Source organism: Lissotriton vulgaris, chromosome 8 (assembly GCF_964263255.1).
Source record: "Lissotriton vulgaris chromosome 8, aLisVul1.2, whole genome shotgun sequence".
In the NCBI taxonomy this organism is placed as follows: Eukaryota; Metazoa; Chordata; class Amphibia; order Caudata; family Salamandridae; genus Lissotriton; species Lissotriton vulgaris.
In genome coordinates, this window is record NC_141696.1 from 787436052 (window position 1) to 787508140 (window position 72089).

Here is a 72089-nt window from a genome sequence, read left to right on the forward strand (position 1 = left end):
CTCACAAGTTTTGTATTTGTATAAGTTTACTTTGGTTGTGGTTTTATGTAAAACTACAGCATCCATAATGCACCATTATGCTAAATATCAGGAAACAGGAAGTGATGTAATGCACATCCATGAATATTTTTAAATAATGACAAAAAAAGTATTGAGTGGATCGTGAGCAAGATGCCAGCAGCATCGATACGCGTAGATCACTCGCTTTTATCCTGGAAAGATCCTGAATAAATAATTTGATGTGGAAAGCTGAAAGGAGTGTGCCCCATTTCTTTCGTGACAGAAGGAGTGTTTTGAATATATATATATATATATATATATATAATATTTTGAACAGAAGCATAAACTGCAGAATGAAACAAGGAAACCTAAACATTAACATTGGTGGTGTTTTGTTGATGATTCCCTGTTTGCTAGATGGGAGCAAACAAGAAATGAGAGACATCATTCAATCAAAATAACAATCACAGGAGAAAATCCCTGAGTACATTTCTTGATACAGCAATATATCAATAAGAAAGTGGGCACCAAATGGATCTTTACCTTACAGAGACTGAATGATATTATCCAGGTCTGTCAATAAAGAACCTACCAGGCAACCAACTGTGAAAGTTGAAGAAATTGATGTACATAGACAGCATTCATTCCCCTTCTTCTCCCACTCCTCTCCCTGTGAGCGCCATGACTACTGTAAATTATTGACCGTATCACCCTGCCAGTAAGAGCCCGTACCCATATGCATATGTACGGCTATTCCAGGCACCATGGCCTTTCACCCATTGGAATCCCCGGCTTCTCTCCTGCGCGTATCTTAAGCCCTCTCTCATGCATAGACCATGAAACCCTCTCCCTCTGCGCGACCCTACTGTGAAAGGCAACTCTCCTACTTGACTCGCACAAAACCCCCCCCATTCCTTCTTGAAGAGGCATCCTTCGCCTTAGCTGACGTAGCCCTCCCCAGCTGCACCTGACTGCCCCCGCTCTCTCTTGTACGGGTCATAAGACCTCTCTCTCTCTCTGTGCGACTCTGACCCTGCGCGCACCCTGACCCCCTCCTTCTCCTCACATGGGCAAGTCATAAACCTTCTTCTTCTGCAAGGCCCTGTCCTTGAGAGTCACGGCCGCGCCTGACCAACACCTCCTTTCCTCCCATGAATACCCCTCTGTTGACGAGCCTTCCCTCCGCGCTCGATTGTCCACGCAGCATGAATACCACTCCTTTGATGACCCCTTCCCCCGAGTCCGGCTGACCACACGTGTCCGGGGCCATCGCCTAGGCCAGGAGATACCATTTACTGCCCTTATTGTATGAAGTCACTCCTCTTCAAAGGACCCACTATTGATCCTAGCCACCCCACCCCCTGGGCTATGATCAGGCGTACACATCCTAAACAGTTGACGGAACACTCAGCTGCGTGATTGCCCTCCCCTCTTATCAGCAGGTCAAAGGGTCCCTATTGTGAACACATGTGGGGTAGGATTGACACGAGGATTATAGGGTTATCTTTCCTTCGTTTCACAATGCTGTGACTGTAATGCCAAATGTTTTGTAAGGTATAAAAGCAAGAGTCTCAGCTCACTTGTTAGAGCACCTCCCGAAAGACACTGTGTTTCGTGTCCGAAATGACTGGCTCTCCTCATGAGAATTAAACTCTGTTCTTGATTCCTGCTTCCAGCGCCCGTCTCTTTATTTGGTAACTATTCAACATGGAAACTAAGAGGCGGTTTGCGCCAGCGGCCTGGGCATCGATAGTAATATGGGCTCATCTTCCACAATTGGCGTCCCAACGCGGGGCCCATCAGTGACATAAGGTTCGGTAAGAGAGATCCAGACGAAGAAGTGAACATCTAAATGATCGGGGTATGCCTGCCTTGAGAGGGCCCTCGCCCGGCTGCCGATCGAAAGAACTTCACCAATTCTGAACGGACCTCCCTTGAGTGACCTATTGTCCTGACTGGAATCCCACAGGAATGCTACATGGAGTAAGAGAACGATCGGGCGCTGGAGGAGGGAGATGAAGAACTGTCCGTATGGTCCGGGTAAGATTAAGTAGGGTGTTTTTACGCCTGATTGGTAGGGTGGTTCTATCCACCTGATTGATTGATTGTTTGTATTGAAATCGGTATTTGTATACTGATATTGTTGGTATTGGTTCATTTAGCTTTGAATGCTACTTGACATATTGGTTCTCTTTTGAGAACGAGACATTCTCTGTTTGCAAACAGCGGCGAATAGGAACGTCGTCCCTCTTTGCAGATAGAGAAGGGTAGGTAATGCAGACTTTTGTCCCCGTTGTAATCCGTCATGCCTACTTTTCTCCCCACTGGATTGTTTGAAATCGATTAATAATCGATTGTTGCTCTTTGAGATCTTCCCTGTCTACAAACTGAGACGAGTAGAAATATTCTGTCTTCCTTTCTGGATAGCGAAGGGCAGGTAATGCAGACGTTTGTCCCCGTTGTAATCCGTCATGCCTGTTTTTCTCCCCACTGATTGGTTGGTTGCCTGGACATTGTTGTTCCAGGAATTGTTTCGTTTGAGGTATTTTCTGCCTGAAAACAACGTGGAGTAGAAATATTCTATCTAGTCTTTGCAAGCAGTAAAGGGTAGGTTATGCCCCTTTGTGAATTTGTCAGTCCTACCCACTCCCCACTGTTTGGGGGGTAGCTCGCATGGTCCGCCCAGGAGACTACCCTTATGGAGGACATATGCTCCCCGCTCATGGGCCATTTAATGGAAGTAGACCATCTGGTCCGTCCAGGAGGCTACCCTAGTAAGTGGAAGTACATCGCTCGGTCTGTCCAGGATGATACCCTAATGAAGGAATATATGTTCCCCTTTTGATCGATAATCTCGTTCCACCCCGGACCATTTATTGGAGGGAACTCGTCTGGTCCGACCAGAAGTACCCCCTAGTGAAAAGGACACATAAAAATATGAAGTGATCACCGTTCCTTACTAACAGAAAGCTTTAGCTCGAAACACGCTAAGGAAGAAAAAGAAAAATAAAAAGAAATCAGGCTAAGTCAGTAACCCCCTGATGAGCTTTTTACTTCACTAAAAATAAGAAACATTAGAAATAGTTCGTAATAAGAAATGTAAAATGGTGAAAAGTTTGACAACAAAAATAGCCACGAGGTAGCTAGGCTTCACTGCCTATTCCTGCTCCCAACATGTCTGCCTCACTGCCTGCCACGCCCAAAATAACGGTCACGTGAAATAGAAACAATTCAATAGGTACCTACCCCCATCCCGGAAGCTCCCGAAGTGCAACAGGTCCGCGGTTACGCCCATCCGGAAGGCGAGGCCTCGAGGCACGAGGGGCTCGCCTGGCCACGGTCAGGAGGAGATGATGTTGGGCAGGCGGTCTAGAGAATGGCCAGGACCTCTCCATCTCTTCTCTTCTGCTGCCCTGCAGGCCACGGGGGGAGGGAGCTGTCTTGCCTCAGCCGCCGACCACTCCCCACCCCCTCTCTTGCCTGATCTGGCCATCAACGAGGACCGGAGCCAAGGCGAGGTCGGACAACCCTGGAAGTTGCAGATAGTCCCGCCACATGACCTCGCCTGACAGTTCCAGGTGGTCCCGTCACATGCCCTCGCCTGGACAGTTCCAGGTAGTCCCGCCACATGTCAAGAGAAAAGGGGGGGATGTCTTGCCGCAGCCACCGACCCCCCCCCATCTTCAATGGCTGGCACGGCCAATATCGAAGCGACGGAGCCGAGGAACGGCGCGGGGTCGCTGGAAGGGGGAGGCGGCGCGAACGAGCCTCCCCCACCTCCCTCCAGGTGGAGGCTTCCAGCGACACCCCAATGCTCTTACTTAAAGAGGGTCAACATCAAAAAGCGGTCTTCTGCCCTGGACGGGCACACGCCCCATGTCTGTTCTTCTCCTCAACCTTGAAGATTCTATAAGAGCCGGGGGGCACCCCGATCCCTCCGCATGGGCGCCCCCGTCCCCCTCACTGGGAACCGCGACATCGACACACTCCTGCCAGCGCCAGCTTCAGTTTGGAAATGGCTAAGGTGCAGCCACGGCACAGACTTGTTCAGTTCCGGAGGAACACCAGAATGACCCGGTAGGAAAATTGTTGCCGCCCTCCCCACTCTTTGACTGTCGTTAGACTGTTACCACATGAATCAAAACTTTTTGAACTTCCAACGGAAGGCTCCGGTCCAACCACGAATCATTGGAGACATTCTGACTGTGCTGGAACTCGCCTGACCCCACCCAAAAATGGCGCCGACACAAAATGAGACGTTTTGAATAAACTTTGTTGCACCCTGATTGCGCAGCTTTTTGTCCCGAGATATATATGCAGTTTTTGGATAATGAAAGTAGATATGAAGGTTATTGAGTATGTGCTTGGACAATGAACTGACTTAGGGTGGGTACTGATTATAATTTGGAAAATGAATTGGTGTAATTTAGGTAACGAATGAACTTGGATAATGAATTTATGAATTTATTAAAGATGAATTACTGACATGCATCATGCTTGCTCTGTAGGGAAGTTTAACGCGATTTTATTGCACTGCTGCACTTTATGCAATGAACTGCCACCAATTTCGTTCTTCTTATGTACAGTTTCAATCTGCTTTGTAGCCGGCCCACCGAGTTGCAGGCCTGTATTTGTACATCAACACTTTTTATTAAAAGTATTTTGAAAAAGAAAGCATGGTTGTAGCAGTTGCATTAATGAGTTTTGGATGTCTTACTACTGTGAGCGAAGAATAAGTATGATGAAAGATGTAGATCAAAAGGGATCAGATATTTAGCAGCTACATTGTGTGTCACAGGCAGCCAGAAAAGCGTTTTGGACACCCTTAAAACGACACCACGGAAATGCCACCTGACCGTCACCTTTGCACCCGACGAAGAGGGTTGCGACCAAGTAACTCATGTAGATACGCAGATCGTCAATGATTATCTATCTGACATTACTGGTCCCTCTGGGCTTAAACGCCGAGATGGTAAAGAAAGGCGGTACGTGGAGATAGGTCGAGTAAGTGGTAGGTAAAAGCATTTTCGGACTACTGCATGCTGATGTACTTTGAATACTGTCCCCCACCCCTTCTTCTTCCTCCCTTCTGCAGGTCACGTCAGAACGTCGGCTGAAGTGTGGGAGAGCGACGGTCGAACCACCGACGAAAAGGGAAAGAGGGAATAAGTGTATAGTCCTCATAACGATAAGTTTTAAAAAGACGTAGACTTAAACATGACTGTTCCTCTTTAGAACATAGCGACTGAGAGGATGGACTGACATAGAAACTGGACAGGTACTGAATGACGAAAAATTGACTAGAAATGACGTGTTAAATAATGTAACTGGACGTTTGACTAGGTAGGGAAAGGACAAAGCAAAATATACGGGTAAGGGTTGCCACGGCACCACCCGTCTAGGAAGTTAGAAATGTTGCTGATGTTCAAAATGCACTGCCCCCCCCCCCTTTCTCACACTCTTATAGATATAGCCAAGCTGCCCGACTGTTCTCCCGATCAATGCTTGCCGTTGCCTCAGCCTGGAGAACTTCCCACCAAAGGAAGGGACTGAAAATGGTTTAAGATCCAACCATGGGTAACTAGCACGACCAGGTTAATTTCTGATCGACCAACCGAGGTGTGAGTATTGGCAATTGGGAACGCTCGCAGACATGACAAGCGAGAAGAAAAAGGAGGGAAGGGTAGAAAGAACTAAGCACGTAGATAAATAGGATAGTAAAGATACGTAGGATATAATATGAATTTTGTTGGCCACCTGTCGTTTCCTGTCTTGTCGTGAATGTCTTATATATGTGTAATACATGTGCCGTCTTCCCTGTCTGAGTCTGTGTGTGTGTAATGTACGGATTTATGTCTTCCCTCTGTCCGTATCTGCGTGTTACCTGACCTTTGCTATTCTGTTTTGTGAGCGCACTAAATGACCTATTCACGTACACGTCTCTCTCCCCCTCTATCTCTCTCTACATGTCATACGTGTACCGAATGGCTCGTTTAGATTGCGGACGACTCTCGCTCTCTATGAGAGTCTCCCTATTTTCTCTCCTTCTTTTTGGTAAAATTGTGCCCCACCGGCACCAGTCTGATTTGATACATATTGAACGCGAAGGCGTTCAGCGAAATTGACCGAAACTAAAATGATTGAATCTCGCCATATTACTGCCTCTCCTTTCTGCAAAATGAATGAACTTGAATTGGCTGAGAAGGAAAGGACAGGTAAGACGACTAAAGTCCCCCAAATCTGGCCAGTTATATAGGGGAACTGTATGTCAATGGCGCCTTGTGTCTGTTCTTCAGAGACGAACGCCAACGTCTGGATTGACCCCCAATGCCCAGATTGCCCCATCCCCTTTTGCACCCAAGCGCGAGCGCCCGAAGCATCTCCGCCCCATTTTTGATAGACCCCAGTTGCTGTCCCGAATATAAACATGATGACCATGAGTAACTGTTGACCCTCGAGAAAACCTTGTTTTGCCTGACTTTCGATAATGGCACCCCCGCCCTGTTTGAAAAGGTTAGCCAGTCCTGAAGGGAAATGCTCCGTAATGTTGAATATGATGTAATGCACAATTGATGGGAATATTATTTATCCTCACTTGAGTTATAAATAGGACGATGAATAAACCTGCCATGAACTCAGTAGGAATGCTGACACATGCACTGCTTGGTAACGGATCTCTGACTGTGACCAATGAGCGTATCTCCCAAATGCGTAGAATTGAGGGAGGAATTCACATGCGTAGATATCTTCTTTTGCCATTTCTCTAAAACCTTGTCTTGTACCTATTCAAAGATTCACGATCACCGAAGGAGATGGGTCAGATGTGATGTACAGCCCGACTGCGGATCTTGGGACACGTGTGACCTCGACCAAAGGTGGAGCCGCAGAGCAACAGGATACGGGGCGAGACCGCAATTTCAACGTGGAAAATGAAAAATGATGGGCCGCCTTGAAGCCCTCCGTCTGCTAACCCACGTGTGCCTGGAGTCTCCGTCCCCCTTCTTTGGGCCCGATTGATGGGCCTGCCTGCTTGTTATCCTTTGCTCCCTTGGTCCCTTTTGTGTGTCCCAGGAACTCTGACCCAACTCCGCTCTCTCTCCTATCGACTATTTGAACCACACTCACCCTCTTTTCCACGTGACTTTTTGCCAAAGGAAAGAACGGCATTCCAGTGGGAATAGGGTGTTGCCACGGAAAATATAGGTGCCGAGCATAAGGCGCCGCCAAACGGATTGCTTAGGGAACAGGACTGTGGTCTAACAGCAGAGGACTGACCGCACCCTGCAACGCGTAAGGATAGAACCGAGCTGGACCTATAGCTCCACCGCCAGTGCTCAACAGCGCCAACGAAAGTACACGGACTAGAGCCTACCAGTGATGGCTCACTGATAAAAAGACACTGTGACGAAGAGATCTTGTGTATTGAACTGAATTCCGCTCTCAACTACCTGGTTAAAACTGTTCATTGGTCACATTTTTAAGTTAGAAAAGATTTATGCTATGTAGTGCGTTTAATTGTCAGGAACACAACGAAAATGCAATTTCCTATGTGCTGCATTCTGCCCATCACCTCAACTGTCTATGATTGTACGCCAACTGTTAGTATCGACAAAATGCTAATTCATCGACGATGCCTGACTACCTGTAAACCCATCAATTGCAAAAATGACTGCTGTTATGTAAAAAGGGGCGACTGTGAAAGTTGAAGAAATTGATGTACATAGACAGCATTCATTCCCCTTCTTCTCCCACTCCTCTCCCTGTGAGCGCCATGACTACTGTAAATTATTGACCGTATCACCCTGCCAGTAAGAGCCCGTACCCATATGCATATGTACGGCTATTCCAGGCACCATGGCCTTTCACCCATTGGAATCCCCGGCTTCTCTCCTGCGCGTATCTTAAGCCCTCTCTCATGCATAGACCATGAAACCCTCTCCCTCTGCGCGACCCTACTGTGAAAGGCAACTCTCCTACTTGACTCGCACAAAACCCCCCCCATTCCTTCTTGAAGAGGCATCCTTCGCCTTAGCTGACGTAGCCCTCCCCAGCTGCACCTGACTGCCCCCGCTCTCTCTTGTACGGGTCATAAGACCTCTCTCTCTCTCTGTGCGACTCTGACCCTGCGCGCACCCTGACCCCCTCCTTCTCCTCACATGGGCAAGTCATAAACCTTCTTCTTCTGCAAGGCCCTGTCCTTGAGAGTCACGGCCGCGCCTGACCAACACCTCCTTTCCTCCCATGAATACCCCTCTGTTGACGAGCCTTCCCTCCGCGCTCGATTGTCCACGCAGCATGAATACCACTCCTTTGATGACCCCTTCCCCCGAGTCCGGCTGACCACACGTGTCCGGGGCCATCGCCTAGGCCAGGAGATACCATTTACTGCCCTTATTGTATGAAGTCACTCCTCTTCAAAGGACCCACTATTGATCCTAGCCACCCCACCCCCTGGGCTATGATCAGGTGTACACATCCTAAACAGTTGACGGAACACTCAGCTGCGTGATTGCCCTCCCCTCTTATCAGCAGGTCAAAGGGTCCCTATTGTGAACACATGTGGGGTAGGATTGACACGAGGATTATAGGGTTATCTTTCCTTCGTTTCACAATGCTGTGACTGTAATGCCAAATGTTTTGTAAGGTATAAAAGCAAGAGTCTCAGCTCACTTGTTAGAGCACCTCCCGAAAGACACTGTGTTTCGTGTCCGAAATGACTGGCTCTCCTCATGAGAATTAAACTCTGTTCTTGATTCCTGCTTCCAGCGCCCGTCTCTTTATTTGGTAACTATTCAACATGGAAACTAAGAGGCGGTTTGCGCCAGCGGCCTGGGCATCGATAGTAATATGGGCTCATCTTCCACACAACTCTTAAGAGTATTTTGCATTGTGACCTATTAAATCAGTAAAAAACAATGCATACTAGAAATGCTATTCCAATTCAAACAGCATGGGTCACACATAAACTATTTTGTCAAAATGCCAACAAAGGCTTTTCAACATAACCTGTAAAGAAATATTGGAGTCTTAACAAAAACAGAGTGATGAATGTGGCAATGGATCCTCTGATGCACAGCATAACCACAGCATAAAAAAAAAATATATATATATCAAAAAAGAATTGGAGAATAGTGGAAAATGAGTTTGATTTCAAGAAAAAAAGGCTTGCTTGTTTACACTTGAAAATCAAGGCTGGATTTATATTTCGACGGATGGCTTATTGTTCCGCCAGGAGGTGGAGTAGATTACTCTGCCCCCCTAGCAGAGGGACGTCTGTAGAATTTATAAATGTTCTCCATGCTGGCAGGCATTTATCAATCATTATAACAACAAACAGTGAAGGGAGGGTCAAAGGGATACACAGTTTAAAGACCCTTGCCTGGTTCGAATCCTCAGCTACAACATATGATCAACAAAAGAGAACACAGGGGGTCTATTAACCAAATATTCTGGCTAGGCTGTCTAGAGAGGCTAACAAATCCACAAGGTACCCAAATCACCTCTGAACAGCCACACAACAGGAATCAGCAACTACTTCGTTGAAAAACAGATCTCTAAACAGACACCAATTATACTCAAAAATGGTTTACAAAATCCATACCATCTAGTAGTGGATTACCATCAAAAAGACTTGTGTGATCAGTCATATCATCTGGCCATCCAGTTTGTAAATAGGCTAGTCCCTTGACTATCGAGACGTATAGCCACCAAATAGGTTGATAGTCTTGGATTTGGTCCACCATTAACTATGAACCGCCTTCAGATAGCTAATCTTTGATGGTTGAAAAAATTGTGAAAAAAACTCAGTGATTAGAATTTATCAATGGCGGATTCTACTTCGTGTAAGGTAATCTCCCAGACTCCTTCCAATCGATACTCATGGAAGAGGTTCGGCAGCGAAGAAGAAATACCGTCATTGCCCAAATCGGCATACAGTGCCCAAAAGTGTGCTTCCCAGGCTGCTGGGGCTATGTTAGGTTCTACAGCGGGTCTCCCCTCCCTGCCCCCAGAGCTGACTATTGCCCAAAAAGTTTTCAGGTCTTTTTCATGAAGGGCAACCCTAATATCTTCGCACTTGTCTGCTTCCCAATTTTCCCTTTCTAGATGGATAATCTGCTTATACTTAGTCCTGCACAGGTTAATTCTTAGCCTATCCTTAGCCTTTACAGCAATTAACAGTTCTGATTTGGCTTTGCGAGAGTTTGCATTGTACCAAGTGTGAAGTGAGACGATTTTCGCCCTTTGACTTCCTATCGGATAAAACACATCAAGCAATTTGGATGTCAACTGTTTGTGGATGTTTAGGGGCTTGTCCACAGTCCCCGTTTGTGTATCCATTACATCAGCCTCACCCATTTCTATTAGGTGTGGTAGGACCTGTTGGTAAATATTTGCCAATTTAATTGGAGATCCCTGGATGTAAGACCACTTCACTCTCCGCCTGTTATTCACTAGGGACAATACAGTTTGTGCTGGGTTGAGTGCTGGTGAGGGGTTAGACAGACCCAAACTCCCCGGTTTAAGAGTCATTACTAGGGCGTTATGATCGCTATCTTGTCTCCGATGGATCTCGAAGTCCAAAACCCTATCCCATGTTCTGGTTTCAAGCATAATATAATCCAGCAGCAAATTTTGCCCTTCTCTATTCAAAGTGGGCAAGCCTGGTCTATCCGATTGAGTCCTCCCATTGCATGCCCTAAGCGAAGATGCCAAGGTGAGCGAGTTTATTTGTAAAACCTGTGGCGTCCAAGCTCTAACAGGTGGAGTCTGGGGATCAGTTATATGCCAGTACTGATCCTCATCAGCAGGGCCATCTAGGATTGGAGTAGTCAGGGGCTTGAACTGACAATTAAAGTCGCCCCCTACTATCAGAACAACTGCTGGGTCAAGAGTCAATATAAACTGTCTCAAATATTCAATTGCTCCGGATTCCTGCCCATTCTGTACTGGCCTAGAGTAGACAGTAAGTAAGGCAATTTGTATTTTTGCGGGCATTGTTAGGAGAACACATTGTACATTCTCAGATTTTGTTGGAATCTGAACGCTTTAGCACCAAGGTGGATACCCACCAAAATACTTAAGCCACCCGAGGGTCTTCCCCTACCCTTCATGGTAGCCAATATATTATAAGGGGCAAAGCCTCTTCTCTGGTATTCCTCCCGAGCCCATATCTCCTGAAACAGACACACATCACAGTTTTCTACCAAGGAACCCCAGTCTGAACAAGATAATTTATTTTTAGTGCCAGCCAGATTCCACGAAGTACCAAACGCCACACCAACATCCCTACTACCCCCCCTTGTTCTCATGAATAGCTCCCTTCCTGGTGCTCTCACAGCCCCGGGGACTATTTGGGGGGAGGGTCTGTTTGTGGGCCACAATTCCTTTGCCATCTTCTAACAGTCCCAGCTTATTATCAAGGGGGGCTAAATGCTGGCTACTCCTCAACTGTCAATCTACCAGGTCCAGGACACTGAATCTGTTACTCACAGGAAATGGAATTGGTAGGGGGGTATTATTGATGTCTTCACCCCAGTTTCCATTGCCTGTCTGGACTCTAAGTCCCCAACTATCCCAGTTAACCCGGAACTGGCCTCTTCTCTTTGAGTTGGAAATGAGATTATTATGAGTGGCAGGGTAAAAGTAGGTTAGGGGAAGGGACTGTATTTGAGTTGTTGGCTGTGCTGAATACCAATTACATATATGCTCAACAGCCCGCCTATTTCTAAAATTGATCACAATACAGTCGCCCTCAATATTTTTTTTTCATTGCCCCACCCAATTTACTCTTCGGGCAAAGAGAATTTCACAGGATGCCTGTATGGGGAGTGGCCTATTATTGTTCAACCAGTAGATACATTTATTTTTATGATCAGTATATGGCTCATCTTTGCCTTGGTTCAATACAGGGACCCCTGCTAGTACCACAACATACGGTGTTTACTCTGGGGGAAGATCTATACACGGTAGTACTATCTTTGGTACGTCTGAAATCACAGCACCCCTTACAGGAGCATGGGTCCAGCCATTCTCTCTAAATCATACAACAAGCCACCCTCCTCAGACAGCATCGCTGGGTTCATATTCTCATTTCCTCCGCTCTCATCATTTACCACCCTTCTGCACGTTGTTATAGCATTTGTTGCAGCAATATCACTAGTTAAAGGTAGAGGTAAGTTTAGAGGTAGATTGAGAGAGGGCAGTTGAGGTACATTGCTAGGAACATAAGAATTGCAAGCTACATTTGTTAGCCTATCTGGCCTCTCTGGATTCCCTTTGCCCCCTTCTTCGCGCACAGTATCCTTAGCATGGTTGGATACCAAAAGAGATTCAAGGTGAAAGAGTCTTTCCTCTATGGATTTGAGTCTATCATAAAGGGGAAGACATGAATTGGTAAACAGAGTTTCCATTTTGGACTAGAAGTCTGTTCCTGTCTGGATTAGATTACCATCACCACAATTTGATGTAGTCGTACTCACTTGTGTGAGTGGCTGACGTGGTTCAGGACTAGTTAATGTTCCAGTAGTTGTCAAATCTCCGGACTTGGGACATTTTGGAATTTTAGCTTTTTTTTCCTCTGGAGAGCTCCTCCACGCTTTCTTTTAGTTGCTGGCTCTGGTTCGCACAGTTTAGCTGCCACTTTTGAAGTAGAACTGTTCACAGACCTCGTTTGTGCTCTCGGAATTGTGGCACTAGCATGCTCTTGATTTTGTGAAGGAACATGCGGGGTACCTGGTGTAACATCCAAACAGGAGAAAATACTAGACGGCCCCCCCAGCGTCTTGAAGTTGCTGGCTGGCATTGCCTGTATTAACAGGAGAGACAATGACTGAAATTGGAGGCTGCTTTGGTGAGCTTACACGAGCCAGCCTGCCAATAGACACTGTTTATCAGAAATGGGATCCTGTGATAACCGCTGTTCAGTCAGTTCAATTTCGTGGGCCAATACAGAAGAAGCCCTAATTAAGAATTGATCCAGCAAACCCACTATCGACCCACCAGGTATGGATTTCCTGCCTTTTCCCCCTCTACAGGTCGTCATGATTTTGGGGGGATCGCTCAGCGGCTGCTCCAATAATAGGGTACAAGTCTACACTAGCTAGCTGTAACTAAGTAAACAAACAGTCCTGCAGCCCAACATACGAGCACTAACCTTTGTATGTACTCCGTATCAAAGATGTCAGAGGGGGGCCCCGTCCCGTCCTCTTCCGTGCTAGAACGGGCTGAAACGGGCCCGCCCTTGACCCAGTCTTTACCCGGCGCGCTCCCGTGCGCGTCCCGTGAAGCAGGAGCCATGAGTTAATTTGTAGGCGTGGAATCGTAGAGGCACAGGTGTGCTGGATTCCGGGGCTCCTGGTCCTGGGAGTCCCTGCCAGAGCAAGATTACGGCCAAAAACAAACAGCCTGATTCATCAAGCCGAAATCGGCTCGCAAAGGGCCAGATTCTGAGAATCTGGCCCTTTGCGAGCGCTATTTTTGCATTTGGGATTCATCATCCCAATGCAAAAATCGGTAATAGCGAATTCGCAAATTTGCGAGGAATTACATTTAAGGAATCTCTATTTGAGATTCCTTAAATGCAATTCATCATCCATTTTAAAATTGCGAAATCGCTATTTCGGGCCGCTATTTACCGCGAAGTCAAACCTCGTGGTAAATAGCGAAAACTCAGAAAAATGCTTTTAAAAGCATTTTTCTAAGTTGCATGTTGCACACACACATGTCCTTTGGACATGTGTGTGCGCAACACCTGTTTAAATTTGCATTTAAGGGGTGCTACAGGGTGTCCTTTGGACACCCCTGGCACCCTTTAAATCGCTATCTTATTTGCGATTAGCTAATTGCTAATCGCAAATAAGGAATACTCCACATTCATTCCTATGGGCCTTTTGGCCCATAGGAATGAATGGGGAGTTATTCCTTATTTGCGATTAGCAATTTGCTAATGGAAAATAAGGAATATGTAGGAATCACATTTTTTTTGCAATTCCTACATGAATCCCGTTTTGCGAGCCTGTAATAGCGATTCCTTAGGAATCACTATTATGAATCATGAATCATGCTGTAAGTCTCTCCTGCGAGCGGCTCCCGCGAAGCGGGGGCTGCGAGGAGTTTTATGAGCATGGCCATGGAGGTGTAGAGGCACAGGTGTGCTGGACTCTGGGGTTCCTGGTCCTGGGAGTCCCTGCCAGAGCAAGATTACGGCCAAAAACAAAGTCCCTCCTGCAAGCAGCACTTTGGAGTTCCATACACTTATATAGGACCTTGGCCTTCAGCCTCGTTCTCTATATGTAAAAAGAAAAAATGATGGACAGAATGCAGAACAATGTCATAGATTCACCCCAGTACAGAGATCTGGGCCTAAATCCATAGTTTTTCTGCTCACCATGCCATTCCAGTTTGGACCGAGTTATATGCAAATCAGTCTTGACTCTGTGCCCAATGGGAACAGTCTAGCCTGAACTGCCAGGCCAGGTCCTCTCTGGACTGGAAACAAGCATCCTAGGACCGATTTTGGGCTTTCAACCCTCATCAGCCAAGATAGCTTGACTCCAGTGGCATGGAGAGCACAGGATCCAAGTCTGGGGATACCCGTCCCACTCGGGGTGACAAATGCAAAAAGAACAAAAAATGGAAAGACTGCAGAACAATGTCATACATTCACCATAGTACAGGGATCTGGGCCTAAATCCATTGTTTTTTTGCTCACCATGCCATACCAGTTTGGACCCAGCCATATACAAATTAGTCTTAACCCTCGCCTAATGGGAACAGTTCAGCCTGCACTGCCATTCCAGGTCCTCCCTGGACTGGAAACAAGCATCCTAAGACCGTTTTCAGGCTTTCAATCCTCATCAGCCAGGATAGCTTGACTTCAGTGGCATGGAGAGCACGGGCCCCTCGTCTGGGCATACCTGTCCCACTTGGGGTGACAAATGCAAAAAGAACAAATGATGGACAGAATGCAGAACAATGTTATACATTCACCACAGTACAGAAATCTGAGCCTAAATCCATTGCTTTTTTGCTCACCATGCCTTTCCAGTTTGGACCCAGCCTCATGCAAATCAGTCTTGACCCTCTACCCAATGGGAGCAGTCCAGCCCAAACTGCCAGGCCAGGTCCTACCTGGACTGGAAACAAGCATCCTAGGACCGGTTTCGAGCTTTCAGTCCTCAACAGCCAGGATAGCTTGACTTCAGTGGCTTGGAGAGCACGGGACCCATGTCTGGACATACCCGTCTCACTCGGGTGACAAATGCAAACAGAACAAATGAGGGACAGATTGCAGAACAATGTCATACATTCATCCCAGTACAGAGAACTGGGCCTAAATCCATTGTTTTCTTGTTCACCATGCCATTCCGGTTTGGACCCAGCCATATAAAAATCTGTCTTGACCCTGCGCACAATGGGAACAGTCCAGCGTGAACTGCCAGGCCAGGTCCTCCCTGGACTGGAAACAAGAATCCAAGGACCTGTTTCGGGCTTTTAGCCTTCATCAGCCCGGATAGCCTGACTCCAGTGGCATGGTCTGGACTGTTCCCATGAGGCACAGGGTCATGTCTGATTTGCAGATGGCTGGGACTAAACTGGGTTGGCATTGTGAGCAAAAGAACGATGGATTTAACCCAGATCTCTTGACTGGGGGTGAATGTATGATTTATACAGCATTCTGTCCATCCTTCGTTTGTGTAGCACTTTTCACCCTAAGTGGGATGGGTATGCCCAGACGTGGGTCCCTTGCTCACTGTGCCACTGGATTCAAGCTAGCCTAGCTGATGAAGGGTAATACCCAGAAACCGGTCCCAGGATGCTTGTTTCCGGTCCAGGGAGGGCCTGCCTTGGCAGTTCAGTCTGGACTGTTCCCATGAGGCACAGGGTCACGACTGATTTGCATATGGCTGGGACTAAACTGGGGTGGCATTGTGAGCAAAAGAATGATGGATTTAACCCAGATCTCTTGACTGAGGGGTGAATGTATGATTTATTAAGCATTCCATTCAACATTTGTTTGCGTAGCACGTTTCACCCTAAGTGGGATAGGTATGCCCAGATGCGGGTCTCTTGCTCACTGTGCCACTTGATTCAAGCTAGCATGGCTGAAGAAGAGTAATACCCAGAAACCGGTCCCAGGATGCTTGTTTCCAGTCCAGGGAGGACCTGGCTTGGCAGTTTGGTCTGGACTGTTCCCATGAGGCACAGGGTCAAAACTGATTTGCATATGGTTGGGTCTAAGCTGGGGTGGCATGGTGAACAATGGATCTAACCCAGATCTCTTGACTTGGGGTGAATGTATGATTTATTCAGCATTCCGTCCATCATTTGCTTGCATAGCACTTTTCACCCTAAGTGGGATGGGTATGCCGAGACGTGGGTCCCTTGCTCACTGTGCCACTGGATTCAAGCTAACCTGGCTGATGAAGGGTAATACCAAGAAGCCGGTCCCAGGATGCTTGTTTGCGGTTCAGGGAGGACCTGGTTTGGCAGTTTGGTCTGGACTGTTCCCTTGTGGCACAGGGTCAAGACTGATTTGCATATGGCTGGGTCAAAACTGTTGAGCAAAAGCACAATGGATTTAACCCAGATCTCTTGACTGGGGGTGAAAGTATGATTTATTCAGCATTCCATCCATCATTTGTTTGAGTAGCTCGTTACTCTATATGTTCATGGAACTCCTTAGTGACTTGCAATATCCTTATAATGTACAGCAGGGGTAGTTTACCCCATATACATTTGAACCCTTGGGCCATACCATGAGCAGTTGCACTTGCTCACAGCAGCACTGAGCTCTTGTGTTTATGAGATTGTACTGTCTACAGAAGATACATGTAACACAGAATTACATCAAATCAGCACATGATTTGAGACACAGCTTGGGAAGAGAAAGCAATGGTTGCCTTTTTCTGCTTTTATTCAGTGTTATTGGTGATTTGATTTGTCCTAATAAGCTCTACGTTTCCAAAGCCTGTAACACACACTTAGAAATAGTTTGGCAGTTGTGGTAATGGAAAGTGATTGACAACCAATTTCATGTGTTGAATAACCTGCCTTCTGAAATACTAAACAGCAAAAAGGCAAAAGGGTAACAAGGGTCTGTGGAAATGGGTGTACTATTACTAAATTTTTCTTCGAAAGCATTCATGGGAATAGTCATTCCTAATTATATTTGATATTACAAAAAAGACAGAGAACAATATGAAGTTGTCTATCTTAAATAAATTTGAGATTACGCTTTGTGGATGTTGGTGTAGTCAGAGCTTAATTTGAGACAGTGGTTTCTGGCGCTGGGCACCGGCACTTCATTGTCAACGCTGGTGCTTGTGACAGTCTGCCACAAGGTGACACTGCCTGGCTAATTTATGGATTACCACAAAAACAGTTAATTATTAATTCCCTATGCATTAAAAATGACCATTATGTGCTGCCCAAACCATTCTTAAAGCTTTCAGGCCTGAAATAGTACCATTTGTCACTCTTGAATGTTTGTGATGGTTAGTAGTTGTGTTGTTACCAATGGCGTCTCGGAGAGGGAGTGCTGCGGACGGTGGAGCTGGGCGGGGGAGGGGAGGGGCAGGGTGGGGGGCAGTGGAGCCGCACATAAATCGGCCAGGAGTAAAGTAAATACAATTATTTATCTTGGCTTGCTGCATCGCCAACTAGACAATGCAGCCAGCTCAAGGTAAATTGTTTTATTTATTTACTTACTTACTTTACTCCTGGCCGTCGTATGTCCGACTCCACTACCCCCCACCCTGCCACTTCCCCGCACCATTGCCACAAACCGAAGCTGACCGTGCGGAGTTTCCGGATTTTTGGACCAAATAATACCAGTACATTAGCTGATCTGGACTATCGGAATCTTCTCTACACCACCTGCCCAGCGATAAGATTTTCCATCAGACCGCCGGAACAACGCATTGCGGCCCCTTCTTATTTTCCCCTGGGAGTTGTTTACAGCATAGAAACAAAACATCGTCCTGATGATGGTCTTTCTGATGAAAACAACCAAGACCGAAACGTCGACATCTGATTATCATCTCCTCTAAGGCAGTTGTTTGACGCCACCTCACAACCATGTTTGATTGTTAAATCTGGGTTGTCTGTTTGAATCATTTGGAGTTGATATTTTGGGTTCAGAATTATAGAGAAATTGATTGTCTTTCTTAGTTCATGATCCCTTTTGCTTGAATTGATTTATGTTTGCATCCCTTGTCATTTTTATCAAGTAAAATTTATTTCTGAACAAAATTACCTTCTCTAGCTCTCTTTGTAACCTGCCCTTCCTTGCATCTATGTTGCTTTGTAATTAATTTGATATCTTGTTGATACAATAGGGTGGATTTTGACAAACCACTCGCTAACTAAGAGCCAACGCACTCTAAACAAGTCCCTTGTAGCACTTCATGTTTTGAAATATTAATCGCCCAAGCCTACAAGGGTTTATTGGGTTTCCCCTGTGAGAAAACGTACTTCCCCGCACCTTCACCCCGCAGCACTCCTTCTGCGAGCCGCCACTGGTTGCTACTATCACTGGCAGCGCTTGCAGGGGCAACGAGTGGTGCAAGCCGCAGTGCCCGGCTGATGAGAGCCCTGGCACGTATGTGTTTTTTACAAAATAATCACTAGGTGTAGTACTCTTATATTTCATGGCAGTTTGTCTTGTGTACTGTTTATAAACACGGATGTTTACTAAGAACTAGAAAACAAGGTGTTAAATCAAGGTATTGTCAGCAATCACACCGAACAGGCCATGTGACTATACTCAGAATTGTTTTCCTCTGGCTAATCATTATATGCATTCAGTGAGACATTAAGCAGTGTCTTCTACTGTCAGTTACAAAGCACTTTAGTAATTGAATGGAAATTGCCACTTGCACTGCATTATATATGTATGCATATATAAATCAAATTCGAGGGTGCGTAATTGTTATTTAAAACATGCTTACTTCTGCAGCATTAAGAATTTATTGCGATTCTTGGATAGAGAATGCCTCCAGCTCTCCAGCTCCATAATCACAACTGTGCAGCTACTAGGCAACGAGTATCACACGCATAAATGAAACAAAGCCAGGTATTAGTTAGCTAATGTCTTTTTCTCATTCACAAAGTGATTAACTGACTCATATATCATACCTCCTTCACCACATTCGCACCTTTCAACATAACATCCGTCTTCAAATGAACCTGTGGGCCACAGGGAGCCTTCAACCTAATTCACAACACAATGCAGACAGCATTCACCAGGTGCACGCTTTGACTGTTCTGCCATATTGCCTCCATTGAATTCTCCAGACAAAAGAATAAATGGCCTCCTTTCTTCTGATTTGGTGCATGTAAGAACTCCTGCCACAAGCGTTTAATCAGGAGGAGGATAAAGAAGCAGGCTGTCTTTATTGTGCACAAAATTACTTCACAGGTGCTCATTTTAATGAGTAACATCGTCGCATTTAAAGTGGTAGGCAGCCATATTAGTTTGGATGTTGTCATCGACACAGCTGGCAAATGCCTCGACGTTTTTTTTAAGCTAAATGCGCCTCAATAACGTGAACATCCTAAGCATTTGCAGTGACAATGCTCCGCAAAAGGTGTGTTGTTTTTATTTGAAATACATCCAGTGTACCATCTGCTGCCTCTGTTGGTCAATTGGAATTATGTTTTTTTTTTATTGAGTTGCCATATTACGTGTGAAAAGCAACACTTTTTATTTTGTTTAAAAAATTGTGTAGGTGTCACAAATTTCTTAGAAACCTGATGGTGCGATAAAAGCAGCGATAAAAGCAGCGTTTGGCACCAAATATAGTAGCATTTGTTAACGTTTCTAAAGTGAACATGAGTACTTAATACACTGGCATAACAGAAAGCAGCAAATCGTAAGAAGACACAATAAAACTGTCAAAACGGAACATAATACAACAATCACAGTTTGACAGCCACATCACCAACAGAATGAAATAATGCAGCACCAAAACACAAAAGCATAAGAAAACACACAACCTGCTTTGGGAAAATGTTTTACATTTGGAAAAGCAAATACAATATTTGTGATCTGATTATCCTTACAGGCCATCATCTCTCTGTTTGCAGCCAATCATAAGGGATCGCAGGTAATCACTCAGCTAATGAATATTCATTAGCTGTAGCGGCTGCGGCCTACCTAAAGTGGTAGAGCGGCCGACAGTGGAGAGGGTGGAGGGTTGGGGGTGGGGGAATAAAATATAAGTTGAAAAAATAAAAATGACTACCTGCTGCTCCGCTCCGTTCCCGCTGATGCCTGCCTTGCGGCTCCTCTCGTTGGCTGGCTGGAAGGGGATAGGTGCTCAGGGCACAGACTCCTCACCCAATCTAGATGCTGCTCTCACATGAGAGACAGGGTTGGTCTGAGCGGCCTCGTTTGCCCCTCAGACTGTGAATTGGAGCCTGTGGATTTTCTCAAACCAGCCATAAAACCCAGCCGATTGGAGAAACATAAGTGCGCATATGTGTTTGGCCAGCCTAGGACAACCTGCCAAGCACACATGCACACTTATGAGTGCACACTACTCCTCCTCCCTTCCTTGCCCGGCCGGGCTAGCCCTACACCTATTGTATGGCGGGGCTCAGACAGCATAAATAAAATGATAATAACGTTTTATTATTAGAATTGTATTTATCGTCTGCTGGCACAGGCTGTGGGGCCACTCTCCTCTGCCATTACGAAGGAACCACCCCTTTTCATTAGCAAGTTATTCTGTGAGCCCATGCAGATGGAAACTTTACTATGCAGCCTGTCAATGCATAGGCTGCATTACAAAATCAGAGAGAGGTTGCAAATAATCAGAGGACATTGTGCAACCACTATATGCGGCCTGTCCCTTTGTACAGCTGGAACAATAGGGTGGTTCCTTTACTAATAAATGATACTGAGAGCTCATGTCTTCTTCAATACCAGTCATCTTTCTTTTAGAATCAAAGTAGGGCCATCATAAGAGCACCCTGAAAAGCTGTGGATATAATTATCACTTATAACAAGTATACGTCTGGTATTTGAATTAGTAAGGGGTGGTCATTTTAATCTTTTACACATTTAGTATTTTAAATGGACATTTTGCATCAAAATCTGCAAATACCAGTAATCACATCTCTTCTCATTTACAAGTCAGACATTGGCTCTGAAGTGAGGTCCAGTTAGTGACCTCCTGTCCAGGGCTTCTATACTCCCCTCCTTCAGGCAAGACTGCACTTGAGGTTTCTCACTCAGCCGTTGCCTGAAACAGGGATTTGGAGACACCAGAGATCTGAGCCATGCAAATGTATTGGTGAAAACTATTTTCATTTCATATGTAGAGCAATGATGCCTTTCACAATCTAAGCCATGACTCTACTATGGATTGAGCAGAGCACAGAGCCTGCAAGCTAGTAACTTGCAGGCTGGGATGCCTGAGATACAGAATGAAGAAATGGCAGGTGTTAAGGGAACCACATGGTCTCTTGGACATCTGGTGCTTGTTAGATATCTCAAATACGTAGATTTAATGCAGACGCCATGACTTGGGGGCAGTTAAATGCTGTGTGAAGAGCAAACCACCCTACCTTATGGATTGTTTAGCTACTGTATGAATATGGCTGTAGGTACAATGGATAAAGTAATGCATAAGGGTAAGAAATAGTCAACCAATAAATGTCTTAATTGCCCATAAGGAGCAGATGTCTGATGAAATGTGAGTGAGAGTTCATCAGTCTCTCTTAAAGGGTAGAACCCTTAAGCACCATTTAGTCTTAGATAATGTGGATCCATGAAAGAACTGCATTCTTTCAATGATTAAGGGCAGTGAGACACATTGCATGATGAGAAAATAGGAGGATGAAGGTTCTGAGTGGTATTGGCGCTTACAAAATATAGGCAAGACTTAGGTCACTATTTTAGTTGTTGGGTGCCTAGGTATGGGTCATCATCCTTGCCCACAAATGATCACTAGATCCAAATTGTATACTCAGTCCTATCACACCAACTTTAAATATTCATAACAAACAATGTCACAATTTAGATTCACAAAGTCAATACAGGTCAAGATTATATATATGGTTTGTTTAATCCTTAAGGCTTTCTCCAAGTCCAGCCAACACGTGTTTCGTCGAATGGGCAGGTACCCACGACTTCATCAGGGCTGGGAAAGAAAATACAATACAAACAGATATTGTAGTTTCGAGATACATTGTCTGGTGGTCACATTTTTTGTACATGTAGTTGATTTTCTGATTATTTGTTTACATGTCATGCAAGTGAGAAGTTTCTTGCTAGGAAAAAGAGGTGGGAAAAAGATGTCTCCCATAGAAAGGATGAAACTTGTCTTTTTATGAGACAAGAGAGTGCCCCACAGTTCGTGAAGTTTCATATTACACCGATAGCACCAGATTTCCCGTTATCAATCCGGCGCTATGCCTCACCACTTGTATATTTCAGCCATAGTATCATATTAAGGTGATCATTATTGAGTACCAGTGCAAAATATCAATCATCATATATATAGGTGGGTTAATATCAAGCGTGATGTGCCCGAAATTATTCAGACTGAGTATTACTACTCAGGCTTACCTGATATTTAGTATTGTTATGTTATGAGCCTGTGAATTATCAATATATATACATTTGATAAGTTTCATGTAAAGGGTTGTATCATCCATATCGGTAAGTCAATGATTAACAATTAAACCGGCCCAAAAACGTACCTTCTGGCTGGTTGTAATTCCGGCCCAGCCTCACGTGGCTGGGTTAAAAAAACTTTCTTTATGCCCCCGATTTATTTGTCCGTAAGTCAATGCTGTGGGAGAATATATGTATATATTATATATTATCCAGGTGGAGATTTAAGACGTAACTATACAACTTGTACATGGGTTAATTTAGTTCATTATGTTATCGGAATATCGGGCTTACCTTTCAAATAATGAGTCAGTATATAATCTCAGATGCAATCAGGGTAATTTAGTATTAGGATCCAATTATTTAGAGGGATCAAATGGTTATCATCTTCACGTCGGTATTTTAAGTATTCATCCTCACCCCAGCTGTCGATCATATAAGAGAGAGGAAAAATATACATATACGGAAAGTCATTAGTATTCCGTAATTGTGGTCTCCCGATGGGGTTTGTTATCTCTCTGTATCTATTTCATTCAAAGGTCTTACCTTCCTATTTTTGAAGTCACGGGGGAAAGTATAGCTCCGTGTCGAGCAGGTTCTTCCGTATTGTGAGATAACAAACCCCAACGGGAGACCACAATTACGGAATACTAATGACTTTCCGTATATGTATATTTTTCCTCTCTCTTATATGATCGACAGCTGGGGTGAGGATGAATACTTAAAATACCGACGTGAAGATGATAACCATTTGATCCCTCTAAATAATTGGATCCTAATACTAAATTACCCTGATCGCATCTGAGATTATATACTGACTCATTATTTGAAAGGTAAGCCCGATATTCCGATAACATAATGAACTAAATTAACCCATGTACAAGCTGTATAGTTACGCCTTAAATCTCCACCTGGATAATATATAATTATATTCTCCCACAGCATTGACTTACGGACAAATAAATCGGGGGCATAAAGTTTTTTTAACCCAGCCACGTGAGGCTGGGCCGGAATTACAACCAGCCAGAAGGTATGTTTCTGGGCCGGTTTAATTGTTAATCATTGACTTACCGATATGGATGATACAACCCTTTACATGAAACTTATCAAATGTATATATATTGATAATTCACAGGCTCATAACATAACGATACTGAATATCAGGTAAGCCTGAGTAGTAATACTCAGTCTTAATAATTTCGGGCACATCACGCTTGATATTAACCCACCAATATATACGATGATTGATATTCTGCACTGGTACTCAATAATGATCACCTTAATATGATACTATGGCTGAAATATACAAGTGGTGAGGCATAGCGCTGGATTGATAACGGGAAATCTGGTGCTATCGGTGTAATTTGTGACTTCACGAACTGTGGGGCACTCTCTTGTCTCTTAAAAAGACAAGTTTCATCCTTTCTATGGGAGACATCTTTTTCCCACCTCTTTTTCCTAGCAAGAAACTTCTCACTTGCATGACATGTAAACAAATAATCAGAAAATCAACTACATGTACAAAAAATGTGATCACCAGACAATGTATCTCGAAACTACAATATCTGTTTGTATTGTATTTTCTTTCCCAGCCCTGATGAAGTCGTGGGTACCTGCCCATTCGACGAAACACGTGTTGGCTGGACTTGGAGAAAGCCTTAAGGATTAAACAAACCATATCTATAATCTTGACCTGTATTGACTTTGTGAATCTAAATTGTGACATTGTCTGTTATGAATATTTAAAGTTGGTGTGATAGGACTGAGCATACACATTGCATGATGATTGTGCGAGGGACAGAAGGATGTGTGTACCAAATTGGGTTCCACCCATTTAATCCCCCAGGATGTTTTGCATTTGACTAGCCTTTTTTTTGGACATTTACTGTGAGCAAGGCTAACTCTGAGTTTCATTCATAGTAAATGGTCTGAGTGCTAATCACCAGTGTCTGCCTTTTAAGAGACTACCTCTGCTGTGCAGCTAAGGTAAGATGTTCTGGGCTTGTTACATGTTAATACATGAGCACAGGCATGCTCCCATGTGTTCGGGCTGCATTTGTGAGACTACCGTCTTGTGCAGCCTGGTATCTGCGCACAGGTACCCTGTGTCAGAAAGGACTCTTTAGGGATTGGTACTGATGTGGGCTAGACCTTATAATGTGAGTGACCATTCAAAGTGTTGGTCTGTGGTGCTTGCCCTGAATTACACATTCTGTGTGAAATCTGCACAGTTTTGTTCCTTTTTAGTCTACAAGGCCTTCCAAGGTACCAATCTAGGGTTAAACATGCACATGGAGAGTAGATTTACAGACCTTAACATCATACCTATTCTCCATATGACACTTTACCATTTTTCATATTTCCCTGACTCAGCTCAGAATCAGATTCTGGGTCTTTGTCTTCCCTTCTGGGCTAAGTTAATTTCTTTGCTCCCCATTAGAGGTAGCAAAGACTATCCCACACAATAGAGAAAGTAACAGTGCTTTGCACAGTTTCTGAGAAAGGAAAGTGTAGAGAAGAAATCAACATGTATTAATTAGCTTATCACACTGAGCATGGGTTGAGACAGCCCAGGCCCAGTAGAAGGAATGAGAAGGCCCACCTACAAAGTTTAGTTGGGAAGGAATAGAGCAGCTGTGCCACAAAGGGCCAGATCTGAGGCTCTCAGGGAAGAACTTTCCAGCAGAAAACCTGGTGGAATCATATTGGACCGTCCCAGAATGCTTTGCAGAAAGGTGGAAACATGGGTTGAATGATGATGTGGCACCCTATGGTTGGCAAGGGATGCCTGATAAATAGAACTTCCCATCACCACTGAAAAACCCCTGTATATGAGACACAGATGCGAAGACACTGGTCGTGGGAGCGACAACAGTGAAAAAATGCCAGCCAGAAGAAGAAGCTTACTGATTCCCTGCAACAATGGATTTCGGGGCATTGGCATCAGCTGGCCCCCAGGATTAGGATAAGTCTCTCCAGCTACAGTGGCACTGACCCTTTTATGCCCCTGAGGTCCAGTTTGTGGATTAACCCTATTGAGAGACCCTGGAAGGTTCCCCTGGACCTTGTTCTATGACAGAGCTTCTAAATAAATCTGTTTCTGTTGCTAAGTTTGCTTTAACTTTTTAGCCTAGGATTTTTTTTTTTTGGCCCCTGCTGTGGCAACGACTCAGGAACAGGTCTTAACATCACCACACTGATTAGTATAATATGCTTTTTGTAAATGAACATGCATTCTTCATTTCCAAATTGTTATGAATGCCACTTGGGACAGTAAAGAAAAAAACCAATGCTTACAAATCCACTGAAGAAAATACTAACTTATAAAAATACCCCTTATAGAGCCATTTTAGATAGAAAATACAACTTAAAAACCTTACAAATTTGACAGAAAAATCAAAGGTTACATGGTTGTTATAGTTGGGAAATAGAATTTGAAAAACCATAGAAATTCACTGCAAAAAACAAAGGTTACAGGGGCATTATATTTAGGAAATGGAATTTAAAAAATCCTTAGAAATTCACTGAAATTCCAAAGGTTTCAGAGATGTTATAGTTATGCTCAAGTTTCACTCATACAAAACCAGTGAAATCCAGGTTCACTTACCCATCTTTGTCTATGAGCACACTTTGTTTAACATAGTCAGTGGTGATTGGCTCAGTCTGTAAGCCTACACTTGTGAGGAAAATAGTGAAAGTTAGCTGGTGATGCTTAGCTCCCACAACACCTAATGTGACACGTTAAAAAAAAACCTAGACAGAAATATAGCTGGTTAGGTATGTAACTGTGACCACGGATTTTTTACAACGCATACCATTACAACGGATACTATTACCACGCATGTCATTTTACAACGCATTACATTACATCGCATTACACTACAACGCACATACTATTACAACGCATACCATTACATCGTAAGTTCAATTATTGGTAAGTTTATCTTTTTTTATAAACATTGGGTTTTGGAGTACAGGGGTATTTTTAGGTTTTAGGGTTGGGTTTGGGTTTTGGGGTACAGGGGTATTTTTAGGTTTTAGGATTGGGTTTGGGTTTTGGGGTACAGGGGTATTTTTAGGTTTTAGGGTTGGGTTTGGGTTTTGGGGTACAGGGGTATTTTTAGGTTTTAGGGTTGGGTTTGGGTTTGGGGTACAGGGGTATTTTTAGGTTTTAGGGTTGGGTTTGGGTTTTGGGGTACAGGGGTATTTTTAGGTTTTAGGGTTGGGTTTGGGTTTTGGGGTACAGGGGTATTTTTAGGTTTTAGGGTTGGGTTTGGGTTTTGGGGTACAGGGGTATTTTTAACCTATTTTTACAAATAATAAAATTAAAATTAATTTAATTAATAATTTTATTTATTAAATAAATAACAAATAATTAAATTAAATAATACATTAATAAATATTTACATTATATTTTAAAATTATTTATTATTATTATATACTTACCTATACTTACGTTGTAATGGTATGCGTTGTAATAGTATGTGCGTTGTAGTGTTTTGCGTTGTAAAGGTATGCGTTGTAAAATGACTTGCGTTGTAAAAAATCCGTTGTAATGGTATGCGTGCTAAAAGTACGCGTTGTAACATCATATATCCAGCTGGTTATGGTGTGAAAATCATGTAAATGAAACCACAAAAATGTCGAAGTGAAACCAAGAAATCAAGGACACTGATTTGCATTGAGAACTTTGGAGTGAAGCGTAGCGCTCTCCAAAATGATTGAAAAATTGTACTCTAAGTTAGGTAGTGATAAATATGGGGAATTTTAGTGCTAAATGAGGGGAACTTTGAATGACATGTGATATTGAAGGACACTGCCATGTGAGAAAGACTCTATCAAGACACTCATAATGACAAATAAGATGTATCTGTGTGTATCCGTAGAGAGGGACATTATGCTTGCAGGATGAGTGATAAAAACTCCAACACATTGACAAATATAAGCAACAACAATAGAGGTTATTTTAAGTCAAGCAGGCACTTCTAATGCTTCATGGTTGTGGAGGGATATTTATGGACAGTAGGTCCGCATGGCCCCCTTCCCGGGCTGATTTTGGCCCTGGGAACCCCACACCTCTGGGCATGGCCTTTACTTTTTTTATCTTAATTTAAATTGAGGGGGGGGGCATGCGGTTCCCTTCCTGGGCTATTTTCGGCCTAGGGGGCCCCATCCCCTGTAGCCACCCCTTTTATAATATTTATTTATTTTTAAAAAAGGGAGTGGGCAGCGCTGCCCCCCTCCCCAGGCCAACTTAGGCCCCATCCCCCGGGGCAAGGCCTTTCCTTTTTAATAAAAAGATATTTTCATTGAAGGGAGCGGGCCGAACGCCCCGTACATCATTATTTTATTTTCCATAGTTTTATATAGTGCGAACTAGACCCAAAGGTATCAGAGCGCTTTAAATGAGCACCAGTTGGGTTACCGAAGGCCTCATTCATTTTTGTTGGGCACGGGGAGATTAAGGGATTTGCCCACAATCACAGGTTGTTAAGCGTCCCTGCCGAGACTTGAACCCAGTTCCCCAGCTTCAAAGTCAACCACTCTAGCCATAAGGCCACAATGTATTAGCCCTGGGGAGGTGGTGGTCCCCAGGGTGCGGGGTTGTCACTAGGGCAACCCCTGCATACATAATAAAAAATTCCCCAGGAGGTGGTGGTCGCCGGGCATTTAGGTATTCTAGGAAGGTGGGCCCATGCGCACCTCCTATATTTTCAAACACCCCCGCAACCTGGGCCACCCGCGGGCCTAATTAAACGAAGCACAGGAGTTTGCGTTTAATTTCTTTTTTCATTTTCATGGGAGGTCTCACATCCATCTCGACTTCCGTTGAAACTTTCTTTTTAAAAATGCTTTTTTTGGCCATAGGGACCCCTCCCAAGAGGCCTAGGGGGTCAAGGTGTTTCTACCCTGCCCCCTTTTTTTCCAATGTTTTTTCTTGTGACTAGATTGAACCAAGGGTCGCTTTCTTTTATTTGAGCAGTAATTTTGTCTGTTTCTGCCCTCCTTGGTTAGGCCAGTAGGGTAATGTTTATGGGTATGTCAGGAAGCGGCTCCTTGGGCAAGAGTCGCTCCCCGTTACTGGGGAATATGTTTTGGTCATTAGCTGGTTTTAAGGCCAATCTGCATTTAAGTGGGGCAGAAAGCCACTAGCCAAAAGAGATATATTTATGGGCATGTTGTGGAGTGGGCCCATGAGCAATATGCTTTGCCTATTTCTGCCCCCTTTGGGATCATATTGGCCTTATTTTGTGGCTGATCTGCTGTCAAGGCGGACAGAAACCAATTAGCCACCAGAGATAAGTTTACGATCATACGAGGGAGAGGCTCCTTGGGAAAGGGTTGCTCCCCTTTTTTGGGGCATTTCTTTTGGCCATTTCTGCCCCCCCCCTGGGCAGATTGGTGATATTTGTAGATCCATCTGCCCCCAAGGGGGGCCATAAAACAACTAGGCGCCAGGGAATGTTTCTATGTGTGTGTGTGTGCAAACTGGAGTTTAGCTGACGGTCCGCATGTACTGGCGTTTGACTGGCTGTGTGTTTACTGCCATTTGGCTGGCAGTGTGCATGGTCTTGCACTTGGTTGGCAGTGTGTGTGGGCTAGCATTTGGCTGGTGGATTGTGTAGACAGGTGCTTGCTTGGTGGTGGTGTGTGGACTGGTGCTTGTCTGGGGGTGTGTGTGGCTTGGCACTTGGCTGGCAGTGTGTGTGGACTCGTATTTGGCTGATGGTGTTTTTGAACTGGGGATTTTGCTGGCAATGTGTAATGACTAGCTTCTGGCTGATGGTGTGTGTTGAATGGCTTCTGGCTGGTGATGTGTATGCCTTGAATGGTGAGGGTCAGACTTCATAGTGTTTTATAATATTAACTTTTTTATATCTTGTCATCATTTGCATTTGTGATCATAATGTTCATTTCTCCTTTTTATTCTAGTGCAAAGCTTTTGATTTCCTGAGCTGTGACTCCTGTTTGCGGTTTCAGCACTGGTAGATCTGCACTTTGTGTAGCTGCATGTGTTTGGTAAGAAAAACCTTTTTATACTGTTTACTCCAAATGAGTATCATTGTCCTGCATAAATGTGTTTTTTGTAAATTGTGTAATGATAGCAGCATCTTTAGATTCTGTTTTATTGGGTGTCAAATTCTCCTTGGATGTGTGCAAGATGTAGATTATGTTGTCTTGTGTGTAATTTTCTTTTGTTTTTCCTTTCTAATGGTATTATCTTGGTGCTTGCCTAGTCTGTGCAGAGTAGATGCATGTGATCCTCAGTCTAGCTGACTCTGGAAAGTGAGTGATATAGTTGTTGACTATTTAGGTCTTTGTGTGCTTTGTACGGAATGACCTTTCCTTCCAGATTACTGTATGTCAGCAGTTTTATTTTCTGTTTGATAAAGTCACAGTTTGTATATTATCATTTTACACAGTGATGGTTATTGTTAACTTATTTGTTGAAGTTACTTTCATTAGTAAGAATTATGGCTAGCCGCAGGATTTCCACTCAGCAGGATGTTGGCATGCTTTTTGACCTTTTCTACTGACCATGGTCCTTAGACTGACTCCTCATCAGAGGCAGAGGAGAAAGTCCAAGAATCTGGCAGTCAATTTCCTGCTTGAGAGTCATCATCTGATGATGAGGCCACTCTCAGTGTGGAGGAAGGGCCTCTTTTGGAGGAGGACACTGATATGCCAATAGTGCTGCAAGAGGCATTTGATTTGCAGCCTGGGGTTAAAAGGCTTCCCATTGGGGATACTGAACTCTGGGTGCCACAAACATAGTGCAGACGGAATTTCTCTGGTATTGTACAAGTGAAATATCAGCCTAACTATAACGTCCCTGTAACCTTCTGCTTTTTACAGTGAATTTTTAATGTTTTATTAATCCTATTTCCTAACTATAACTGCCCTGTAACCTTTGGTATTTTGCTGTGAATTTCTATGTTTTTAAAGGCTAATTCCTACCTATAACTTACCTGTGACCTTTTTTCAGTGAATTTCCATGTTTTTTTATGTAGCAAGGGTCTTTGCGGAATGGTGTGGAAATGGGGCAGGGCCTCTGACCAGCGGTCAGAAGTCTCGTTGAGTAGGACTCATAGAAATTACCAGGAGGCCTCCGAAGGCCTCTGAGAAAACTGACTGTGTGGAAGTTACTGGAGGTAACAAGAGGAATACTTGGCCCCCAAATACCCTATGCCAGGAGGTGTGTTTACAGAGTGATGGAAAAAGGATGTCCTTGACAATTGCACAGGTAGTGCCTGTATGATTCTATGACTGCCATTGCAAAGGACAGACTGTGAATACCAGGAGTATTTAACAAAGTGTAAAACACATATATAGACATATTTTACATAAGGTTTCAGTGTAGCTATTTAGTAACATACTAATTTAACGTTGCCCTTGGTATTAATTTTTCAAAATAACTACATCTAAAATACATTTTCCTTTTTCACAGCAACGCTGGAGGTGGCAATCAGTAGTCACGAATACAAATAAAAAAGGGTAAAACAGATATATAGACATATTTACACAAAGTTTCAGTCCAGCTGTTTAGTAACATATTGTTTTAACATTAGTTTAACAACATATTTGTAAGATAACAACAGTTGCAAAAAATACCTTTCAACATCTGAACTCATGAACAGAGCATAACTTTCAAACAAACATCAAACTATCCATTGTTACCCAGACTCAAAGGGACTAAAAAACTACTGCAATCCACAATGTGTGACAGGACACTCTGTAGAGGGATAACCAAAAAATATTCACGTGGGACAAGGTCCATCTCATATTATCTTAAAACATATCATAGAAAACGTCTCCAACTGGCTATCTACAAGGCGGAAGCTGGAGCACCATCTTCATCAGTGGCAGTGGTAACAACACCAGGCCAGAAATTCCAGTTTCATCAGTTGCTGTCTTTGGTTAAATCTATTGTGTATTCCCAAGCTCCTGATTTCATGAGTATGTACCGTGGTGGCAATGTCACTTTCGACTTTCACTGTCATGGTGTACTCTAATATATTCATATTCAAATATCAAAGAGCAAGAGAGGACTAGGTAGCTAGTCCGTATCCCCAGGGTATTTATAAATAATCAAGAGATGACTAGCCTATTAGTGCGTGATACAGGAGTCAGGACTGTATGGAGATGAGAAACAAGGACACTGTTAGGTTTCCTTAAGAAGCCCTCACCCACCAACCTAGTTGGTGGTATGCTTCATCATCGGGCACACCCAGTGACACCAAATGTGTCCCGGGTGTGCTTCAATGCCTGTATTACAGCAGAGCCGGTATTTTACTGAGTGTGCAGTGAAAGTAGAGTGAAGGTTAAATTTAAAAGCTATCCAGTGGTCCCAATAACCAACAGGGTTTCCTTTAATATCTGAGCCTCTGGTAGCGATAAAAACAAGTCAGTGGATGTTAGTGGAGTAACAATTAGGGACTCCTGCATCCGGTGGGTGGTCCACATGTTACAGCCAGGCCTTTCTTTAATAACTGGCTTTCCTAAGGTCCTTAAATATGTGAGTGAGAGATCTACACTAAAAGTGAGTGTTTGATCTATAATGTGATGCACACGCTAAGGTGCCATAGGTGTGGGGGGAATTCCCCCCCACACCTATGGCACCTATGGTAATGTATATATATATTTATACATTACCTACTGACGGTCACCAGTGGGTAGTTATAGTTAGGATGTAACTTCTGTAGGAAAAGTGTTTTTTCATTTGCCAATATCTTTGGCATCGTTTGATGAATCTTCATGAAATGTTCAAAACTAATTTGATGCTCACTTCGGTTACTATGTTGAAAATTTGGTGGTGATCTGTCAAGCAGGGGCCAGGAACAAAGGGGGTCCCAAAATGATTTTTCTCCATCTTAATTTTCATAGGAAAATTTAGACATGGCTACAGCCCAACTGCGAAATGAAATTAAACCAAATTTGTCAAAAAGGTTGCTCTTGGTTCAGAAAATACTCTTTCTGTTAAATAGTGTAAATCCGTTCAGTAGTTATGGAGAAATTTAAAGATCTATCACATATACAACTGAGGCCGCGATCCCTCCTGATTTTGTGTCTGAGATCAAACCAGGAAGTGTTGGCAGCCATTGTGTGACACGGTTGAACCGAGTCACAAGAAAAAAATATTTTAATAAAAGAAAAGGGGTTTGGGTAGAAACACCCTTGAGCCCTGGGCCTCTTGGGGGCCCAATAAGATTTTTTTTAAATTGGCAGAAGTCATGACTCCTGATAAAAAATGGAAAAAAATGAAGCACTGGCGCCCATGGTTCGGTTAATGAGGCCCCAGGGTGGGCCCTGTACTGGGAGCATTTGAAAATATAGGAGGGGTATACTGGTACCCCCTGTTGGAGCTGTTCTAAGCCCCCAGAACTGCCACCTTCCCAGGGCAGTCATTTATTTATGTGCGTGGGAGCCTCGTGGCTCACCTGCTGTCCTGGGGACCGCCACCTCCCGGGGGCAGAGATGAAATTTAAAAATAAGGCAGAGGAGGCCATAGGGTCTCCCTCACTGCCCCAGGGACCACCTGGGGCTTCAATCATAAATAATGCGGAGGTGCATGGCCACCTCCCTGGGGCACATACACTTTTTAAAAAAATGTGCAGGGAAGGTCCTACGACCTCCCCTGCTACCTCAGGCGCTGCCACCTCCCCAAGGCTAACTTTAATATTTATGCATGAGGGTGCTCCGCCTCCCCATGTAGCTCAGGGACCACCACCTCCCCATGGCACAAACATGAAGGGGGTCCATTGAGGACCCCAGGCCCCGGGTACCACCACCTCCCCGAAGATTAATTTTGAAAGGAGGGGGCCATGTGGCCCCCTTTGTGGAGCCCTAAATGGCCTTGGGGACCGCCACCTCCCAGGGCCTGCTCTGGCAAAGTCCTGAGGTGACCACCTCTGGAACATTGTAGTTTGCTGTGGCTTGCATAGCAAACAATTGCTCTTCTTTCAACAATCAAGAGCAAACATGCTGTTGCTTGTTGACAGCAGAGCAGGTCTGTTTCCCTGCCGGCTGTCAAGTGAGCAGGGAAACATACATTGTTTTGGGACCCAGGGAGCTCCATGTCAGCAGGTCCCTGGATCCCAAAGCAATTGCTCCCGCAGCCTTCAGGCTCCCCTACCGGTCCCCAATGAAGTGGCCTGGCCTCTGGGAATGGGACCCCGGGGCCAAAGTTGGACCAGGGAGGGGGCCGCATGGGCTCCCTCCCTATTAAAAAAAAATATATATTAAGGCTTGGCCCTGGGGAAGGGTTCCACAGGATCAAAATTGGCCCATGAAGGAGGTTGCTCGGCCCCCCCTTCCTTTTCTAAAAATAAAAGGGGCAATGCCCCGGGAGACGGGGCCCTCCTTCCTTAAAAATAGAAAAGAAAAAGAAATGGGAACTCTCCAGAGGCCCTGTATCCTTTCTCCACCAGTCTGCAAACGTGCCTTCTGGCATGCTGCTGTTTGGGGGATGAAATGCCCTTTGCTAGTGAGGGTGCTTAGGGGCCAACATGTCACCCTGTTACCACCAGTAAGCCGACGCCTCCTTTCTCCATTACATTGCCAATGCGCCTCATGTTGCACTCCTGGTGGGGGGATGAGTTCTCTCTGCCTCCCGAGGGCCTCAGGACTAAAGTGGACTTCTTTACTGAACCAGGAGTGCGCCAGAAGGGGTGTTTGCAGATTGGTAGAAAGAGGGGGCCTGGTCTCTGACCACCTCTCAGCAATCCAGCTGTGTGGGTCTTACTGGAAGTAACAGGAGCCTTAGTTAGCCCCCAAGAACCCTCAGGAGCAATGGGAATTCAGCCACCAACTAATAGAGCTGCAGAAGGAGCTTTTGCAGAGCGGTGGTAACAGGTCTCAGCAATTACGCAGTGTGGGAATTACTGGAGGTAACCATGCAAGGGAAAGCCTACTTGTAAAGCTTCTCCCCCTGCACTGACTCAAGTTCCAGAATCATGGAACCTCTCCCATTTGGGTTGTCCAACCAAACCAGCAGAGGACTGCATTTGTCTCTTGCAGTATGGGCCTGTACCATGTACTCCCAGTATTTGAAGCATCTGAGCTTCTCCACCTAGCCAAGCATCTGAGCTTCCTCACCTGGCCCTCCAGCACCTCTTAGGCCTCTATCAATGCTTGCTGTAAATCAGGGCATCCTGGTCTCCTTTGTTCTTTTTATTCAGTATTATGATTATTGTTTCCTTCCTCAGCATTTTCCTTAGCACTCACATCTGGATCACTCAGGTGTCAGTCTGTATGCACAGATTAGCGGGAGAAATACATTTCACGTATATAAATAACCACAGAGGACTGTGTGAACATGCCCCCCCATTTGCACTGCATTTCGCTAAAAACTCCTCTGACCCGCAGATTTAGATTGTGCTGGCTAAAGTGGAGATTCTGTGTGCCTCTTTGAGGGTCCAAATATGTACATTATAATTCTGCATGCACAACATAGAAGGTTGTGTCCTTGTAAATTGCCACTGTCAAACATGCATGTGTTGGGACTTATGCCACAATTCACACACTGGAAAATACCTTTGAATGGGGTATTGTATACCCTGCACAAGCAACCCAGAGGCATAGGATAGCTAACCTTTCTATCTGGGACCAGCACAGTTTCCCATGAATGCAACATCTTGTTACATGTGTCTAAAATGACATTATAGCCAATGTCTGCATTTCTTTTTGCATTTGATATGAGTTGGGGCACTTGAACAGTACAGGCATCATTAGGATGGCATCCTACCGGTTAAAGGGAACGTCCGCCATATGTGATGGGGTCCCATGGGTGACATTAGGATGCGCCTACCACACTGGCGGTTGCATCCTGCATTTTTGACCTTGCGGCCCGTCGCAATGCCCAAAATGCATGTTGTGCATGTGAACGTAGGGGGGTACCATAGGTACCCCCATGTGCCCTCCCCACCCCTCAACATCCTGGGGGCCTACAACGGGCCCCCAACCTCAAAATCCGCATGTCTTTCTGTGGCCTCCCACCCGCCTGCATCCTGATATGGATGGCGGTGTCTAGCAGACACTGCCACCATACGAAACCCTTTCCCGCCCGGTCGACTTGTCGACTGTGTGGAAAAGCAGTGGACGGTCTTCCCTTCCGCCGTGGTCCCCCCGCCATACTAATATGGCAGGGGGAAATGGTTGGCGGGCGGGCTAAGATGCAGGGTGGATCGCCACCGCCATGCGGACGGTGGCGATCCGCCCTACATCCTAATGGGCCCCTACATTTTGTCAGCCAGTATACTATACATTTTCTAAATAAAAAAAAAGCTATTGACGACTATTCATTGTGTTCTCGCATATCCAGTTGCATGCTGTACTACTACTTAGATCAGGCTTTATAAAAAAGTGCACATTGTTCAGATGGAAGCAAATGTATCTCAGCAATCATTTAGCCACGCATTGACAAAACGATCCTTCTCCCAAAGAAAGGATGTGCTTGCAATAGCATGTAAGTGGTCGTATTATAAATACTTTATTGCAGACAAAGCTACTTTAGCTCTCACATTCTTTTTGAAAAAGAACTACGGGAGTGTGTTGTCTGCATTAATAGAGCATTACTTTGAACTACATAATGCCACTATTGTGGAAAGCATCTTGCAAGTTAATGTAGGAGCTTGCCAATACAGAGTGCTACATGCCGCCACTTATTGTAAAAGTTCTTTAACAAAGCAGATGCACTTTCCACTAAGATTGATTCTTCTGTTTACAGAGGCATTTATCTTAAAACAATGTTGCTACTTTCTACTTTTTAAAGTATTTTAAACAAAAGGTCTTTACTAATTCCATTCTTTGACTTGTCCAAAAATCACTTAATCTCCCTGTGCGTAAAAATATATATGAACGTGTGCTCATGTAAAGAGCTCTGATTCCTTAGCACCAAGTTTGCTATATATAAACAAATGCAAAAAAAAAAAAAGACAAGCTGTGTCATTTTCTCATAGGATACTCCAGGTTATAAAGGTATACATAAGAGACTACTGCGGTCATGTAGAGTTTGAGAAGATTGAACTGCACCATAAATTTGAAGTCTTTTTGCCATACTGAATCAGCAGTTGTCCCATTTCTTTAACAGGTGGGTGATCCTGGGTTCTGGCTCTGCCGTTAGATTTCCTGGACCCAAAGGCCTTACTTGATCAGGACTGCCGGGTCACATTGGGGTCGCTTGGTGCTTTCTGTGGTAGGACACACACCACTGCATTTTCCTGGTTGGGTCTGGCATGAGACATTGAGAACGCTGGCAGGGTAAATCAACAATGGACCAGTGTTAAAGGCCAAAAACCCGCTGTGCAGCAGAGCTATTGATTTTTCGTTTTTCTCATGCAAACTTCTTTTTTGGGAGTTTCTGAAAAAGAAACGAATGAAGAGCATACCAAGACACGTGGCATCCACTTGGCATTCAACAGGTAATAGAGTAAGAGCTGTAGAAACTGAAATAATAAGGAAGGCAGAGATATGGTAGACTGGAGTGGCCTACACTGGAGTGACATAGACTAGGATAACATAGAATGGAGTAGCTTAAAATGGAACGGCATAGTTTGAAATATCATAAAGTGGCTTAGAATGGCATACATTAGAGTGTCATAGTGTAGAGTGGCAGAGAGTGGAGGGGCGTGGAGTGGGATAGCGTAGAGAGGAGGGGTAAAGTGGCATTCAAGTGGTGTAGAGTGAAATAGCATAGAGTGGAGTGGCCTACAGTACAGTGCAGTAGAGTGGAGCTGATGCGTGGAATAGCATAGAATGGAGTAGCATAGAGCTGAATGGTGTAGAGTGGAGTGTAGTGGCTTGGTGTGGAACAGAGCAGAGTGGAATGGCATGGAATTGAGTGGTGTACAGTAGATTGGCGTACAGTGCAGTGGTGGAAAGTGGAGGGGCATAGATTGCAATAGTACAGAGTGTAGAGGCATAGAGTGGCATGCAGTGGAGTGGCATACAGTAAAATAGCATAGCGTGGAGGGGCATACAGTGGAGTTGCTTAGCATGAAGTGGTGTACAGGAGTGTTGCGTCGATTCGAGTTGCATAGAGTCAAATAGCATAGACTGGCATAAAATGGAGTGGCATAGAATAGAATGGCATAGACTGGAGTGGTGTAAAGTGTAATGACATGGAGTGGAGTGCCGAATAGTGACATAGAATGGAATAGTGTACAGTGTAGTGATGCAGAGTGGAGAGGCGTAGGGCCCGATTCACAGAACTAACTTAAGACAAAATCCTAAACTTACTAATTTTGGTATTCACAGAAGTTAGGATTTTGTCTTAAGTTTGTCTTAAGACAAACTTAAGACAGGCTTAAGACAAAATCCTAACTTAAGTCTGTCTTAAGACAAACTTAAGACAAAATCCTAACTTCTGTGAATACCAAAAGTAGTAAGTTTAGGATTTTGTCTTCAGTTAGTTCCGTGAATCGGACCCGTAGAGTGGAATAGTGATGAGTGGAATGGCATATACTGGATTGGCGTAGAGTGGAGTGGTGACGAGAGGAATGCCATACATTGGAGTGGTATACACTTGAATAGCGTTCAGTGGAGTGCGATCGAGCGAAGTGGCATAAATTGGAGTGGTGTAGAGTGTGATGGCACAGAGTGGAGTGTCATGTAGTAGTGTAGAGTTGAGTGTCATACAGCAGAGTAGGGTAGAGTGGATTGTCATAGGGTGCAGTGGCATGCAGGTGAGTCGCATACAGTAGAGTGGTGGTGCAGAGTGGCATACTGTGGAATAGCATAGACTGAAGTGACGAAGAGTGGAGTGGAGTAAGGTGGAGTGCCGTAGAGTGGAATAGAGTAGATTGGAGTGGAGTAGAGTGGAGTGAAGTAGAGTAGAGTAGAAAAGTGTGCGATTTTGTGGTATACAGTGGAGAAGCACAGTGTTAAGTGCCATAGAGTGGAACAGCATAGCGTCGAGTGGGATAGGATGTAGTGGCATGTAGTGGAGTGACGTACAGTAGAATATCGTAGAGTGTAATTGGAGAGAGCGGACTGAAGTGGCATACCATAGCCTGGCATAGAGTGGAGTGCTGGTGAATGGAGTGTTATAGAGTGAAATAGCATAAAGAGGAATAGCGTAGAGTTAAATAGTTTTGTCTGGAGTGGCATACAGCGGTGTAGCATTGAGTGGAGTATCATACAGTGGAGTAGCATAGAGTGCAGTGTCATACTGTGGAGTAGAGTAGAGTGGAGTGCCATTGAGTGGAGTCGTGCACCCTGGAATAGTGTAGAGTGGACTGGCATAGAGAAGAGTGGCATAGAGTGGGATAGTGTATAATGTTGTGGCATAGAGTGAAATGGCGTAGAGTGGAGTGCCATAGGGTGGAAATATTTTAGCATGGAGTGGAGTAGAAAGGAGTCGCATGGAGTGGAGTGGCATAGAGTAGTATAGAGTAGAGTGGAGTGGCATAGACTGGAGCGGTGTACAGTGGAGAGGCATAGAGTGGAGTGTCGTTGAATGGAGTGCTGTAAAGTGGAGTGCTGTAGAGTGGAATAGCATAGATTGGAGTGCCGTAGAATGGCATATGATCGAGTGACATAAAGTGAAATACTGCCCAGAGGAGTGCATGCAGTCGGGTAGCACACAGTGGAGTGGCGTACAATAGAGTGGCATACCGAGTAATAGTGGTGACTGTAGTGTCATAGAGTGGAGTGGCGTTTGGTGTAAGAGAGTGTAGTTTAAAGAGATGTAGTGTGAAAGTGGCTGAACAGATGTAGATGACATGTAGCAGGAATAATCATGATGGGGTGGAAAGGTACATTTTGATATTAGCTATTAATTGGTTAAGTAGAACTAAAGTTATGAGTGACAAAACAGTTACCTATATAATGGGCTGTGGTATACCATGATACATGCTGATCAGATGGCAGTATCTCATTGGCTAATTCTAGATTAAGGCCTCTAGGTTTTATTGTTGCTCCCTATCCATTTCCACTTTATTAAAGTGGTAGTAGGTAGGGACATTTATTAATATGTTGCTAGATATTTGTAAACAGGTTTCAACAGTACAGCTTTAGTACCTGCGAAGTACAGTGGTAGTTACAAGAATATAAAAAATATGCATTTGATGAGGGGTGATACACAGAAACCGGTCCTAGGATTTTTGTTTCCGGTCCAGGGAGGACCTGGCCTGGCAATTTCAGCTGGACTCTTCAGTTCCCTGTACTGGGGGTGAATGTTTGACACTGCTCAGAATTCTGTCCATCAATTGTTCTTTTTGCTTTTGTCACCCTGAGTGGGACATTTATGTCCAGACGTGGGGCCCGTGCTCACCATGCCATGCCACTGGATTCAAGCTAGCCTGGCTGATGAGGGGTGATACCACAAAACTGGTCCGAAGATGCTTGTTCGTGGTCCAGGAAGACTTGATCTGGTAGTTCGGGCTGGACTGTTGCCATGGGGAGTAGGGTCAAGACTGAGTTGCATATGGCTGGGTTTAAACTGGAATGGCATGGTAGGCAAAAAAGCTATGGATTTAATCCCAGATCTCTGTACTGGGGTGAATGTTTGACATTATTCTGCATTCCGTCAATTGTACTTTTTGCCATATGGTTTTCATCAGACTTTGGCTGTGTTCTAGGTTACGGCCTTTCAATTTTATTGTTGTCTCCTTTTTATTTCCACTTTATTAAAGTGGTAGTAGGTAGGGACATTTATTAATAGTTTTGTAGATATTTCTAAATAGGTTTACACAGTACAGCTCTAATACCTACAAGGTCCAGTGGTATTTACAGAAAAATAAAAAAATAGAAATTTGTAAAAATTAAAAAATACACTCTGGTACACAATATTTGTGAAAATAGTACAGTACATTGTACTATTTTTGTTTTAAAGCATTAATTTTTTTAATACTTTTAAGTAGCATAGTACTTTTTATGTATTCTTTCTTTTCAAAGTAAACAATTGAAAATACACTGTACTACACTACATTTGTTACATATAATGCAGTACAGTGTGTTTTTATTTTCTTCACATATTTTTTTTAAAAATGTTGTTAAGCACAGCATTACTTCCCAGGTGGTACTGCGGTGCTTCATGATTCTTTTGAAATATATGGAAACGTATTAAAAAAATGTCTTTACCTATTACCAATTTAATAAAGTGGTAATAGGTAGGGAAAAATCCCAAACCTAATATTTACCTGTATGCAAGGCCCTATCCCAGAACACAGGCAAAGTATGTTAAAAACAAAATGGCTGCCTTTTTTTTCTGTAATGGCAGCCATTAGCCAATCATATACTGCATTGTCATCAGCAGGTTGCAAAATACTGTAGTCACATAAATCACTAAGATTTAGAGCCTTATAACACTGAAAATACTTACCTTACTTACCTCTACTACCAAAATGGGATCATCTATACACCATAAACTATATACCCGCCAAATGTCATTCAAATCTTACAGACTGTCCGTCTTCCTGCTATGGCTGTCTAAAAAGTCTATGGAAAATGTTTTGGTAGAAAAATAAATGTTGGGTCCCCCTTTTCTCTTTGCACCCCCTTGATGAATCTTCACTAAACGTTACGTTGTCTGCCATTGGAGGAAAGGCAATAGGTTTGCAAAGTTTTGTGGAGATTCATCAAACAGTAGCAAAGTTATTGAGCAAAATTCAGAGGAATTTCTATCACTGGGAGCCCTAACTATAAGTACATAGTGGCTACAGTGGCTGTAATACATATTTTTGATTTGGCCCTCTCTGCAGGATCATCCTTCCTATTTAGCTGAATTTGTGTTTGTTGTTTTTACGACTCTGCATACTTTACCACTGCTAAAGTGCTTGTGCTCTCTCATTTAAACATTGTAGAACTGGCTTACACCCAATTGGCACATTTATTTCACGCGTAAGTCTCTAGTAAAGTGGTATAGCATGTACCCCGAGCCTGTAAATTAAATGCTACTGCTGGAGCTGCAGAACTACATGTGCCACCCACTTAAGTCGCTTTTTCAACACGTCTCAATTTTTTCTTGTTCTGATAGTGAAAAACATACACTACTGCAAGGCCTACCTATCCCATAGGATGACATTAGAGTTATTCTTCTACATTTTATAAGAGTGAAACTTTAAATTAGGAGCAGGGAAGAATTTTGAGTTTGGTGTCTAAAGAATTGTAATTAAAACCCTCTTCAATGGTAAAGTCGACTTGTAAGTCACAATTCTATTAGAAAGTTGGCACTTTTTTCTCCATGCTCTTTGATGCCTTCAGCCTGTTTCTGGGTCACATGACTGGGTGTAGTGACAGTTGGACTTTGTTTATTCCTCGCAGATAGGCGCACAATAGAGGGATTAGGTGTGCCTGGAAGGGTCATCTACTCGCAGGATAGAGGCAGAGCTGGGCATAGTCCCACTTACACCTGAATAGGCGGTACAATTTCTTCACAAGAAGGACTTTGTCACCCCTGCGTTGTTCATACAGACAGCTTGGAGCCAGGACAGGGGAGGCAGGAAATTTGAAGGGCTTCAAAGAGAATTCTCTTGAAACAGCTCCTACGTCAAAGTGGGTACCAAGTATGAATATCGGACCCTGAGACTCAATTCTTCAGTCCACTTCTGGAACTATGAATACTAAAGAAGAATGACTGCTGTGCTGCTCTTCTGCAAGAAGGACTGTTACCTTGCTGCCCTTTTACTCTGCTGCTCTGCTCCCCTGCTGCCTGCTGCCCTGCTTGCTGCGAAGGAAGACTGGACCTGCATCCTTCATCTCAGGCTGCAGGGACTTCAAGAGTCAGCTGACTGGCATCCTGTTCTGAGATACAGGAATATAACAAGCTCCATGGGCCTCCCTACATCTACCAAGCTAACCTGCTCTCTGGACCTGCAACTGGACTTGTCTGAGCCCTGTTGGCCTCTGCTGGAGTGAGTTCCTGACCCTCAGGAGGTGCCCCATAGGTCCTGAAATCTTGGCGTAGCATCTGTTGCGCCCACCCTTCAAAGAAAGGAGGAATCCTGAATTTTCGCACTCTTCATGACTGCAAACAGGCCTGTTCCTTTTAAGATATCGCCACCTGCAGTGTTTGCTAATGGCAAGCTCTGGTGACCAGACTCGTCATGCCACAATAACTGCCAGTGATGCCCGGCAACACGAGATCTGCTCTTCGGGCTCCAGAATCAACAGCCCATGGGGACTACCAATGTGAAACACCTGTGAAGACCGTCTGTGACATCTGACAGGATCTTTGTGCTACAGCAACAACCACCCCCGATTACGGGCCTGCTCTTTGTGCTACTTCGACAGCCATCATGATGCTTTACCTGCTCCTCGCGACACCTTCCACCACAAATGGAACGCTTTCAGCTGAATGTTTGAAGGTAACTATTTCATCTGGACTAACTTGGTCCCTGTATTTGGCCTGTGCTCCAGCACAGTCATCTTGAACTTGTGTCTTTCGCTAATTTTGTCAGGAGAGGCTCATGCAAGTAAGAATGGTGGGGCAGGGTGGAGTGGGCGACTCAAATCAAATCAATTCAAATAGTCCTTTATTCGTCTTTCATCTGTTTGAAAAACCATAAAAAGTACATTTAAAAATTTACACAAGTGGAAACATTTAAAATTCAAAATTTGTTCTTCTAGAAGAGCACATGTAAAAAATTCATTTAGAACTATCACAATTTTCCCAATTTATAATCTGCGAGGATAGAAACAGTTAAAAACAGTCTAAAACATCTTAAGCTGTACAGCGAGTAGATGTGAGTATAATCCTAGCATATAATATTCACAGCTTAATCTAAATTTGGCCTGTGTCTGATGACAAACTCCATAATTTAGCTATGGCTTTAGCAGAACACTCTTCATCCAAAAATTGGAGGGAGAGAAATGCGGGACGGCACCTTAAAAAACCCATGGTTCTTAGAATCGGCATAAGCCAGCGTTTCCTTGGGTCACAGTAAAACTTACAGAATAGGATTGTGTGGATTGAGGATTGGGCAGAGACTTCATCACAAGGACATGTTTGTAAATTATTTGCCCAATCGTTAGTTGTTGGGAAAGTGACCAAACGGTGGAAAATATCCAACCTGAACCGCGTTAATAAAAATCTTTCATTGCTGGAAAGATTGAAAGTTAAATAGGGTTGAATGGTCAAGGTTTTTTTTACATGTGTTGGACTGTTATTTTACTGGCCTCATTAGTCAGCAGCAGGTATTCTAGGTGCGTCAAGCAGTGTTTTTTTAACGCTTTTCTACAGAGTTCTGAGATTAGGATGGGAGAATGATAATATTGTGCCATACCCAAATCATACAAGAAGTTTTTAATGTAGGCTATCCATCTAATCTTGTGAGCATTCTCTAGAGAGATACAGTCCTGAATAAACCCTTGACAGAAAATGGTTTTGTTTGATGACCAAATTCGGTGCCATATGAGGAGAGGTTGGATTTTAACTAGGTCAATCAAATGAGACAGACCCAGTTCCAAGTGGCACGAGTAGGTCGCAGTACCCTGTGGGTCAGCGAGGAAAAACCTTAAAAAAATATTTTCAACCTTTTGTAGGGCTTCAACCTTCCCGTACCCCCACAAACCAGCCCCATATGTTGCGATGGCTACACATTTAGCCTTATATATCTCGATGAGTTCAGTGGGGGGTCCTTATTCCCAATCTCCTTGAGAAATTAACTAGCGCAACTGTTGCCCTCATAAAAAGCAATTTCCTCGACTCAATGGCCTGCCTCCAAGAACATTTATGATCTATTACAATTCCCAGATACAGGTATGTGTTTGTGCTCTCAAGTTTTACATTGTCAATGAAAATAGCCTTAATTTTCTTGGTTCTAGGACCTGAAGACATAACAAAGGTTTTTTTAATAATAATTTTCAGGTCCAGATTGGCCATAAAAGTGCTATATCGCACAAGAGCACGTTGTAGTTCTAGGGGGGTACAAGCTAAAATCACAGCATCATCGATGTAGAGTAAGGCCAGTATTGGGCGATTGTTAATAGTGGCCAGGTCCTGGCACCCTTTGAGTGGGCGACTCAACAGACGACAATGAGGAAAAATATATTATTTATTTAATTTTCCCTCATCATTATCTGCCGAATGCCTCCCACCCCCCCTTCCGCCCCAACGTCCCACTGCTCCGACCTGCATGGGCCGCTCCTGCATTTTGTTTGACTAGATAGCCCTGAGTGGCGCTTCATGCTTTCAGGAGCCTTACATACATAAAATCTTTAAAAATGCATGTGTCCGGTTCTGCTGATTGGAGTTTTGTTGTTTTGGTCTCAAATAATTGATTACATTTTACTATATTTTTCTAAATTGATGAATTGTTGTGTTTTTACTTTAAGCCTGTTTGAAATGCTGCATAAATACTTTAAACTGTTGTATTTCTATCTAGGACCCTAACTCGATATTCCCGATTCATGCCCTTGTGTGGTTTTAATAAATAGTACCCTTATAAAGGCATAAGAATCAGATCCATATTTAGTAATAGCCCATGCAGTCCAAAGCACGGCAAGGCTACTCCCATAGACTCCTAGAAAGCACAAAGCGTTCTTTAAACAAACCAAGCCTCCAGCAGCCCGGGAATCCCCCTCCTGCTTTTGTTTTGATTTGCACAAGAATTCCTAGAGTCCAGCACGAACTGTTAGTTCTCAATGACATCTTATGTCCAACCTTACGTCAAATCCGGCACCTTTAAGGTATAAATATACCAACGTTGCATTAAGCAAACACACAGTGGTGGGGAGCAGAGCGACGTTCTACTTGTCCGAGATCCCAGCTGTTGCCAGAGCCGAAGGAAGCCGCCCCTCCCTTTTTGATGCGCTAGAGAAGCTGCCTTTTCTCACGCCGAGATAATCCAGCTCCGGTGTTTCCAGTTTCCCTTGCGGGGTACTGGGAGATCGAGTCCTGAGAAGCAAGATACAAGACCTCCTTCATTCTATAACCAAGGTACGGAGCTTATTAAAACCTTAGAGAGAATTCTTGATTCCTATCCTTGGCAAAAAACCTAACTTTAACTTAAAACTGCTACTTACTTACTCCTTCCCACGTATTAGGCTTAGGTCAGGTACACTGGGGTAGGCGTATCTTAGAAGCACCAGTTGAGTTCGTTAGTCAATGTTTTTATGTATGTATATATTTTATATATTTTAAAGTATCATATGGCTAAGAAACCATATCAATGTTTTTACAGTATTATTTCATAATACTACTTTTACTGTACGCACTTTACTTTATGATAAATATTGCAATTGTGGCAATTCATTTCTCTTGCATGAGAAAGAAGACTGCTCAATAAAATAACACCTTTTTATTGAAAACGCCCGTCTTTCTAATTCTCTGCACTCTGGTGAAACTAAGCATGCACGATTGACTGAGTGAAATAGCCGTCTAATGTTTTCACACGACTCTAGAGATACACTCTTTATTCTGAGGGAGCAAAGTTGTCATGTTTATGCGGTTGTCAGAAACTGAATCCCTTCTTGTCTAATCAGGGAAGTTCACTCCTCTCTGTTCATTCGAGAAAGTTTCTAGTGACCTCTGAGCTCACTGGCAAACCTAAATTAAGTCTAACATAGTCAGTAGACACCTAGATGACCTAAGTCCTATGTCTACACTGCTGTTTATGTTATTCCAATGCGCAGAGCCTTTTGGGAAAATAGGAACTACACTACATGGCGCCCAACGTTTGGTAAGGCGATAATCTAACGCAAGACACTAGAGTAACTCAGTCGTGCTTCTCACACAGACCCCTTTCTCCCGTAAAAACTCCAATAGACGTCTGGAGTGGGTGAAAGGTTAATATCCGCCGGAACTTAGTAGGATGAGAAACCTATTTATTAGTTCTTGGTTTAGTCAACGTTGAAGGATACAGTGTTCCAAAATATTGTGCACCTAATCTTTGTTTCCTTGAAACTTGATCTGCAACAAAACTTTCAGTCAGTAAAATGGGAGTAAATGAAGAAAGAGATAGAGAAGCATTAGCAACTCAACTCTTAAAGGAAGACACAAGTCTCCAAGAAAATGACCCGAATGCTATAATCATTCCGGTCAATATAAGAAGAACTATAACTATTAAACTTATAGAAAATGGACTATCACCAAGAGGTACAGTCATATTCGTGATCAAGGCACATGAATATCGGCAGACAGAGGTGTTCTACACATGGATACATTTTCCAGCAGCACACGCTGTTACAAAAGATTTCCACTATTACAAAATAGAGGAACCTCCGGAAATATACACTCCTTTCGAGGATGTTGAAATCCCACTAATTTACCAAGAGCACCTGCTCTGGTTTAATGGCGCCCTAAAACATCAAAATCACATCACCAGGCACGGTCCACTAGGTAGACCAGGAGCCACATGGCCGGTTCTAGCCAGCTACACACCACACACAGACATTGAAAAAATGTCAAACGTGGAACTTTTAGCTCAGCTAAAACTTTTAATTAAAATACATATACAATTGGTCCAATATGTCATGCGGACTGCAACAGTCCAACCAGCAATTAACATCCCACAACTGACCCCTAGCCAGGGGAATACAAACAAAATTACACCACAGAACATACAATCATGTCTTGGTAAAACACTCATAAAACGGGAAAAAATTCCATTCTGGCTAGCCCAAAAAATAACTCAAATAGAGGCAGTATTTCCTAATACTACACCTCATGAAAAACACAGAATTCTGACTATCTGCCTCCCAATGGGGGTCGCACCACATGTAGAGGACTGTGACACTTGGGGCACAGTCTTTGCCTCCATCTACACAAAAACACATGGTGTCCCGTCTATGGCGGTCATACCAGATGTACTAAGACAAATTCAAAATGAATACGGTCCAGAACTCTGGGTATGAAATTACTAAAAGACTTTAAGCAGGTCTTGGCTATATTATTGGCCAACATAAGAGGAGAAGCAGCATATGTGGCAATCCGCCAGAAATTGAAGGAGACAGATCCAACAGACCAACCATTTGAACTCGCCAGAATCATAGAAAAATCCTATGAAGAACTAGGAAGAGATAGTTTGGATGGGAAACCAGTAAAACCCCACCTAACTGAAAATCCTGAAAAAACATTTATTAAAAATAATCTAAATACTCCCAAAAAAAATTGGGATGATAATAAACAATCCACTCCCAAGGAAAAATGATTCCAGTCCAGAGGAAGGTCTCCTCAGCGGAGAGAAAGATCTCCTGGCCGAGGAGGCAAGTCTCCCCAAAGGGAACCCTCCGAAAAAAGATATAATCTTAGAGATAGGGATAAATTGAGAAAACCTGATAGATATCAACATATTGACACACGTCCCTCTCGATCTTTTCAGACTTCCTCACAGAAATCGGAAAGAAGAGGACGGTCAGAACACAAGGAAGAGCACGTCAAGTCCAAAGACAAAGAACCTGCTCATCAAAGTAAAAAATCACAATTTCCCAGAAAGAAGGTAGCAAGTATTAAAATTAAACATGCCGAGGATTCTGAGGATATAACTGAAAAACGGAGAGTGGGCACAGACAATGCTAGACAGCGCAGCAGAAGTGACCATAGCTCGCAAGATCCTGATGAATCTTCTGGAGACAGTGGACACGAATGAATACATTCAGCTGGAAACTGCAGACACAAGAGTTAGTATGCCCCATAAATTATATGAAATAACATTACGTATAGAGGGAGATAAAACTAGGAAAATAAAAGGTCTCTTTTGGGAGAAACTTTCTAAAGGCTACGACATCCTGTTAGCTGAAAAAGACTGGCCACCAGAGTTTGTCAGGGAGTGCCCTCATGGCGAAGAAATGATTATGCCTGCCTTCTCAAATCATATTCCAATTCATAAAAGATACACATTGGCAAGAAAATGGGCAGTGGCCCAACGCCCTGCATTATATAAAAATCATGTACGATGGGATGAGGACTCTCCTCCCCACAAAATCCAGTTAAAAAATCAACCTACTGCACAAAGGCAGTACCCAGTTAAACAAGAAGCTAAAAAGCAAGTCAGGGAGATCTTAGATCAACTTGAATACCAAGGGGTGATTGAAACATGCACCTCACAAATGAACAATCCTTTGTTTCCTGTCTCCAAGCCAGACGATTCATATCGTCTAGTTTTGGACTACAGACATTTGAACTCCTGCTGCAAAAATTTTGCAGTACAAAATTCACACAGTGCAGCACTAATGAACAATATCCTGCGCAAAAAATATAAAACGACACTAGACATTTCAAATGGATTCTTCTGTCAAAACATAGCACCTGAAAGCAGGTACTTGACCGCTTTCTCAATAATGGGATCGCAAAAACAATTTTGCCGACTCCCACAGGGATTCAAGAATAGCCCAGGATTATTCTCAGCAAGGGTAACAGAGTTACTACAAATGCATGATGAAGAGGCATTATCATATGTCGATGACATCTATCTTACAGACGATGACCTAGAGACTCACTTAAAAAGAGTGAACACCATAATTCTTGGGTTCGCATCAGAGGGTTACAAATTCAACTTTAAAAAGTCAAGAATTGCCCATCTAACAGTCCTATTTTTAGGATATGAATTATCAAGTGAAGGCAAAAGCCTGGCAGACAACTTCTTAGAGAAGTGTGCAGTACTCCAAGCACCAAAGATGCTGACAAATTTACAATCAATACTAGGCTTCCTGAATTTCGGTAGAACATACATTCTAAATTATGCAGAGAGGGTTAAACCTCTCTATGAATTAATAAAACCTGATTTCAAACCAATACATTGGACTCAAAAACACACAGAAATTTTGAGATCATTGCAAACAGAAATGTTAACTAAAACAAAATTGCAAACTTGTGACAACATACGCAACCTTGTAATCCAAGTAATTCCAGGAAAATGCGGATTCACATACCTGACCTGACCTCCAATGAGGGAGAAACGGTACCTATAGCTTACAAATCACACTTGTACACTCAAGCTGAAATGAAATTCAGCTCTACAGAAAAAATTCTAACAGCGGTTCAAACAGCTGTAGCAAAAGAAAGAGCCCTGGCACAAGGAAAACGAATAATAACCGTTACACCAGTACCTGCCCTAGAAGCAGTAACAAGGGCAAGCATTCCAAATGCTAAAGCTCTACATCCAAGATGGATACAGTGGGTTAATTCTCTTGCTGCAACAGACGTAGTTTACGAATTTGATCCTAATTTAAAAACACCAGAATTTCTCCAATATGAATATGAATGTCCTCTGCCGACCGAAATCCTGCCTTTGGAATATTACAGCTGTATAATATATACAGACGGATCAGCACAACCCGCAGTTGGGGGTAAACAAGCATATAGTGCTGCGTGCGCGATCGTTAAAGGTCATTGGCACGAAGGGAAATTTAGACCACTGGTCACTAAAACCCAATCTCTAGGAGATTGTACAGCTCAGCGAGCTGAACTTCTGGCATTTAAGATGGCGCTTGAAGATACCGATCACGAATTCCCCACACTAATAGTGTGTGATTCATATTACTGCATCCAATCTTATAATGAATACTTGCAGAACTGGGTTCAAAACGGCTTCAAAGATGCAAAAGGTGGCACAATCAAGCATAAAAAGCTTTAGTAACAAATAGTTCTTTTACAGAAAGAACTACAAAAGACTCACATGATACACGCACTGAGTTATCGACGTGATTGCGTTCACGTTGCAGGGAATTCATTGGCTAACACAGCTACAGCGGAAGCGGTTCAACTGGCTTCCGTAGCCACTAAAAAGCGGTCAGAAAAACAAATAGATGGAGAAACCATGCTGGCGGTAAAAGCGTCATCAAAAGGGGATTATGCAGCATTACCTCTCAACTATCCACTCAGTAATACATACATAATTGATGCAAACTCTGTTCCTTTGGCTCAAATCCCTGGAGTGGGGGATAGAGTAATTCCAAACACGAACCGGAGAGTTTTCTTGATTGAAGACGCACACATGGGATTGGGTCTGAGGCACCAAGAGATCCTGAAATGTCTGATAGAATTACAATTAAATTACTGGTGGCCGGGAATGAGCGTAGATATCTACAATTTTGCAAGAAATTGTGAGGACTGCAACAGAGATCGCAGTTGTGAACCGGACCAGACAACAGCCCAGATACCACTATTAGAGAGCATCAGGCGATCTATAGCGCAGAAATCCAGCCGGAGAAATGCGTCCCCATAATTATTAAGACTGAATTCACTTAAAAATGTAGATCCCAGCGCTCGGCTGACGCCAGAACTGTTATAAAAGATTTGCGAGTCTTTATTGGCACATACGCAATTGGCATGCTACACTCTGATCAGGGTCCTGCGTTTAGCTCTCGAGCTTACAAAGAGGCCATGACCAGCATGGGCATTGCATTGCTGTACCCTTCTCTCTTCCATCCTGAGGGAAATACGGTAGTGGAAAGAAAAAAACGTGACATAAAGCAATCTATAACGGCAAGGGTATTAGGTTCGGGTGATGGGTGGGTCAAAAATGTAATAAGTGTCCAACGTAGTCTCAATAACATGCCTAGAGATTCTCTAAAAGGTTTCAGTCCGTATGAACTTTTGTTTGGAACTAGAATGATTGTCCAGGATTTGGATCGTCAGACTTCAGTGGTAGAAGAAAAATCTTTTGATATCAAACATCATTTGGCTGTTTTACAGGACTTGAATGAAATAAGAAAGAGTCTAAGTAACATAAACAATAAGCCAACAACCACTGAAGAACCACCTGTCCCAGCAAGACCTGTCTGGATTCCAAAGAATGGGGATCTGGTCAGAGAAAAGATCGCGGTGAAGAAGGAATTTGGGCCTTCTTACAGAAAAGCAGTACCTGTCTTAGCTATCAGCGGAACAAGATCAGTAGTACAACCACCATTTGCTGGTAAAAAAGAAAACAGAATTGGTTCAATCGACCTGGTGAAACCACAAACATGTGGCCAATAATAAATAGCAGGCCCAGTGGACTCCCAAGAAATAGCAGAAGACCAAACTTTGCTACAATCCAAGAGGTTCAAACTGAGAGACTAATCACATTCGATAAACCAACAGTAAATAAAAATGGACTATGCAGCAAAGCCATGGAACTAGTGCCTCTTGAAACCCAAATTGCAACAATTCGTGAAGGTACACCAATCTACAATGATGTAGCTTCAGAGTGTACAAACGTAACAAAAGAAAATGCAAAGATCAATGGGAATTCGGAAGCGATCCCACCAACTGACAGAACAGCATCTGGCTATTTTATCAACTTTGATGACTTTTCCGATGATCCAAGTGAACATGGAGACAAGCCAGCAACAAAAACTTTCAAAGAGAAAATGACCGAGCTATTTCACCAACTGAAAGAGACATATCTGATCTCACCATGGATTGAATTTTGGACTGTGTTAGGTGTACTTTTCCTCCTGCTTGGGCTCATCATGGTTTTATGTTTGGGTAGATTCATTGATGGAAAATATAGTACAATGGACACAGCAAGTCAGAACATCAACTTGGTCCTAAAGTCTCACAGATCCTCTCACATCGAGAAAAGAGAACTATTGTCAGTGAACATCACAGCCAATCCAATACCTGGGGGTATTGCATGGGAAAAAAAATGACTGTGATATATATGGCCCGATTGAGCTCTTGAAGTATCCACACCAGTTCAAGATTTCCTTAAGTGATTTTGTAAAACCTAGTTCCTTTTCTGATGATTGGGATTTTGAAAATATTAATAATATGATGTCAGATTTAGTAATGTCAGCTAAATTTACAGAACATGATTATTTACAGGGTTCATCAAATTATGAAGAATTATACTGTTACAATCACTATGGTCATCACTATTTGCATAAATCTGCACAACCTAGAAATGTTTTTACTTATAGTCAATGGGAACATTGTCCAACACCACCAATAGGAAGTTTGAAAACATTTTTGGGGAAATTTCCATACTTCTCAGGGTTTAACAACAGTGATCCAGAAACGTTTTATTTTAAAATGTTAAATAGGACAGGAATGAAAAACATGCTGACAAATACTAAAGTGATTTATTCTGAAACATTTTAGGACAAAATGTAAACATTTGGTTTTGAATTTTGGAAAAACAACATTGAAACAAAAACCATCTGGGGAACAAAAGACTGGCAGGTACAAGGTCTAGAATCATTATTTAGAGCCTGCATGATCCCAGAACAAATAATATTCCTGAATGATACCATTCAACAAACTACTTGTCTTGGTTTAGCTAAGATAAAAGACTTAAACAAACCGTCTATTCCGAAGCCCATACCTGATGGCAATAGCACTACGGATGTGGAATTAGACAAATCCCATATTTTTCACCAAAACAGAACAAATCCTGATTGGAAAAAATGGTTGATCTGGCCCATAGACACTAACAACTGTCAAGATAGATTCCTGAATAAAAGACAGGGGTTCAAAATGACCAGACCAGACCCAAGATTTTCCCAGAGACAACATCCAGGGATAGTTACAACATACAGTGTAGGGAAATTATGCCTTGAGTGGCTGCAAACATCCACACTGGCTGAAATTAAGCAACACTTGACTTTACTTAAAGAAGGTGCTGACTTGCGAGATTTCATAATGGGACCTTGCAAACAGCGTCAAAAATGTTTTATAGCGGCCGGTATATACGCTGCATACAACGAAGCTTGGAAAGTAATGCAAATTGAAACAGCAGAAAAAATACGAGAAATTGATTGTATAAATTTGGAGAAATCACTTTCTGTTGTGGACAATGGGTTGACGACTCTGTCTTCCAGAATTTATTCATTGGATAGTATTGTATCATCTGCCTTTGATATAATAGAGCAGGACTTGCTAATGTTACAGCATGGTCAGTCTCAATTGCGTTCTATTGTACAGCTTGGCTGGACGTTGCAAAACCTACGTTCAGGCTACGTGCCATGGCGTCTAATCAACATAACGTCATTATTTTCTATCTTTAACCTTACTGATAAACAAATCAGTTTGGCACAAAAAGGAGCAGATTATACGATTCTGAGCATTGAAAAACTTGAGAGATTACCATTGACAATGTCAGAGAGACCTGTCATTGAATGGATAATACACGGAACAATTACAATTCCGATAACAACTTTCCAGTTTAGATATTGCCAAGAATATATACCAGCAGGCCAGTATGAAAGGTTGGGTAAAGGTTACATCAAATCAATCTGGGATTTACCTTACACACACAAATGTTATAGTGAAAGTAAAAAGGAGATATTCGTTAGTGGCAATAATTGTAAAAAATCAATAAGCGGTACACTTCTGTGTGAAGGTATTAACTTGCATGGAGCTTGCGAAAGGTCTTCAAATAACCTTTCATGTCACCTGCAAGGCACTCCTGCAACACAGATAGAACCATTCTTCAGACAACTCTCCAACAGTAGCTACGTTATAATAACCGACCACAGCTGTTGTGGATTGGTGCCAGGAGAATGTTATTTCGTAACTGTTACTTCCAGGGTCGTTTGCTGTATGCAAGTATTGTATCCAAACAGCAATCCAGACATGGAGGCGGCAATATGGCCTTATGTGAATATCTCTTCTATTCGAATTGATACTTTAAGCAGAATGAAGTCTATTCTTTTACAGACAACTGTGCCTTTGACATCATCCAAAGAAACGTATGACCTGCAAGTTGCAAGGACAGCTGCAGAGATATATACCCTTTTATCGACAAATTGCCCCATGCATTTCGCAGAAATGTTAAGCCAAATTTTAAACATGTCTGATACCAGTGGCATCGCACATGTATTTAGGAAAAAATTTTCAGGACTGTTAACACCATTTCAAACAGTTCTGGGCATCTTCCCGAATTTTGTCCATTCTGTCTTTGGCGGCCTACCTTTAATTTTGGGACTCGTAGCAGGAATTTTATTTTTGCTCCTTCTGCTCCGATATGGCAAGCCAATCCACAGACAAGACTCCATCAACGATGGAAGAAACGATCCTAGCAATACTATTCAGAGACCGTATCACTAAGGTCCTCGGATTGGCCCGGCTAAGAGATCTGAGTACAACGTGGTTTCTTTCATTCAGACCGATCTGGCAGGATTGCATCTTACCTGTGCTTCGATGTCTGCTATGCGGAGAAGAATGTGTGTTGGACGTCTGTCTTACACTACCATCAGCAGTGCCAATGTATATCGATACTTTGCTAGGTCCGGTAGCAACTCATGCAACGTGTTGTCCCCAGCGGCTACCTATTCTGATGACGGCATTCGTTGAGACTTCACCACTACGAGTAGGTGGCAGTGAAGTACGAGAGGAAAGCAGCACCAAACAGGTACAACCTTCTGTGAGCATTGCTGATCCAAACACCGATGATAGCAATCACGCAGAGAACTGCACAGTTGCAGTATTTTCAAACTTGGTCGAACTTTCACCTGATGTTGTAGACCAATTTTTTGCGAGTCTGTCTGATATGATGTTCTCCCCTGAACAACGGGAATAACTTTTTAAACAACAAACACACAGCGTTCTCTGAACTCTGAATTTGGCCTTCAGTTCTGTTAAACAAAGCAACTGAGAACATTTGGAACTATTTTTCTCCTGAAAGCGAAATTATTTTTCTTTCAAATCAAAATATTTACCATTTTTTCTGGCACATGGTACTTTGCTCAAAGTAGAACAGAGCTTCTATTTTTAGAAACATTAGAGACAATATTTTACCTCAGCCTCTAGCACATGTACAATATCATATAAGTATGTGATGAAATGGTCTCGACCTTCTCTTCTGTATACAGAGCCATTTCATGTGTAATTTCATTTATGATTTTCGCAATTCATTCAGCTGATATATATGAACTTAACTGAGTGATAACTTTGCTTGAAAACTTACAGTACCAATACTCATTTTCGTGTATAAACCGTACACCATTTAAATTGCAATTATGTATTTCGGGGTGGGTTGGAAAACACACATGCATCGTATGTTCACTATTGCTTATTTTTTAGTAATGATGAACATTAATCCGTGGAGTGGTGTTGTATTTCTATCTAGGACCCTAATTCGATATTCCCGATTCATGCCCTTGTGTGGTTTTAATAAATAGTACCCTTATAAAGGCATAAGAATCAGATCCATATTTAGTAATAACCCATGCAGTCCAAAGCATGGCAAGGCTACTCCCATAGACTCCTAGAAAGCACAACACGTTCTTTAAAGAAACCAAGCCTCCAGCAGCCCGGGAATCCCCCTCCTGCTTTTGTTTTGATTTGCACAAGAACTCCTAGAGTCCAGCAAGAACTGTTAGTTCTCAATGACGTCTTATGTCCAACCTTACGTCAAACCCGGCACCTTTCAGGTATAAATATACCAACGTTGCCTTAAGCAAACACACAGTGGTGGGGAGCAGAGCGACGTTCTACTTGTCCGAGAGCCCAGCTGTTGCCAGAGCTGAAGGAAGCCGCCCCTCCCTTTTTGACGCGCTGGAGAAGCTGCCTTTTCTCATGCCGAGAAAATCCAGCTCCAGTGTTTCCAGTTTCCCTTGCTGGGTACTGGGAGATCGGGTCCTGAGAAGCGAGATACAAGACCTCCTTCATTCTATAACCAAGGTACGGAGCTGATTAAAACCTTAGGGAGAATTCTTGATTCCTATCCCTGGCAAAAAACCTAACTTTAACTTAAAACTGCTAATTACTTACTCCTTCCCACGTATTAGGCTTAGGTCAGGTACACTGGGGTAGGCGTATCTTAGAAGCACCAGTTGAATTCGTTAGTCAATGTTTTTATGTATGTATATATTTTATATATGTTAAAGTATCATATGGCTAAGAAACCCTATCAATGCTTTTACAGTATTATTTCATAATACTACTTTTACTGTACGCACTTTACTTTATGATAAGTATTGCAATTGTGGCAATTCATTTCTCTTGCATGAGAAAGAAGACTGCTCAATAAAATAACACCTTTTTATTGAAAACGCCCGTCTTTCTATTTCTCTGCACTCTGGTGAAACTAAGCATGCACGATTGACTGAGTGAAATAGCCGTCTATTGTTTTCACACGACTCTAGAGATACACTCTTTATTCTGAGGGAGCAAAGTTGTCATGTTTATGCGGTTGTCAGAAACTGAATCCCTTCTTGTCTAATCAGGGAAGTTCACTCCTCCCTGTTCATTCGAGAAAGTTTCTAGCGACCTCTGAGCTAGCTGGCAAACCTAAATTAAGTCTAACATAGTCAGTAGAGACCTAGATGACCTAAATCCTACGTCTACACTGCTGTTTATGTTATTCCAATGCGGAGAGCCTTTTGGGAAAATAGGAACTACACTACAAAACAGTGCCTCTAAGTTAAGCCTAACTGCTTTCTGTGCCAAACATTTTGTGCCAAACTACCAGAGGATTTCACCCCCTCAACTAGTAACCCAATTCAAGCTAGAGTCTGTTACATGAAGGAGGCTTATAGACTGTTGAATGATCCTAAGTGTTACCGAAATATGTCTGAGAATCCATTCAAAGGAGAGGTATTGGGACAAAATTGCAAATTGTAAAGATTCAGGATCCTAAGTGAGGAAGAGGCAAAACTCTTAATGTTGGATTATCCTATTATGCCCACAAATTTTTTCTTCCAAATATGCAAGAGGATGCCACCAATCCATCGGGGAGACCCAATATTTCCTGCATTATATCACTTTTTGAAAAACATCACAATTAATTGATGGGTTCCTGGCTCCTTAAGTTAAACAATTGAGTTCATATCTGCTGGACACAAATGATTTCCTTTGTCACTTACAGAAGATTCCATGGCAGAGAGGTATCACATGGTTACCATGAACATGGCCTTGCTATACACATGCATTGATCACAAGATGGGACTTGAAGCTTGTAAATATTTTTTAAAGAAAAATAGAATATTGCCAAGATGGATCAGATGGAAAGGCAGATTGAGATGATTGAGATAACACTGAATAATATTTTTTTCTCTTTGGTAGCGCAGCATCCCAACAACTTCGTAGTACAGCTTTGGCAATTCTTTTAGCCCTGAGCTATGTTAACTGCACTATGGGCTGGTGAGAGAGAGAATTTATGATGGCTGACAAACATGACAAGTACATATAGAAAATAATAATTGGTTTGTGATATATTGATGACCTTTTTCTGATTTGGGATGAGAGCTCCTCAGAATTCGAATAATATGTTGTGGGCTTGACTTCAAACACACTACAATATCCATCTAACATACACAATCAGTGAGGAAAAATTTAATTTCTGGATACCTTGGTCTATGTGGAGAACAATAGACTGGAAACAACTATGTGTAGAAAAAGTATAGCTACAAATAAAGTTGTACATGCTTCAAGCCATCATGATTGTAGATTAAATGGAGTATACCCTATGGAGAAATGGTTCAGGTAAAAAGGAACTGTTCAATAGAATAATAACTAAATATCAGTTTAGAAAAAATGAAAAGGAAATTAATAGCAAGATGAAACATAGAAAACCGGTAATCTATAGGAAAGAGATACATTTCCATATGTAACTGAGTATTTCACATAATTATATGCACACATGCAGTACTACCAAACACAATGTAGGTGCCACCCTAGGCATGCGACTGTAGTTATAAATGATGTATAAGGAGCATGCAAGAAAGTGTGTAAGAAATTCAAACTGTGAATACCAATGTTTAATGCGATAAAATATGAAAATGCGAATCAAAATATTAAAAAAAAAAAAGATCAAACATAATATAAAGTGTTAAAAAGAGCAGAAGAAAGAAAAAGCTTATATATGGTAGAATTGCTAAATAAAATAAAAGCAAATGAGAAGAAAAATGATGAAATTATCAGATTAATAATCTCATAAAAAAAGGATGTAAATATATTATCAGAGGGATAATGAAAAGCATAGGCATCTTCTCATGAGTGATTAGGACTTTAAAGATAAGATTGGATCTTTTCTTTAACTGGTCATATAGGAGATACTAATACAAAAATAGAAGCTGAAGTCCGCGGTTATATGGCCAAGTTATATAAAGAGGATAATATGCCAGGGCTGGAAAATATTGAGGAATATCTGGGTAATGTTGAGCTCCCCTCCCTGAATAAACATCAAAGAGAGTCATTAGCCTCCAAGATAAGTGAAGAAGAGATTCAAGCACAGATGAAAAGGATGGAAAGAGAAAAGCCGACTGGGCCAGATGGCCTTCCATTAGAAATATACTTGTCTCTGAAGGATAGTATGGTACCTGTGTTTAAAAAGCTTTTTGATACTGTCTTGAGGGATGGGGAAGACCCCCCCGGCATCTGGGGCTGAGGCAATGATAGTGTTAATTTTAAAACCAAATAAGGACCCATTGCTTGCAGTCTTACAGGACTATATCCCTGTTGAACACGGATTATAAAGTGTTCACTGGGATACTTGCAGCAAGGGTTGCTAAGACTATTAAGAGTGTAGTCCATAGAGATCAGAGGGGTTTTATTCCTGGAAGGTAGCTTAATGAATTTACTTTTACAATGCTCAGTGTAGTGGATCTGGCAGAATCCTTTAACCTTCCAGTAACACTGGTGGCAGTTGACGCTGCTAAGGCGTTTTATCAGGTCCACTGGCCTAAACTCTGGGAGACCCTAAGAACTTTTGGATTCCCTAAGAACCTAATAAAAGTGGTCCAGTCACTATATAGCGCACCTAGAGCCAGATTTTTAGTTAACGGGGAGTTAACAAATTGGTTCAGTATTATGCGGGGAACAAGACAGGGACGCCCGTTGGCCCCCCTGTTATGTAATATTTATATTGAACCCTTTGCAGCTTTAATAAGACAAGATACCTCCATCCTTCCATTCAGGTATGATGATTTCGAGGGCTAGTTAGCTCTATATGCGGACGATCTTATTCTGTATGCGCTTAATCCTAAAAAGGCTATTCCTAATTTGATGGCCAAAGCTGACCTGTTTGGGAAGGTATTGGGGTATAGCGTAAATACAGATTAAACTGAAATCATAGAGTGGAACCAGCCGTCTCAGACCTCTGGGCAAAACATCAGATGCTCTATCTTGGCATTATAATCACCCAGAAGCTAGTTGATGTTCCCAAGGTTAATTGTAGGAAGATCAGCCAGGAGGTAGGGGGATTATTGATTAGATTGGTAAATCTCCCTCTCAAGCTATATGGCTGGGTCAACTTGATCAAGATGATCGTTCTCCCAAAAATCACTTTTCTTTCTAACACTATACCCCTCCCATTTGATAAAAGCAAGTTAGCAAAATTACAGGGCAGCTTTGTTTTGGCCTCGAAGGGTCCCCGTATGTTCTGGAAAAGGTTAAGAAGAAAGTTGGAGAAGGGGGAACTCGCTCTTCCAGACTTGTGGGTATATGCACATGTTTTTCATTTTAAGAACTTTCGGATGCTATTAAATAAACCAGATGATTCTGTATTAGGTATCCTCTATGGGGCATTGCTTAGTGATTTGGGGGATGAACAAGAGCAATCCATTTTTAAGTTTGGGGACCCAACATTTTTAAAAAAAAGTTAGATTGAAGATTTTGTTGCAGGCAGTGAAGAACTCAGTTTATTTACGGAAAAAAACTTGGATTACCCTGCTACTCGGATTATGCATCAATCTGAGGTTCCCCTGGCATCTAGCCTGTTTAGACGACTTTCTCAGCCTTCCATTGAAGCAAACAGGTTTTTTTTCACGGTGGGGAGATTTAAGAATAGGTACGGATCTGGTTACTTGGGAAATTCTGACAGCATGCACTTGTGGACAATTAACCAGATCCAAGTTTCTGTTTGGTGGGCTAGGCAAAAAAAGGAGGAGCAGATGGATGACTCTTGGTTAAGTGAAGCAATGAAAGTGGGGGGTATCAATAAAGAAGTGGCCTTGTGGTATCGAACTTTGATCGAAGCAGAAGACAATATAGATCAGGATATCCAAAAGCTCTGGAGTGATGATGTAGATAATATCACTTTGAGTGAGGCTTGAATTGGCTCTTTTGCATTGTTTCGAGATACAGTTAAATCCACTTTTCTTAAACAAAATCATCTTTTCAGTCTGTACCCAGTATATTGGTCCCCAGTGAAATTAAGTAAATTTTCTGGAACTCAGTATGTCTGTTCAAGGTGTCGAGATCCTTTAGCGGATGACCGCCATATGTTTTTAACCTGCCCAGAGATCACTAAATTAGCAATGGATCTTTGTGAATTTTTGTCGGATGTAATTGGATTTCAGATAGAAGTAAATCCTTTACTTATATTTTTCGGAATAGGTCAAGACTGTATTTTTGTTTCAAATAAAATGGCTACAAGACTACATTTCTATGTTATCTTATTGGGAAGACAAGAGATCTGCAGTGCCTGCAAATCGGCTGTTCCACCCCTTTTTTCTGAGTGTAAAAACAACATCATGCACATAAGCAATGGGACATGACATGTGACCCTAGAAGTCGGGAGAAGATATGTGCTATGTTGGATCATTGGTGTCAGAGGAATGGGGTCCAATGATTAAGCCAATAAATAGCTGTTGGTCCTGGTCCCCTTCTTCTGTCTGTTATGCTTAAGAGGGGTAGGAGTGGAAGCAGCTAGATTTCATGTGTGGAAAGACTCCATTCTTGTCCGGCCCTCGGTAAGGGAAAGGGAGTATCGCCTAACAAGTTAACTGGCAGAATGAGAATCAAAAAATATATATTAAAAAAAAAAGATTGGATCTTTTCCACATTTAATATCTAAAAAGGCTTCTCTGTAGCCAGATTTCTCACTATTAGCCATTTCAATTAGATACAGAAGTTTGACCATGGTTCAAATTGGAGAAAAGTACAGGATTCTAGATGTGGTCTAATTGTAAAGCGTGTACATTCAGAGCTTCCACAAAGGAGTATCAAAATAAAAAATAAAAAAATGAAATCACAAAACCATCATGTGTAAAATCACATTTGCAGTGTATATTCTTAAATGTCCATGTGATCTGTTATGCATTGGCATCACGACCTTGCACCTGCGGAAAAGAGTATTTCATCTTCTAAAGCTAGGCAGATTTGTATTTGATCTCAGGGTAAATGGAAAAATGTTCCAGGTTTGTCCTGCCATCATCTGAAAGGATCTACCAATGATTCTAGTCTTTTTAAATCTTGGTACCCCTACCAGAAATGCGGCAGATGATCTTAGGACCTTTAAGGTTTATGATAACAACGTTTCTTTTGTAGAAGCCTAGGACCCATTCCATTATGGTTCTATTCATTATGCACATGGCCTTAAAGATACATCTTTCTTTGACCGGCAACCAATGCAGTTCTTTCAAAGCAATGGACGCTGAATCAAATCTGGTTCTGTTCAAAGCTAGTTTGGCAGCCAGCACTTGTATCCAGTAGAGCCATTTGAACATATAATCTGGAGCTCCAATCAAAAGTGAATTTCAGTAATCTAGTCTACTTAAAATTATATATTGCTCTACCAGCTTCCTGGCAGACTGTGACAACAAGGGAACAATTCTTCTGAAGTTCCTCAGCAGACCCTGGCAGGAAGCTACTGTTTTGTTGGCATGAGCCTCCATGGATATTTTATCATCCATAGTGACTCCTAAATTCTGTACTGACTGAGCCATTTTTAGAATTGTGCCCTTTGACTAAGGCCAGAAGTCGTAAGGCAGTTGGTACTATATTTTGCATGGGGAGCAACACAAAAACTCAGTCTTGCTGCCATTGAATTTGAGTGTATTCTTATTAAGACAATTGGCCATCCCAGTTAAACAAACATGGAATTTTTCCAACTGATAGAAATTAGTATTATCTTTGCCCAGAATTAACTCGGTGTCATCATCATAATTAATGCATGACACCAAAATATATTAAATCAAGCTCAGCAATAGCCAAATACATATGTTAAACATGATAGGGATCAAATCTGAACTCTGAGGTACCCCATATAATATTTTTTTGAATTCTGACTTTAAAAGGGGAGAGAGACTGCTTGAAATCTACCAGATAGGTAGGAGGCAATCAAATACAAGAGGGTCCTACCCACCCCAATCTCCCTTAATCTACTTTGGTGGTTGACGGTGTCAAAAGCAGCCAATTGATTCAACAGGACCAAGACAGCTACCTGACCCCATCAACTAACATTTTTAGCTCCTCTATTGCCATTAACAGTGCTGACTCCATACAATGGGCTGGCCTGAAACCCATTTGTTCTAGTTCCAGTAACATGTTAGGTTCCAGAAAACGGGTTAGTATTTTAATGATATGCTTTTCAAAGCTCTTTATCGGGTACGGGAGCAAGGAGATTGATCAATAGTTCTGTGGTCTTTCATACCCGCCAAGGACTTGGTCAACAATAGAGTAGTGCCTTCTACCAAGCTGATGGCACTATTCTGGTCACTAAGTTTTAGTTACATATGTTTTGCAGAGTTGGGGCGAGCTCAGTAGCTCTCTCCTTCAAAATACTTGGGGGTATTTGGTCCAGCAGGAGCCAGAAGATCGGGAAGAAGCTAGAGTTTTGACATGATATATCTGTCCAGGACCAGGAGGAAGAGGAGAATGATGACCTTTTCCCCCCTCATGTATCTCCTGTACTTTGGTTACAGTCACTCCTAGAACATTCATCAGAGGACGGTAGCGGTCCCCTTAACTTCCCCTACTTCCGGGTCAATCCATGTGACACCGTCACATGCTACAATGGAAAATGAGGACAACAAGAAGAAGGATTTTTAAACCAGAGAAGTGAGGGAGGGAGAGAGAAGCCAAGTGTACCGAGAGGAGGTGGAATCGAGCACGGAAATCTCCAACACATAGAGTTGCGACACCCAAGACCATGATGGCGAGTCTCCTGTGGGGGCCGGACGGAGAGCATCATTGACAGCCCCAGGACAACAGACCCAGGATGTAAAGAATAGAAAGCCGGACTCTATCCTGTACCACTTGCACGCCAGCCACGCTCCCGGAGGAGCGTGGCTACCAGAGGTACGCAACTGCATCCGGGGGTGGTTTGGAAAAGGAGGCTCAGCTGCGAAAGAGCCAGTAGGCAGGGCAGGGGAGGGATGGTCGCGTAACATGCACCACTGGTGACGGTAGTGTGTGCGGGTGTTTATCTCTCACTCCCCTCCCTGTTACAACATGCCTAACCCTGATGGCACACCCTAAAGCGTATTTTGTTTTTGTTTTTGTTTCATGCCACTTGAACACGACCTTCTTGGGCGGTGGCAAAGTCCTGTGCTACACCCTTCCTCTGACAGACAGACGGGAGGGAAACCAAGCCATGTTATACTTTTGCCTCAAGAAACTTTGAATAAACACCTTTTGCACCACATTTCCTCTCTGGTTGTCATTGCCCATTTCACAAGTTTTAAACTCTTCATCTTTTAATTGTTCCACCGTTTCCAGAACTCTAGCTGTCTCCTCCCCAAGGAGATTGTCACCCTTTGAAATTGGAATAGAATCGGTTCAGAATCATCTAATTTATTAATCTCATCTACAATCTGATTTCTTTTATATAGAAAAAAGAGAGAGATTCTTCTGAAGGTTCATCTGTGTGTTTCAAACAATCTGGGGATGTTAACTCTTTTACTACATCAAATAATTTCTTAGAACTGTTAAATACATCTAACATGGCTCTAGTGTAGTAATTCTTCTTAGCTTTTTTGATTTCCTTTTTATAGTCATGGCATGCCGTCTTCGGGGATAGTTTATCTTCAGCAAGATAAAATCTGTGGCACCGCCTTTCCAGTGATCTATATTGCAGTTTCAACTCCTTAAAGATAATTGTAAACCACAGCTTGGGTTTGGATTTCGGTCGAATTAACTTCAAGAGAATTAAGTAGTCAAGAGTATCAACAATTGACCTTTCTAAACTGGCGTAATTTACCTCTACTGCATCTGTTTCCAGAAAGCAAAGCGTTATATCAACTATATTTTGCCCACCTAGCTTTTCCATTTTGGTCCAAGCTCTTAACTTTGTTTTAGTCTTTGCAGATTTTTTCTTTCTTATCAGATTGGGCTTGCTAAGTTGGAAGGTCACAAAAAAATGATCTGACCAGCTCCCTGGTTGGATCATTTGAACATCCCTGGGCTATCAAAAACAAAGGTATAAGTTATCCCATAGCAAATTGAACATGGTGGAGATGCATCATTTTTGCCATATTGGGGAGTAGATCTTGTGGAAACCCAGTAGGACATGCATGTTGAGGCAATTTAAGTCAAAGTACATCATGAAATACAAAACTAAAACTCCGCACAGCCACAATCAGGATAACATGCATTTATAGAGCGGCTATGAGTGGGCAATATGAACATGTGTTTAACAATTAATTAGTGCTTTTCAGCTCTACACTGCCCAGTGGATTGCTAATAAACTTTAATTTTGATATTTTTATGTGTTTTTTGTCTATATTTGTTGTGTATGATGCACTTTCTTACCATGAGTTAGGGTCTCATTTTCTGTGAAAAGGATTGTTTATATAATGAATGAAATTCACGATTACTTGAAATTGGCACACATTTGATCTAGAGAAATCTTGTGACATCACCAGTGTTAAATATGATTCTAAGTGCAAATGCCCACTAGAGGGCGGGAGTGTGATTTGTCTTTGGAAAGATTTGAGACACATTGTGCATGGTTTGTGTCAAGCGGTATGTCCAGCGGATTATCTTTAGGTCCTTGGGGACAGTGCTTGGATCTGTCTGGGTATGTATAAAAAGAAATCATGAAATGTTGCAATGAGCTATTTTTTATCGATTGCAAAAATGAGTGTTTAGGTTTGGTTTGCCCGGTTCTTATTTATAAGTTTCCCCTCTTTTCTTTCTTAAGTAGAACTTGAAATACATATTGAAATAATTCTGGGAGTTTCAATTAACTATGATGAGAAAGAAGAAATAAATATTATTCAAAAGGACACAATACCCAATCCAAAAATTAATTTAAAATCAGTTTTGTTTTCGATATATGATGAAGTGCAAGAACCAGAAGGGCTTGCTGCCTGTTAAAAGATGAAAAGACTATACAAGTTTGCATTAATGAAGAGTGCCTTTGTGTGAACAAGACATAAGGTCAAAAAGAGTCAAGCAGTACTTTTGAAACTAATTCATCGATGATTTATTGTACGTTGTAAAAATGATTTGAAATCCTTGATGGAGGTGAATGCGTCATTGAATTAGTAGAGCACAACCTTTCTGTAGCGACTTTCAAAGACAAGTGGGTTCTAGCTTGTCATCCTCTGGTCTGAGAGCGAGTCCACAGTTCTCCTTTTTAATTGCTGCTGCGCATGCAATCGCGTCAAATCACCTACAAGCTCTGCCCCACCCGGTCCAGTTAGTAGTATGCATTGGTGTTCCCGCTATTTTCCAGGCTGATGTATTGTGTTTTTTCTTTACAATTGTACAGTGAAAAACTATCTGCAAGCCTTGTTAGAGGTGAATGCATTGTTGTTTTATTGGAGCACAATCTCTTCTGTTGTGACTGTCTAAGTCGAGTGGGTTCTTTCTTGTCGTCTTCTGATTTGAGAGCAGAGTCCACAGCTCTCCGTTTTAATTGCTGCTCATTATTATTATTATCACCTTTACTAGTTCTTCACTTTCAAATTGTAACACTTGCAATGTTATATATATGGTTCAATGCCCATGTATGAAAATGTATGTAGGCCAAACTTCACAGAAGGTAAAAACAAGGATCTGCCAGCACAAGAGCCGCATTCGCTGCCAAACCCCTAATGCCCCGCTCGTGGAACATTTCATTAGTGCCAAGCACACGGAAAATGAGCTACGCTGGACGGTGCTGAAGGCATTGAAGTTACCGCCTAGAGGAGGTTGCATGGCTCAACTTCTCAACAAGGAGGAACTGAAATGCATTATACTCCTGGAGACAATACAGAATGGCTTGAACCGCACTGAAGACTGGGCTGGATTGCTTTAAATTGCTATACTGAATGGAAACAGACTCTAGAGACTACCGGGACAATTGTCCATTATGACATCATTTTATGGCTCCAGTGCTTTCTGTTTTTTATGGTTGAGTTGTTCCAAAGTAATGTCTGTTGTTGTTCAGAATGCATATTCCAATACTCAATATGGACAGAAATTGTATTTTGAAATTTGAAACAATTGTAATGTGGGTATAAGTCAGGTGTCTATCAACAGTATTTCTAAAACAATCTAAAATGCATGAACACGAGCACTAGAATCACGTATTCTGCCCAATTGAAACCACTCTAAGATGGCCGCCATTGGGACACTCACCCCGCCCCTCGCCGCTCTCACTCCCTCTTCCCTGGTTACTAAAACACGCTGAGCCGAGCATGGGCGTACTTCCGGAATCGCGGGTAGCCGACGGATTGCCATTGAGCACGCCGGCCGCATACTGCTCGGATTGCGAGTAAAGCAGCATCGCTTCTGCCCTAAAGGTAAGGGTTATAGCTCCCCCTGGCCCTCCAGCCGCTGGCTTACATTGTCCCTTGCTTATCCTTATTTCCGTTTGATTTCAGAGCCTGAACTATTTCGAGCTTGCTCCTCGGGAGGTTCTGATAGACTTTATACCTCAGTGACGGTTGTATCTTTCCAAGCAGAACAACAACTAATAGTCACATCCCTATCTGACTGGATTAGGAACTTGAGGTAATCGATTGACTCCTCCTTACACACCACGTGTCTTTGCATGTAATCTATTATTGATCCTAACCGATCCCCCTTGTTTTAGGCATTAGCCCTCCATTCAACCGTCTCCTCTAGACTCATTGGAGGCCCTGGAAGACTGCTCGAACAGGTGTGTTCTTTCACTTATCATCGCTGTAACTTTAATAGGCACGCAGATATTCAAGCCGACTGATTCTTGGACGCTCACTTTGCGCCCGTTCACGTCGCATTCACCATAGCTCCGATCACAAGATGACACTCCAATCACAAACTAGAAAGCGTGACAAATCGTTTTTTAAGTTTTCCCGTTTCTATAACATGAACTCCACATCACCTCCGCTCCACCTCTAGAAACGACACTTTTTAGTCACAAACACGATAGCATTGAAAGGCTCACGGTGCAATATATCGAGTCGGTTTTAACTTAAATCCTTTTCACCCTGTCAGAAAGCATGAGACTGAGACACTGGAATACCTGAATATGAAGTCAACATTAACACCCTGGCATGACACAAATGATCACTATGTGCATAGTTTTTGAAATAAGTGCTGTATTTTAACAGAATTTCCTTTCTCTTTTTCTTTCACTCTTGAAAATCTCTATTATCAACAGGTTTCTTAAAAAGTACATACAGGCAATATATTCTTGAAGTCCTGATGATGATCCCAGTTCACTAGGAGCCGGGGATCGAAACGACGTCGACACTTTTTCAGTTCTGTAACTTTCCCATTGTGTTAATATTGTTACAAGTACTGTTTGTCTGAACTTGCCTTGCGAATATGCGAATGATGCAAGGGACAATTGGCTCCCATGTCCTTTTTGCCTGATATTCTTTACCCTCCTTTCTTAACTTACCCTCTCTCCCTCGAACTCTTTTCGAGTATACTTTGGATAGGTACAGGCTTGTACCTTATCAGCTTTCGCATTAGACCTCCTTGATGGTCTTTTTATTTTTGTTTATACTTGAAATAAAATTTCAGGCCCGGCTGGACACTGAAAAAATTGGCTAATATAGTACTGATTTGAGTCTATATTTTATTTGTTGTGTGGAAAACTTAACCCTATGGACCATTGTTCTCCTTAATAGTTGATTGCCCAAGGTCCCTAGGTACTTATTGGGTCCCCCTTGTTTTTGCTAAATAAGCTCATTATGCAAAGGCACAAAATCACTTACGAGCTCTGCTTGTTTGGCCTGATACTTCCACGTTAGTAGTAGGCAATGGTGCTGGCTCCGGGTGGGTTGCCCCATGCCCTGGGGCCAACCCCCTGCTGTGCATGGCCAAAGGCTGCATGCAATGTGTCATTGGCTGCAGCCAGGCATGTCCGAAGTCTTTACGTATGGGAATAAAATATTACTTTACATAAAAATAACGTAGAAATTCACTGAAGAAAGCAATTTTTAAAGTAATGTTATAGTTATGTGTGATAAAAAGATCTGTTTTTGTTTAAAAAAACCTTAGAAACTCACTGAAAAAAACAAAGGTTAAAGTAATGTTATAGTTAGGTGAATATGTCAGTGACAACATTAATGTTTTGAAGTAAACAAAACACAGAAATTCAGCAGTTATAGTTAGTAACTATAACTTGCACCCCTGCCATGCATTGCTTATGATCTCACATATTACATCACTCATGACATGTTCTATGACATAATCTATGGCATCACTGATGACATCTCAAACTGATGAATTTTGGTATATATATATGGTCAAGCCACATAAATGAGTATTCGTGGATTTAGGTAAAGTAAACTGTACTTGTCTATATATGTTTACTTTCACCTTATTTTAATAGTCGATTTCTTGGCTACAATATTTTTGTAGTACAATATTTAAAACTCAATATTCCAAAACAATATAGTTCACATTTGAGCATTTGAGTTTTACTTATTATTCAATGAGGCAACAATGTAACAAGGTTTGCCAGTTGTCTCATACAGGTTGGTGCAGACCAGAAATTTACACTGAACATCTCATTTTGCTATGTAATTATGCTAGAAGCTAGAAATTCACAAGATTTTCCTCATCTTTGCCGAGATTGAGTGACAAGTGCACCCACACTCTATTTTTATAAACTCAGGAGCCTGGACACTTGGTTCCCTGGAGAACGCCTGTGTAATATTCCTCTGGCAGTAGTATAAACACTTTGAAGCCTGGGTGTTAGTGGGACACATTAAGGATGGTATGAGAATGGTCCCAGGCTCTTGTGAGTGGCAGACTAACCTCCTGCCTGTAAAATCCCATTCTGAATGCATTCAACACAAGTTCAAGCTTGTGGAAAGAGACGAAAGAAGCTAACTCCTTAACCTCTGAAAGACGAACAAGGACAGCTGTCCTGTGCTCTCCTTGAATTTGTACCTAAAGATTGGGTTGGGGCTAAAGAAAGTTAATCTCCAGACTAAGCAGTGAACAATTGTTGAAGCATCTGGAGACCCCATTGAAGCATTGAAGCAATTGGTTTGCAGAACAGGATGAGGGAAACCTTTCCTAAAGAACAACATATTGCCAGTATTTTCACACTGCCACTAACTGTTGCATTTTCTTTATAGTGTTTGACATGCACATGCCTGTGTTATATGTAGAATGTTTTAGCCATGGAGTGCAGACACAAAGTAAGGATCTCATATTGAAAATGGTGTAATTGTATGTGTAACTTGTAGAAAAAAACAGAGCCAAAAGGCAGAGAAGTGACCTAAACGGTCATGGGCAGAAATTAAAATAGAGTAAAATAAAAACGTATACAAAACTTTGGTGTTCACTGAAAATCAGGTAGGCATCCTCTAAGTCCAGTATGGATTTGTTTGGCATGACCGAAAGTATAACACTATATAATTTGTCCATCTTGAGATTATGTGTTTCTTCAAGAAGTTTTACATTGTTTTTATTGATAATCATTCAGAAGGCACTTGAAGCATTTGCCCTCAGAGCTAAGGCATTTGTTTCAGGTGCCTTTGACTGACCCCCCAATAGATTAGCTTTCTTTATCGATATGATTGCCAGGTACTGTAAAGAAGAGAACACATGAAAGAAATTGATGCAAATTTACAAACTGTCCCACGCTTACTTGTCCGGTCAAGACCTCCCCACTTTATTCAGAAGTGCTAAAGACTGACCTACCCCATCAAGAGACAACATGTAAGGACAATTTCCTACCATTTGCAGGAACAGGATCTGAAGAAGACAACGCAGTTCTACGCCAGTGGGTTGACATTCAAATTGATAAGTGCTATTCTTGCTTGTGCAGAAGATGCTAGCACTGCTTTCAAAGAGCTGACATTGCTATAGAAGCTCCTATATTCCAATTGTCTAAATAGGAAAATTCAAGCTTCCTTAATTTGACAGCCCAGTCAATAAGCTCACTGAGATGTGGGTCCAACAGTGTCTAATTAGAGACGTGGGAACTTGTGAAGTTAAAGCCTAATCAAAGGTTCATATTTATACTAACATTTGTGAAACACCTACCTCGCAAATCAGGACTTCTGCTGAGCAGAGACTAAACAGTGAACAAGTAGATCAGTTATTCCTTGCTGCCATTCTGCCCTTAGGGTTTCACTGAACGGTAGCTGGGAAGAGTCTCCTACTTGGCACTATATAATATCTAGGTTCACAAATATGAGGTAAATCTATACTTCACTCTGTGCACTTCCCTTCCAATATCGTGTCCCTTGAAATGTTGTCCATGATATTAGTGTGTCATGATATTCTTGCACTCAATATTCAACAGTACATTCCTCAGCAGTAAATGTAACATGCAGCTGCAGGGAACTGATACCTTGGAAGATAAACTGCACCTGGGTCAAGTGAGTTTAACCTTTTCTCAAAAACGTTGATGTTTCCCTTATCCCCAGCTTTGAACTTCATGTCAGGAATTGTTTTGACCAGCGACAGAAGGCAAATCATGACAAATTTTTGTACTCAACCACTTTCTATCCCTTGTTGACACCAACCGTCTGGCTGCCAATGCACCCCTGCCCCCTGCCAGTCAAGGCTAAGGCACTGTGACTATGGCTGCAGCAGTGAGATATTGAACTTATAACATAATTTTAACTCAGGAAATAGGTACTGTTCTGTCCTTCTTGTAGACGCACACAAAGAGCTGCGAAACTCTTTATGAGGGATTGAGATGCTTAGTTAGCATAAATACCAGCCTGCAAAGCAAAATGGTGGCCAAGATAAATTTTTGCAAAGCCTAATTTACTTGGTCTGTACAATGCCAGGCTGTTTGTGAGCAGCTCAGAGACAGGCTCATTGGTTTGTGTTTTCCAAACTGACTACTGAATGTTACATTAAAGGAGGCAGGATTGTTTCAAACTAACCCTGAACACTGGAACCCTCGAGAAGGAGCAATGATTCTTTAAACAGTTGTTCAAAAGCTTCATCTTGCCTGTGGAGATGGACAAATGTAGAGACATATGCTGATATTTGCCCCGATTTATAGAGAAATATCAGATAAAAACTTGGAAAGAACTCGGTCAATCTAACAAGAATCCCTAAGTTTAGCAATTATGCGCCAAGGCTTCAATCTCAAGTTGACTCTTCAACTCATGACCCCCTACTTCACAATCAGCAGTCAGCATGTCATACAATCCTAGGCCATGTCTGCTGGAAGGAATCTTCAGACAAATTATGCCCAAAGCCGATCACAGTGTGATGGGGCTGCCAGCGTGTGATTAATATTAGTGCCGCAGCTGCATTTAGGCGAGGGACACAGCTTTTGCTTTCACTCGCATGGTCCTGACTGCCAGAGCTGGGCCACGCCTCTTTATTTTATAGCCGGCGTGTGACGACACACACCGGGGCTAAACAGCGTCCTCCGAGCGCGGGTAGACTGCACCCCTAGATGACCGGAGGACACTACATTCCTTCCAACCTTTAATAAAAAATTAACAGTTAACAATGAAAAGACAGCGTAGATCTGTTACCAGTTCCTAGAAGAGTCTAGTCCGTGGTTCATCATACCAGGAACCCTGCCAGGTG